At 33.0% G+C, this 72,089-nt stretch overlaps 1 protein-coding gene and 1 pseudogene across 2 annotated transcripts; both read left to right on the forward strand.

Annotated features, from left to right (window-relative positions):
• Positions 1–4,256: 4,256 nt before the first annotated feature.
• LOC147391359 (expansin-like B1) lies at positions 4,257–7,379 on the forward strand (annotated as a pseudogene). The gene is made up of 5 exons (XR_015170229.1): positions 4,257–4,724; positions 5,503–5,609; positions 5,979–6,158; positions 6,347–6,479; positions 7,050–7,379. The product of XR_015170229.1 is annotated as an expansin-like B1 (transcript).
• A 5,950-nt stretch (positions 7,380–13,329) lies between these two features.
• LOC147391360 (expansin-like B1) lies at positions 13,330–14,957 on the forward strand. The gene is made up of 4 exons (XM_086459056.1): positions 13,330–13,358; positions 13,727–13,795; positions 13,918–14,050; positions 14,621–14,957. The coding sequence occupies exons 1-4, from the start codon at positions 13,330–13,332 to the stop codon at positions 14,816–14,818; spliced, it is 429 nt and encodes a 142-aa protein (XP_086315182.1). The 3' UTR covers positions 14,819–14,957.
• Positions 14,958–72,089: the final 57,132 nt, after the last annotated feature.

Here is a 72,089-nt window from a genome sequence, read left to right on the forward strand (position 1 = left end):
ATTAGGACAACTCTCCTTTGAATGATCGAAGGTCATACATCCGGCACAACACTATGGTTTTCATTCAAACTGGATCGTTTGCATCACCTCTGCACCCGATTCCCTAAACAGACCAATAGATTCTGGAAAGCAACAATCCGGCTCGATCTCAACACAAATCCTAGCATAGGATAAATGAGATATGTTTGTTGTAGGCTCATCCATATGCAATGGCATGCCGAAGGTACTACCAATAGAACCCAAACAATCAGGCCCCCATAACTAAAGTGGTAGTTTTGGCAGCCAAATCCAAACTGGAATCGAGTTATGCATCTCTTTGGTCATAGACAACCCAGGTTGCCATCTTCGAGGAATCAGAGGACGTCCTCCAATTGTCCAAATCACTAAGTTTAAGATGGCTGCGCTATCCTCCAATTGTCCAAATCACTGAGTTTAAGATGGCTGCGCAATCTTCCGCGAGACTAAAGTTGAACAAAAAGAACCCATCATCCAACGAGATGATTTCAACCCCTCCCTTAATCTTCCAAAGTTGGTTAATACCAGCCTTTAAAACCCAGAAAGTAAGGTCTCTTACCCAACACATAACTGACAAGCGTGTTCTCCCATTGATCGATTTCTTCTTGGGCTTCCTCCTCTGGGATAGAGATAATCTTCTTACCTTTCAAATCTGGTTTAGCTTCGAGGGATCTATCAGAAGAGTTATCTCCTCCTTTAAACAGATTTCTCCATGACAAGCCACTAGATGATTCACCCATCCTAAATGGGTTAAAAGTTTCGGAATGAATTGATTTTTTGTGAGGACGATCTCTACAATGAGGAGATCCTCCTCACCAAAAATCATCCCATCCTGAACTTCTAACCACATCCAACAAGTTCAACAACCGTAAATCGTCAATTAATTTTTTGGAAACCAATTCTGATGCGGTTAGAAGTTTCGGAATGGGCTGACTTTTGGTGAGGATGATCTCCTGACCATATAGATCATCCTCGCCAAAAATTGGCTCATTACAAAATTTTAACCCATATAAGACAATGGCTATGTATGGATTGCCCTTATTAATTCGTAGGGTGCTTTTATAATTACACATCCTTCATTTCTATCGAAAATTATTCATCCGAAAAATAAGTTCTTTCAATGTTGATTGCAAATTTGGTGACTTGTACGAAATTATTGTATTTAATTTGAAATTTGTAGGGTTTTAGAAATAAAAATTATTATTTAGAAATTGAAAATTCAAGTATTACTTATTATTTTAAAATGAATTGTATTTTAATTTTATAAGAAATTATATATTTTATTGTATTTGATAAGAAATAGGCATTTGAAATATGCAAACAATGTATAATATGATTGTAAGGATAAAAAGGACAATTTACCAGTGTCAGCAACATGTTACAAACATGATTTGCAAATTTAGTACTTAAATTTAAAGAATTCAGCCCTATTTTGGCATCTAAACAAACAACTTTTTCAGCACTTCAATTCAAAACTTATAAGTTTCAGTACTTTAAATCATTCAACACTTATTTTTTCAATTTAGCAAATAGATGCTAATATAATGACCTTAAAGACATGGATCACATTAATAACTTTACTCATTATGAGTGTACATAGGAGCTGGACTTGGACCCATAGCCTAATTTGTTGGCCAATTGCAATGCAACTTGGGATCATGGCCTCTTGGCCTTCAAATCCTTGCTACACGTGATCCATGTCATTTTTTAGCTTCGACATGTGACAACGCGTTCCTGACCTCGACTTCCAGTTGTCTTCACTGCACATGATCAAACCATCTCGATCAACTCTCTTATGTTTATCATATTTAATACGTGAACAAGAAAAAAATATTCTTAAAACATATACAAAGTAGTAAGGGGCGAGGAGCTTCAATAATGGATTGTACTTTCCATGGCCACATCTCCATAACCACTATTCCTCTCTCAATCAGGGTCTAAAAGCAATGTTATACATATATATAGGGCGGTTCATGGGACAATACTTGTGACAAAATCTATTAAATTGGTTTTTCATAAATCACTTTGATGGGGTTAGAAGTTTTGGACTGGGCTGATTTTTTGGTGAGGAAAATCTCTATGGTGAGGAGATATCCCCCCAATAATCAGCCCATTCGAAAATTTCTAACCCCAATTTACAAGTTTAAGAATCGTTGACCGTCAATTTTTTTGTAAACCACTTTTGATAGGCTTAGAAGTTTTGGAATGAGCTGATTTTTAGTGAGGATGTTCTCTCTGGTGTGGAGATCATCCTCACTAAAAATCAGTCGAGTCCGAAACTTCTAACTCATATAAGACAAAAAGCATTATCAAAGATTTTGTCTCAATTATTGTCCCCTGAACCGCCCCATATATATATAAATATGGAAGTTAGTCTATACAATGGACCACAAGAATATAATGTTGGATAGTCTCATCATCCTCAACAAGCCAGTTGTTAACCATATGAAGTTTATATGAATCAACTCTAACAAAATTCTTGTCATATATTGGATAATCTCGTCATCATCATCCTGCACCATTTGTGGTTGTCCGGTGAAAATTTAGGTCAGCTTGAAACTTTTCACCCTATCAATTGTTGGTTCAAAGATAATATTGAAATGAAGATTTTAACTTCTAATCCACTTTGATATGGTTAGAAGTTCCTCGCTGAGATCTTCCTTAAAAAGTAAAAAAAAAAAAAAAAGAAACGAAAAACTTGACTAAGAGAAAGAGTCATCTCAATGTGGATGTGGATTTCGCATACCTAGTACAAATAAATCATGTTAAAGAAATCATATAATAACCCACTCTAAAAAAATTATGTATATATTATAGTTGTTCCATAACTTGGGCGACCTATGGAAAAGAGAGGAAGTAGTTGATTTGAGTATTTGGGTATTTTCTGTACACCTTGCACTCGTTTTTTTTTTGGCTTGTTCTGTTAGTGTTGCAATCAATCATGCATTGTTGGTGCTGGTGTGATGATGGTCTCACTTTCACCCCTATCACTACCTCTTATGTCCCCCTAAACTCACAAATGTAGGAGTGAGAAGTGATGAAATAACATGTTTAAATATATACCACACACTTATTTGGATCCAACATTTAAGTTATGTACCATTTACCCAAAGTGGATGATAGGACCCATCAGCATGACAACTTTGCCATATAAAAATATTTTCCCAAGAAAATAAAACTTGGCTTGCAAATATAAAAACCAATCACACAGTAATCCAAGAGTTGATCAATCACACAACTATGATTTAAGATTTCCAATGTATTATGCGATTTCCTATACATGTACATGGCCTGTGATTGTGATTAAAGATGGTTTAACTCTTATCTTCCCTTCTATGCCATGTAGCGCAAATTTTCAAGACCAGTAATCCATGAATGTTTGTCTCACACATGGTGGGCCTTTGTGCTATAAGTCACCCATGGGCCCACTAAGACAAATACGGTGGACCTATGGAGTACGCATTTGTTGTACAAATTTCTATATTAAGCTGATGAACTAATGGCATGACGACTATGTGTATTGCAAAAGCAAGTGTGATTGCTTGGTGGAGAGAAAATTTCTAAACGGTTAAAGTTTCCATTTTAGGTAATTTTTCAATGCACGTGGCCTCATGCCATTGATTCATCAGCTTAGCACAGATATTCGTTAACATCAAATATGACCTATGTGCCAAAATTCACCCATTGGCCTATTCATGAAGCCCCATTGTGGAAAACCCTCATATCCGAAGGCTAGAAATCACCAATCACCAATCCGGATGATATTTGACTTGTAGTTTGATCAAGGAGTACTCATGTATCTATGGTCAAAAAAGAAAAGGTGTGCCACGTGGCAATACACGTCGGCACGTTTTGCCCTAATTCTACTTATCCACATCATTGACTGTTATGGATGGTGGTAGTGGTGGTGATGATGATGAAGGATAAGAACATGCAACCTTCATAAACCCACTTGGTTTAAGCTTATTGAATTACACATAAACCTTGTTTTTTTTTTTGGAAGGTAATGTCGGGTATTTAGCGGACCCCAGCCAACAAAAGAAACTTACAATCTCAAATAGGACTTGCCCACGGCATCCTCATTTACAATGGAACACAGCTAAGTTGGAAACTCAAAAGGAAATGAAAGTTGAACTTTGAAAGATTCTAAACCCCGACCCCAAAAAATCTGCAGCCTTGCTTGTTTCTCTATAGATGGACTAAACCCTTTGATTGATTAGTCAAATTATCATTAACCCATAGCTTTGAGGCTTGGCGCACACACTATCACAAGTTGAATAAATAAAATATCAGAAAGGAATGCGAAAGAAAGGAATGTTTCTAAATTCCTCTTAATTTCTTTTACTTCCTTTTATTTTAATTGTTTAGAAGGGGTCAATAACGGTGTCTCTTTGTACACCTCTCTTACTCTTGTAAAACTACGGGTGGCCACCTCACACTTCCTACTCTCAGCTATAAATATGTGTTTCTCGGTTATAACCCCATCAGACACTCACAAACAACCTTCCTTCCTCTCTGGTTGATTGTTAAAGATTTTCTACAGGTCTTTGTAGCGTTTTAGTGTCCAATGAAGATGGGATTGGCACTTAAGATTTCTTCATGTTGCTTCTGTCTTATGGTGCTTCTGCCTGCACTGTGTAGCTCCCAAGATGCTTACACGCATTCCCGAGCAACATTTTATGGTAGCCCTGATGGCTTAGGGACTGCAAGTATGATCTCTCTCTTTATCTTAAGTACTACTCTCTTATATATATCTACCCATTATTTAAAAATCTCGTCTAGAGCCATTGTCTTGATTTGGAGAAAAATTGAGACTGTCTCAAGTCTCAACAAAAATTATCAGAACATTGAATTTTTCATGATCAAAGTTTTGGTCCAAGTCCATATTTGAGATGCCTAGGTTGAGATATTCTGAGACAAATGAAACTTCATACTTTCTCGGGTGAATTACCATTTCGTGAGCTGAAAATGAGTTATTTATGATTCCAGTTAACTGTTCATTTTAATTACCAAAATGTGAATGATCATGTTTTTACTATAAAAAAAAAAAAAAATTTAGAACACTAACCAATTTGGTGATTTTAAAGTACCAATTTTGCAGTTTTAAAGCGACTATTTCTAATAGTCACTCTAAACCTGCAAAATAGACACTCTAAAAACCTTTGAATTTATTATCAATCACGTTTTGGTAATTAAAATGAACAGTGAGCTAGAATCATAAATTTATAAAAAGGTGATATTCCTACTTTGTCTATACTGGATATTTCGCAATTCATATTTGGTTGAGTATACAAGACTAATTTTACGGGGTTAATTAAAATTTTGGTCCGAACTCAGCCAATATGGAGAAAGACAACAAAGATAGTTTCAGATGGTATGAAGCTTTAAAACATGCAAAATAAATTGATAAACAAATTTTTAAAGAAAATATATATTTGCATGTCTTGGTTATTATTGTGATTAAAGCTAATAATATAAATTAATCAGGTGGAGCATGTGGATATGGTGAATTTGGAAGAAATATCAACGGTGGAGATGTCGGTGCAGTCTCTAAGTTGTACAGAAATGGCACTGGCTGTGGTGCATGCTATCAGGTGCTTTTAAGTTTTACCTACCTTGACTCCATAATATATAACTACTTTGAAAGTAACCACAACAATAACCTTCACACATTTTTCAAATTCAATTAAATTTTTAGTTCTTCAACTTACCTCCCTCATTAGTTAAACAAATTTGATTTGCTTTCCTAAATTGTAAAATTGAGAAGAAAATGAGAACAACTACCCTGAGGGTCAATATTCAAGGGAGCAGCCGAGCAGTTATAATTGTAGGTGTTTTGAATTTTCTTAATTAAAGAGGGAGGTAACTCAAAAACCTCTAAATTTATTTGGATCCAATAAAATATTTAGTGGTATTTATTTGTCCTCTAAATGATGCTTAATTATTTGTTATGGATAAATCAGGTTAGGTGCACCATACCACAACTCTGCTCTAACAATGGAGTGAAACTTGTTGTTACCTGACTATGGCCAAGGTGACTCTACTGACTTCATCCTTAGTCAACATGGCTTCACAAAATTGGCTCGTCCAAACTCGGCTGCAAAATTGATGGCATATGGCGTAGTCGACATAAAATACAGAAGGTAACCAATCGATAACTTTATATTCATATTTTAGATTTATTTTTAACGAAACGTGAATGCATCCATTTTTGCACTTTTGGATAAATATTTTAAAATTGGAGCTGAAATAGTAATTTTGAAATCATATGTACCTTTTTTTCGTACTTTTTAATTTTGACTCTTAGTGTATATGTATCACTCCTATGCAGGATTTCATGCCAATATCCAGGGCACAACCTCATGTTCAAGGTCCATGAATATAGTAGGTTTCCAGAATACTTGGCTATAATCATCATATACCAAGCCGGCCAGAAGGATGTTACCGCGGTCGAATTATGGCAGGTATGGATCCGTAATCCATATTAAGAAGTCTAGGGTTGTCAACGGATCGGATTGGAAATCCGATCCAATAACTTAAGATTCGGATCAACGATTCGGGATTCGATAAAGATCTAATGTGACGAAGAGCCTTACTGATACCTTATTGGAAAGGTTCTGTATCAACCATATATTCCTATCACATAGGAGATAGGACCCTCTATCTGATAATATGTAAAAATTACATGGGTAATTTTAAGGTACCCCTTTTGGGTTTTGGTGAAAATTAGAGATATCCCAGGTTTCAAACTGATGACATACCCCTTGACCATGGTCTTCCGCGAGAGATTAAAAAAATGACCAAAATGCCTATCTATCAGTTATTATTTCCCAAAGTATAAAAATTGTTGCATATCAAATCAGATTTGAACCCCATTCAATAAGTTATTGGATCCAAATCGACCTTGATTAGGTATGAATTGGATCCATCACTAACCTTAAGAAGTCTAATAAAATCAAATCATTGAGAGTTAGAAGCTTTTTTTAAATGGAATGCGACATGAGTCATGTATTAACTATTAATTATGGGTGCAGGAGGACATCAAGCAATGGCGGGGCATGCGTAAGGCCTTTGGTGGAGTCTGGGACATGCCCAACCCTCCAAAGGGTGCCCTTAAATTGAGGTTCCGAGTGAGTGGAAGCAATGGACAACAGTGGGTACAAGTGAACAAAGCAATCCCTAAATACTGGAAGGCAGGGGCTGCTTATGACTCGAAGATGCAGCTTTCTTAGTTCTCATGATTCTATACTTACAAGTCCTACTTATTACTTATTTATTAAAATAATTAGTGAGAGTCGTTATGTGTTTGTATGTTGTGATGCTTTGCTCTATGATATAATGGATTATATATGTACTTTGTTTAGTGAGGGATGGATGATGAATAAAGTTTCACTTTTACATTTGAGGCCTTCTTTTTATAAATAAATAGAAAAAAATGTTAATTAACATCTTAATAATCAAGGACCACATGGGATCAAATCCGTGATCTTCACTTGGGTGTATGTACACCAACATTCAGAGCTAGGGCTATCAATGGACATCACCAGGATCAAAATCGATTCATTAATTGGACATGGTTGGTCCAAGACCAATCCAATAAGATATTGAATCGGATCCACATTAGATCTGAAGTACTTGATCAAGTCCCTATATTATTAGATCATTAATTATATTTTATTTTTTATGATCGGTAAGATCCTTATTAGTGAACTAGTAGACCATGTTTTCTGTTAATGCCATTGAAAAGTTTTCTTATTGTCTTTTAACTATCCAATCAAATACTTCTTATGCTGAATTTTCTGATGAATTTGCTGTTCGGCATTAGGACAACTCTCCTTTGAATGATCGCGGGTCATACATCCGGCACAACACTATGGTTTTCATTCAAACTGGATCGTTTGCATCACCTCTGCACCTGATTCCCTAAACAGACCAATAGATTCTGGAAAGCAACAATCCGGCTCGATCTCAACACAAATCCTAGCATAGGATAAATGAGATATGTTTGTTGTAGGCTCATCCATATGCAATGGCATGCCGAAGGTACTACCAATAGAACCCAAACAATCAGGCCCCAGTAACTAAAGTGGTAGTTTTGGCAGCCCAATGCAAACTGGAATCGAGTTATGCATCTCTTTGGTCATAGACAACCCAGGTTGCCATCTTCGAGGAATCAGAGGACGTCCTCCAATTGTCCAAATCACTAAGTTTAAGATGGCTGCGCTATCCTCCAATTGTCCAAATCACTGAGTTTAAGATGGCTGCGCAATCTTCCGCGAGACTAAAGTTGAACAAAAAGAACCCATCATCCAACGAGATGATTTCAACCCCTCCCTTAATCTTCCAAAGTTGGTTAATACCAGCCTTTAAACCCAGAAAGTAAGGTCTCTTACCCAACACATAACTGACAAGCGTGTTCTCCCATTGATCGATTTCTTCTTGGGCTTCCTCCTCTGGGATAGAGATAATCTTCTTACCTTTCAAATCTGGTTTAGCTTCGAGGGATCTATCAGAAGAGTTATCTCCTCCTTTAAACAGATTTCTCCATGACAAGCCACTAGATGATTCACCCATCCTAAATGGGTTAAAAGTTTCGGAATGAATTGATTTTTTGTGAGGACGATCTCTACAATGAGGAGATCCTCCTCACCAAAAATCATCCCATCCTGAAACTTCTAACCACATCCAAACAAGTTCAACAATCGTAAATCGTCAATTAATTTTTTTGGAAACCAATTCTGATGCGGTTAGAAGTTTCGGAATGGGCTGACTTTTGGTGAGGATGATCTCCTGACCATATAGATCATCCTCGCCAAAAATTGGCTCATTACAAAAATTTTAACCCATATAAGACAATGGCTATGCTATGGATTGCCCTTATTAATTCGTAGGGTGCTTTTATAATTACACATCCTTCATTTCTATCGAAAATTATTCATCCGAAAATAAGTTCTTTCAATGTTGATTGCAAAATTTGGTGACTTGTACGAAATTATTGTATTTAATTTGAAATTTGTAGGGTTTTAGAAATAAAAATTATTATTTAGAAATTGAAAATTCAAGTATTACTTATTATTTTAAAATGAATTGTATTTTAATTTTATAAGAAATTATATATTTTATTGTATTTGATAAGAAATAGGCATTTGAAATATGCAAACAATGTATAATATGATTGTAAGGATAAAAAGGACAATTTACCAGTGTCAGCAACATGTTACAAACATGATTTTGCAAATTTAGTACTTAAATTTAAAGAATTCAGCACTATTTTGGCATCTAAACAAACAACTTTTTCAGCACTTCAATTCAAAACTTATAAGTTTCAGTACTTTAAATCATTCAACACTTATTTTTTTCAATTTAGCAAATAGATGCTAATATAATGACCTTAAAGACATGGATCACATTAATAACTTTACTCATTATGAGTGTACATAGGAGCTGGACTTGGACCCATAGCCTAATTTGTTGGCCAATTGCAATGCAACTTGGGATCATGGCCTCTTGGCCTTCAAATCCTTGCTACACGTGATCCATGTCATTTTTTAGCTTCGACATGTGACAACGCGTTCCTGACCTCGACTTCCAGTTGTCTTCACTGCACATGATCAAACCATCTCGATCAACTCTCTTATGTTTATCATATTTAATACGTGAACAAGAAAAAAATATTCTTAAAACATATACAAAGTAGTAAGGGGCGAGGAGCTTCAATAATGGATTGTACTTTCCATGGCCACATCTCCATAACCACTATTCCTCTCTCAATCAGGGTCTAAAAGCAATGTTATACATATGTATAGGGCGGTTCATGGGACAATACTTGTGACAAAATCTATTAAATTGGTTTTTCATAAATCACTTTGATGGGGTTAGAAGTTCTGGACTGGGCTGATTTTTTGGTGAGGAAAATCTCTATGGTGAGGAGATATCCCCCCAATAATCAGCCCATTCGAAAATTTCTAACCCCAATTTACAAGTTTAAGAATCGTTGACCGTCAATTTTTTTGTAAACCACTTTTGATAGGCTTAGAAGTTTTGGAATGAGCTGATTTTTAGTGAGGATGTTCTCTCTGGTGTGGAGATCATCCTCACTAAAAATCAGTCGAGTCCGAAACTTCTAACTCATATAAGACAAAAAGCATTATCAAAGATTTTGTCTCAATTATTGTCCCCTGAACCGCCCCATATATATATAAATATGGAAGTTAGTCTATACAATGGACCACAAGAATATAATGTTGGATAGTCTCATCATCCTCAACAAGCCAGTTGTTAACCATATGAAGTTTATATGAATTAACTCTAACAAAATTCTTGTCATATATTGGATAATCTCGTCATCATCATCCTGCACCATTTGTGGTTGTCCGGTGAAAATTTAGGTCAGCTTGAAACTTTTCACCCTATCAATTGTTGGTTCAAAGATAATATTGAAATGAAGATTTTAACTTCTAATCCACTTTGATATGGTTAGAAGTTCCTCGCTGAGATCTTCCTTAAAAAGTAAAAAAAAAAAAAAAGAAACGAAAAACTTGACTAAGAGAAAGAGTCATCTCAATGTGGATGTGGATTTCGCATACCTAGTACAAATAAATCATGTTAAAGAAATCATATAATAACCCACTCTAAAAAAATTATGTATATATTATAGTTGTTCCATAACTTGGGCGACCTATGGAAAAGAGAGGAAGTAGTTGATTTGAGTATTTGGGTATTTTCTGTACACCTTGCACTCGTTTTTTTTTTGGCTTGTTCTGTTAGTGTTGCAATCAATCATGCATTGTTGGTGCTGGTGTGATGATGGTCTCACTTTCACCCCTATCACTACCTCTTATGTCCCCCTAAACTCACAAATGTAGGAGTGAGAAGTGATGAAATAACATGTTTAAATATATACCACACACTTATTTGGATCCAACATTTAAGTTATGTACCATTTACCCAAAGTGGATGATAGGACCCATCAGCATGACAACTTTGCCATATAAAAATATTTTCCCAAGAAAATAAAACTTGGCTTGCAAATATAAAAACCAATCACACAGTAATCCAAGAGTTGATCAATCACACAACTATGATTTAAGATTTCCAATGTATTATGCGATTTCCTATACATGTACATGGCCTGTGATTGTGATTAAAGATGGTTTAACTCTTATCTTCCCTTCTATGCCATGTAGCGCAAATTTTCAAGACCAGTAATCCATGAATGTTTGTCTCACACATGGTGGGCCTTTGTGCTATAAGTCACCCATGGGCCCACTAAGACAAATACGGTGGACCTATGGAGTACGCATTTGTTGTACAAATTTCTATATTAAGCTGATGAACTAATGGCATGACGACTATGTGCATTGCAAAAGCAAGTGTGATTGCTTGGTGGAGAGAAAATTTCTAAACGGTTAAAGTTTCCATTTTAGGTAATTTTTCAATGCACGTGGCCGCATGCCATTGATTCATCAGCTTAGCACAGAAATTCGTTAACATCAAATATGACCTATGTGCCAAAATTCACCCATTGGCCTATTCATGAAGCCCCATTGTGGAAAACCCTCATATCCGAAGGCTAGAAATCACCAATCACCAATCCGGATGATATTTGACTTGTAGTTTGATCAAGGAGTACTCATGTATCTATGGTCAAAAAAGAAAAGGTGTGCCACGTGGCAATACACGTCGGCACGTTTTGCCCTAATTCTACTTATCCACATCATTGACTGTTATGGATGGTGGTAGTGGTGGTGATGATGATGAAGGATAAGAACATGCAACCTTCATAAACCCACTTGGTTTAAGCTTATTGAATTACACAAAACCTTGTTTTTTTTTTGGAAGGTAATGTCGGGTATTTAGCGGACCCCAGCCAACAAAAGAAACTTACAATCTCAAATAGGACTTGCCCACGGCATCCTCATTTACAATGGAACACAGCTAAGTTGGAAACTCAAAAGGAAATGAAAGTTGAACTTTGAAAGATTCTAAACCCCGACCCCAAAAAATCTGCAGCCTTGCTTGTTTCTCTATAGATGGACTAAACCCTTTGATTGATTAGTCAAATTATCATTAACCCATAGCTTTGAGGCTTGGCGCACACACTATCACAAGTTGAATAAATAAAATATCAGAAAGGAATGCGAAAGAAAGGAATGTTTCTAAATTCCTCTTAATTTCTTTTACTTCCTTTTATTTTAATTGTTTAGAAGGAGTCAATAACGGTGTCTCTTTGTACACCTCTCTTACTCTTGTAAAACACGGGTGGCCACCTCACACTTCCTACTCTCAGCTATAAATATGTGTTTCTCGGTTATAACCCCATCAGACACTCACAAACAACCTTCCTTCCTCTCTGGTTGATTGTTAAATATATTCTACAGGTCTTTGTAGCGTTTTAGTGTCCAATGAAGATGGGATTGGCACTTAAGATTTCTTCATGTTGCTTCTTTCTTATGGTGCTTCTGCCTGCACTGTGTAGCTCCCAAGATGCTTATACGCATTCCCGAGCAACATTTTATGGTAGCCCTGATGGCTTAGGGACTGCAAGTATGATCTCTCTCTTTATCTTAAGTACTACTCTCTTATATATATCTACCCATTATTTAAAAATCTCGTCTAGAGCCATTGTCTTGATTTGGAGAAAAATTGAGACTGTCTCAAGTCTCAACAAAAATTATCAGAACATTGAATTTTTCATGATCAAAGTTTTGGTCCAAGTCCATATTTGAGATGCCTAGGTTGAGATATTCTGAGACAAATGAAACTTCATACTTTCTCGGGTGAATTACCATTTCGTGAGCTGAAAATGAGTTATTTATGATTCCAGTTAACTGTTCATTTTAATTACCAAAATGTGAATGATCATGTTTTTACTATAAAAAAAAATAATAATTTTAGAACACTATCCAATTTGGTGATTTTAAAGTACCAATTTTGCAGTTTTAAAGCGACTATTTCTAATAGTCACTCTAAACCTGCAAAATAGACACTCTAAAAACCTTTGAATTTATTATCAATCACGTTTTGGTAATTAAAATGAACAGTGAGCCAGAATCATAAATTTATAAAAAGGTGATATTCCTACTTTGTCTATACTGGATATTTCACAATTCATATTTGGTTGAGTATACAAGACTAATGTTACGGGGTTAATTAAAATTTTGGTCCGAACTCAGCCAATATGGAGAAAGACAACAAAGATAGTTTCAGATGGTATGAAGCTTTAAAACGTGCAAAATAAATTGATAAACAACGGTGAATTTGGAAGAAATATCAACGGTGGAGATGTCGGTGCAGTCTCTAAGTTGTACAGAAATGGCACTGGCTGTGGTGCATGCTATCAGGTGCTTTTAAGTTTTACCTTCCTTGACTCCATAATATATAACTACTTTGATAGTAACCAGAACAATAACCTTCACACATTTTTCAAATTCAATTAAATTTTTAGTTCTCAACTTAACTCCCTCATTAGTTAAACAAATTTGATTTGCTTTCCTAAATTGTAAAATTGAGAAGAAAATGAGAACAACTACCCTGAGGGTCAATAGTCAAGGGAGCAGCCGAGCAGTTATAATTGTAGGTGCTTTGAATTTTCTTAATTAAAGAGGGAGGTAACTCAGAAACCTCTAAATTTATTTGGATCCAATAAAATATTTAATGGTATTTATTTGTCCTCTAAATGATGCTTAATTATTTGTTATGGATAACTCAGGTTAGGTGCACCATACCACAACTCTGCTCTAACGATGGCATATGGTGCAGTCGACATAAAATACAGAAGGTAACCAATCGATAACTTTATATTCATATTTTAAATTTATTTTTAACGAAACCTGAATGCATCCATTTTGCACTTTTGGATAAATATTTTAAAATTAGTGTATATGTATCACTCCTATGCAGGATTTCATGCCAATATCCAGGGCACAACCTCATGTTCAAGGTCCATGAGTACAGTAGGTTTCCAGAATACTTGGTTATAATCATCATATACCAAGCCGGCCAGAAGGATGTCACCGCGGTCGAATTGTGGCAGGTATGGATCCGTAATCCATATTAAGAAGTCTAGGGTTGTCAACGGATCGGATTGGAAATCAGATCCAAGAACTTAAGATTCGGATCAACGATTCGGGATTCGATAAAGATCTAATGTGACGAAGAGCCTTACTGATACATTATTGGAAAGGTTCTGTATCAACCATATATTCCTATCACATAGGAGATAGGACCCTCTATCTGATAATATGTAAAAATTACATGGGTAATTTTAAGGTACCCCTTTTGGGTTTTGGTGAAAATTAGAGATATCCCAGGTTTCAAACTGATGACATACCCCTTGACCATGGTCTTCCGCGAGAGATTAAAAAAATGACCAAAATGCCTATCTATCAGTTATTATTTCCCAAAGTATAAAAATTGTTGCATATCAAATCAGATTTGAACCCCATTCAATAAGTTATTGGATCCAAATTGACCTTGATTAGGTATGAATTGGATCCATCACTAACCTTAAGAAGTCTAATAAAATCAAATCATTGAGAGTTAGAAGCTTTTTTTAAATGGAATGCGACATGAGTCATGTATTAACTATTAATTTTGGGTGCAGGAGGACATCAAGCAATGGCGGGGCATGCGTAAGGCCTTTGGTGGAGTCTGGGACATGCCCAACCCTCCAAAGGGTGCCCTTAAATTGAGGTTCCGAGTGAGTGGAAGCAATGGACAACAGTGGGTACAAGTGAACAAAGCTATCCCTAAATACTGGAAGGCAGGGGCTGCTTATGACTCGAAGATGCAGCTTTCTTAGTTCTCATGATTCTATACTTACAAGTCCTACTTATTACTTATTTATTAAAATAATTAGTGAGAGTCGTTATGTGTTTGTATGTTGTGATGCTTTGCTCTATAATATAATGGATTATATATGTACTTTGTTTAGTGAGGGATGGATGATGAATAAAGTTTCACTTTTACATTTGAGTCCTTCTTTTTATAAGTAAATAGAAAAACATGTTAATTAACATCTTAATAATCAAGGACCACATGGGATCAAATCCGTGATCTTCACTTGGGTGTATGTACACCAACATTCAGAGCTAGGGCTATCAATGGACATCACTAGGATCAAAATGGATTCATTTATTGGACATGGTTGGTCCAAGACCAATCCAATAAGATATTGAATCGGATCCACATTAGATCTGAAGTACTTGATCAAGTCCCTAAATTATTAGATCCTTAATTTATTTTTTATTTATTTATTTATTATTATTATTATTATTATTATTTTACGAGTTGTAAGATCCTTCTTAGTTAACCAGTAGACCATGTTTTTCTGTTAATACCATTGAAAAGTTTTCTTATAGTCTTTTAATGGAAAAAAAAATGTATTTTATTGACATTTTTGTAAATTTTGAAGTTTTGTGAGATTTAAATAAATAAAAAAGAACAACTATTTCACACTAACAATGGAAGAGCATTGGGCGTAATGGCATCCCTTCAAATATGGAGAGATCTTGAGTTCGAGCCCCATGATAATTGTGGTTTCTGGGATATTGCATGTAGCTGGGGGATTTATGCAAGATATAGTGCTCAAATAGGCTTGGTTTGCTCCTGCTAGTTGGACCTATGAGTTTGGAATCCCCATCATCAAAAAATTTAATAATAATAAAAATAATGACAATGGAATTCTTACTTTTTTACTTAAAAGTTAAAATTAAAATATATTTTAGATGTATTTATTAGAAATATATGGTTCTGAGGTTGCTGATGTCTTTCAAGTTGTTTTCGAAAATACTTTTATCGTCTTTTAGCAACTTTTATTGACTATGTATAATAGTAATTTCGTATAGTAAAAAAAATTGAAACTTATTGATATGTGCGAAATGTCATTAGATAGTGACAGTGACATGTTTACTGATATATTTACGAAAACCCTATGTTTCCAAAGTTGCTAATGTCCCATTGAAGTCTTGGCAATAATGATTCACAACAATGTCTACGTAGGAGTGTACATGGGCCAAGCCCTCGAGGCCTCTAATACGTTTTTAATAAGCTTTAGGTGCTCGGGTATTATATAATTAGAACTTAGGCCCATGGGCTAAGTCAATGCTAATTAGAAATAGTTTTCCTTTTATTCAAATGATGAATAGGAAAGTGACAATTTTTCTAACTTTAGTGACTGGGTTGATCCTTGTAACTTACATGTCTCTACTACGATGGATTCAACTCCCTTATCTAATAAACCACCTCATTCTGAAATCTCCTCAACTTTTTTTCATTAAATAGTTTAAATGGGTTCAATGGGTAAATTAAGGACTTTTTGAAAATTTGGCGTCGCCACTTAATTTAAGTTTAGGAATAAAAAATAACTCCAAATGGATATGGATTGGTCCACGAATAAGATAAATGGATAAGGGGTCAGATTACGGATTTCGAAAGGTATTAGGCATTGAACCCGTCTGATCAAGATGACCGGTCTCTACTACGATCCAAAACTGTCTAATAGTGAACATACAAAGACTAAAGTCAAATTATGGTCTAATCATCGTCAATTTATATCGGATTTGTTAAACGAATCTTACGGCTAAAATTCTCCAATTACTTATATCACATGATTCTTCGAATTTGGCACAAAAAAAAACTTATGAAAAAACCTGAATCTCATCCCACATTCTAGAATTCACATGGCAATATTTTCCAACTCATCCGAAATAAAAACTTATGAGAGTCCTCCAAATGGAAAAATTATAAATACAAAACTGTTAAAATAACAACTTATGAAGTTTCTAAATTAGAAATTCAAAATTTCCTAAATTAGAAGTTTATAAAATGAATTCTCCAAAATATATAGTTTAAAAAATATATATAAATTTATGAATTAGAAAATCCCAAATTTCCATGAACATGAAATTTCTAAATAAGAAAAAGTAAAATCTTTTAAATTGGGAAATTACTAAAATGTGAAATTTCTAAATTAGAAATTTATTAATATATGTTTTCCAAAAATAGAAAAATTATGAGATTTTAAAATATTGATTTTCCAAAACAAATTTTTAATTAAAAACTGTTCGAAATATAAAATTTGAATAAGAAATTTCAGCAATTTATAACTTTTCAAAATAAGAATTTTATGAATATGAAATCCCAAATTAGAAAATCATGAATTTATAACAAATCACCAAGTTGAAAATTTACAAAATAACAATAAAAAAATTTGCGTTATCATGCTTACCAAATTGGAGATTGACAAATATCAATACTACGTCATATTGTTTTTTCAGCGACGCCACAATTGCACTAAAAACGACTGCTATAGACTGTTGTTAATTACTACGATTTTTAACTGTCATTTACTCATCGTTTAAACTAAAAGTTGGGGTGCCGATAACCATTTTAACTCAAACATTCTTTTATAGAAAGCTCGATCTTTGCTACAGTCGAACTTTTTGTCTCTTCTTTCATTCGACTCTGTTTCTCCTTACTCCACTCCTACTCTCACTTGATTGTTGTTCTTTCTCGATTTTGTTTGTCTTCTCGCTTTCTCTCGAATCAATTGCTCTTCTCTCTCTCTCTCAAATCTGTCTCTCTCTCTCTCTTTCATCCGTCACTCTTCTTGGTCACTCTCTCGATCGTAATTTTTTTGGAAAGAAATCGATTAGAGTTTGATCGGAAGATCTTCGCTCAATTTCTCACTCACAGAATCTGTGATTTTAAAGACGCAATCAGATTTCGATTTGCAAGTTTTAAGGCAGAATTAATCGGCATTTGATCGAAAGTTTTTGGGCTTTGTTCGAACTTCCTCCCTTTGCTTGGTTTGTGATCGAATCTCAAATTTTCCTTAATTAATTTTGGATTTCAAATATTTTCTTCATTGTTAAAGCAACTTTTAAGATTTTGATTGATCCCTTCTTTCCTAATCATTTTAAATTACTTTCTACCGCAGAAGAAATCCATATAAGATGGCATTTCAGCAACTAAGTTTCAATTTTTCTTGGATTTGACGTGAGTTTTTGCTAGATTTTTTTATCTAATCTTAAGGTATGTTAAGGCATGTTAAGACTTTTGATCGAAACTTAGATTGTTCTCAATTATTTTAGGGTTTCAGATTCTAATTTTAATGTTATTTGTCAAAATGCTAAATATTCTCAGATGTTAATTGTTGAATTGATATAATTATAAAATCTTCATCTAATTTAATTCAACTGAAATTCTTCATCAATTTGTATACTATTGAACAAAATGTGGAGTATGTTTAAATCACAAATTTTTTTATAAAAGAATCTCATTGTTGTTTCAACATCCCAACTGTTTTCTATAAATGTCAAATTAATTGACATTGTCCATTCTTCTATTAATTTTGTTGTATCTTGATGTTGATGCTGGTGTAAACTCCTTTTGTTTTGGAATGCATTCTGTTTATGTTTCCGTAATGAATTTTTTTTTATGGTATTTTTTATAATTCACATACTAACTTGTTCCTAACAAATTGTGATTAGTCTCCTTTTACATTTTTATAAGGTATTGAAATATATCCTAGTGATTTTTTGGTTTCCCTATTTGGTAATTTGTGTAATTTTAAATTTTATGAAAAATACAAATATGATAAAGTTTGCATTGTTGTGAAGTAATGAAAAAAGACAATTCAAAACATAACTTAAATTGCCTAAGTCACAAAATTAATAAAACAGTCGTGTTAGAGTGACCTCAAGTTGGAACCTCATATCGCACTTCTTGACGTGAAAATGGAAAGCATCTATGGTTCCTATCCACTTTCATGTCAAAAAGTGCGATATGGTTCGTTGTGATAAATTTGTTGAATCCATTCTTACTTTTCCAACACAAAAATATTGATGATATAGACAAAATAAGACAATATGGCTCATAGAAGCAACGATTGTCCGATTGATGTTTTGACTTCAATTGAGAGAATCAGTCCCTTTAAATAGATTGTAGCGCCCTGCCAAATGCTAATACAAAATCCCATGTCAGATCTCGAGGCACAAGGTGACGCCTCAAAATTTCGGGATGGTCTCCTCTATTATGTTAGCATTCCAAGATGTTCAACCTGCACGAGATAGACGACATATATTATCCTGTATATATATATAAAATATAATAACTAGCGAAAGCCTATATACATCTAATAACATACGATAGATCAAAGTGAAAAAGAAAGAATTAATATAAAAGATTATACAAAACTCCTCACTCTAACAAAAGTCCTAACGCTCAGGACAAAATCTATAAGACTACCCCGATGAACTAACACCACTAGGAGGTATAGCCCCAATTCTCACCAGGTAACGGACTCTAATCGTCTATCTGACTTACTAGATAGTTCTCACTTATATTCTACACTTGCTTCGCTAAGCTTTGGATCTGAAATTAAAAATGGATAAAGAAAGGGTGAGTAACAATGGTTAGCTAGTAGAAAAGTAAACAATTTCTACCAATAACCTCTCTTAACATGAATGAATAAACATATTAAATCATTTTAACATATGCAAAGTTTTACGAAAGAAACTACGATTACTCGGTACATATAGCCAATGATGAACAACTAAATATTTTAAAACTCACATTACATCATCAGTAGTATTTATTATAACATTTTCTTTTTATATAAATCTAATTAACCAAATGAAAATATCAAACATGCATTTTATTTTATATATCAAAATAAGACAACAGATACATAATACACAATAGAAGAGTAGTTGAGTTAGAGAGTTGGGATTTACGATTAGATAGCTCCCAATCGGGACACGATGTTTTATAATAAATTATTAATTCTTGATTTTGTGTCTAGTTGTTGTACCACACTTGCGAGATCATTTATCTAACTCAGGCTGGCCATTTGATGTGATAGTAAGCAATAGGTCTTTTTTCTATGTGTTAAAACGTTCGACTACTATACATTGTTAGTGATCACTAACTAATCATCTTCATTTATGCCTATCAAGCGTACATTTGAATCCCAAATATACAAATCATTCATATATGACCACATTTACATTACAAATTTACTAGTAAAGATAGAGAGGAATAAACTCAGATTCCAATTATAACTCCATTCTCATACGCGTCTCATACAACGTATGAGCTTGGTGGTCGCTACTGTATATATATATATATATATTATTTTCATTTAAAAATAAAAGAGAAATTAACTATACTAGGTTGAGAATAGATACCTAGTTTCCTACCATGCAACTGTGTAGCCACCCGGCCTAAAATAAATAACAAAACTTGGAGCCTCTGTGCCAACAAAATTTAAATAAACATGCAACCAATCAATATCTCTGGATATCCCTTCACCAACTTACATAATACATTATAATGTAAAATGCCAACATCATCCTTCGGGTGTGATTCTTACATTTTACCGTTTCATCCCATTTTCCTTTTTTTTTTTTTTTTAATTTTTTCAATTTTCAATTTTCAATTTCTCGAATAAAATATCCACTTTTTAATATTCATCAACTCAATATGATTTCATTGAATATTAAATCATTTTTTTCAATTATAAAATTTATTTTTATCAATAACATTGAAAAAAATACAAAATTTAGATCAAAACGTGGTCTGAACGATGCACAGGACCCAACTAACGTAAATAACCTAATTAAATATCCTACCCACATATATTTTGTTATAAAATATAGTTAAACATATCAAACATGCAAATTTTGATGTGAATTAGAAATAATAAAAAGAATTCTATATTTTTGGAAACGAATTACAATTTTTTGTTAAAACCCTAAATGCAAGAGTTCTTATCTTCTGTGTGTGATAAAATCGAAGTGCATGCACGAAAATAGAGACGATCGGAACGAAAATTGAAATGGAATGAACTTCAAGGAGGATGATTTTTGAATTTAAATCGATGATTTCGAAGATCTTGACATCGTTGTCCTTTCTCCTTTTTGTGATGGAGGACGGTTTGACCCTAAATCAGGCGAAATCCAAGGTCAAAGTTACGAAACCCCCGTATATATATACAACTAATTTTTTAGGTTAAGAGGTGAAAGAGAAAATGAAATGAAGAGATATTGGGGTAGGTTTTGTAGATGTCGAGGCTGTAGACATTTTTCCCTTCTGCATCTATTATCGAATACGGAGCGTTCGCGGCGAATTTAAGGTTTAAGTATTGAAGAAAAATAAAATTTTTGTTTAAATTTCGTTGATTGGTTTTTGACTAGTTAAAATGATGATGAATAGTTAAAAAAATTAAAAAAAATTATTTATATAAATTTTTGGGACGAAATCGATATTTTACCTATTATTTTGTTCAACGATAACTTGACCGTTCGGACTCCAAAAGTAAAGAATGAATACTTTGTTTAATTTTTACTCTAGATCTAATGGGGTGATCAAATTTTATAAATCATGTCTCTAACAAAAATTTACTTTTTTGGCTTGATGTGACCATAAACTTGACATCATTTTCATTTTTGACGATAATTCGACTTTTTGTACTCCAAAAATAAGAAATAAATAAGTCATGTTCTATAATTTTTCATTATGAATCCAATAAATTTTTCATGTTCTATAATTTTATAAGTGTTCTTATAACCTAAAATATGTTTTTCGATCATTTTAAATCCAATGGTAAGGTTAGATTTCATTAAAAATGATCATAACAAAATATTATAATTTTACCGTAAGTCCCACTTTCAGGATTTTCTCAAAATTTTACTATTTATTTTTCATCGATATACGAATTGAAAACTCGGGGTTTTACATTCTCCCTCCCTTAATAAAATTTTTTTCCTCGAAATTGAAATCATACCTTATCAAACTTCGTCGTCACCTCACAACATGTATAATAAACGATACCCATCCTTAATTATCATCTATTCCGAGTTCTAGCCAATCTCATTTTCAATTCATAAACCTTATGTTACTTATTTTTCATCAACCCAATACATCCATCAATTAATCACTCCAAATCGCTTTCATATTCCAACTAATCCATCATTTCTATAACTCTAAGATAACAATCAACTCACATTATATCACTTTCCCACCAATATCTATCAACAACAATCCTATCACTTCCCCGCCAATATCTTATCACCGATCACATCTTCTCTATTCTTTATCTTTACTTCTCTCACTAATTACATCGTTTATTATGTTTTACTTAGAATTACCATGAATATTACTCCTCAATGCATAGATTTACACAACACCACTACTATTAGTACACCATTTAATACTTCTTAATAAAATAATACACAACATCCATAATTAATATACCCGTACTATATAATACAAATATTTACTGACACTAAATTCGCTAACTACATTAAAATCTTCATTATTAATACACCACTATCTTTATATTCAATACAATATTCAATTTTCTACTCTACCTTATCATGCCTATTTCATCAACATTCTTGCCCCATACTACCTCAATAACTTTTTATCAATCATAGTCTTCTTGTGGTATAGATAATTTCATTACTCGACTCGTGTTAGTAGTTTCTAACTCTAATAATTATGTAAAATCTCAATAGAATTATATGATCTAGAGGAACCAATATTGAATAAAACTACACTTTCTAATATTATAATTAAAACTCATACCTTCCAAAATTTTGTTAGAGATAGGTACTTTTTCTTGAGTCACAACCCTTACTTGTGACTGTGATAGAGGGCACTCTTTCCTGATATGTCTCACCTGACCACATACATAATATGTCAACGATCTTGTCTTCACAAATATTTATGGAGAGGACAGTTAGTAGATTGAGGTCTATAGGTTTTGACCCTGCCTTGTTGATTCCTTCGGTTTTGTTGGCATCATTGGAGCTCCAACTACTTGATAACTTAGTAATGAGGAACTCCACAACTCGGTAGTAGAAAAGTTATATATTTTGGATACACTGATCCGAGGGAGATTGGCCTCAAATACATCGACCTCTTGTCTGAATCTAATCTGGGAAGAAGATAAATCTAAGGTCAACTAATTTGCTCTCTGGAGGTCTGTAACTCCATCTCTCCTCGTTCTACCCTTTAAGCTTGATTCATCGTATTTCTATAATTGTTAGTCTCAATCAGTGACCTCTTGGCCCTTAAATAGGGTTATAGGTCCTCTAATAATCTATGACCTTCTACAGATCTGTTAGGTTAAACTCGGGTGCATATCGTAACAACCTAGTGAACATCATATCATAGTTTGTAATCGATAGATTACCTTGCACTAATCTTAGAAACTCCTAGTGCTTGATTTTTTGAGCAGTCTCGTATATAAATATATCAACAAACATCTTTTCAAAGTTTACCCACTCAAATGATCCATCTACAAACATATTTTCGAAGTTTACCCACTCAAATGATCCATCTTCCAATACATTCCTCTCAAAGTATGACTAATGACTGGCATCCTCGTTCAACTGGAATGTAGTCACCGTCACATACTGATCTCTCGAGCACTATATGGTACTCAAAATCTCTCAAGTCTTCAAAACCTACTCACTGACCTCAATCAGATCGAAAAAACTCTCAAATCTCGGTGGACGTAATTGTTGGAAATATTACAACCACATTCATGGATTTACCTGTCCTTTGTGTTGGAGAATTCTCTCATTCTTTAAAGGCATGACCTATAGAAGTAGTCCTTAAGGTGGAATAGTATTTGCCTCTTGCGAAAAAGTCTAGTGCTCCCTCGTTTCTTGGATTTAATGGTGCGTCTTGTAATTTACGTCTTGTACCATTTCTACTTTCGATCACTATTCTTGTCTGTTGGGGGTGGCACGAGTACGTTATCAATTTTATTGTAATCTGATGGTCTTATTGTTCTCTAAATTTGTTTGTCTAGCATCTTTTTAAGCCACACATCCTTAATCGGTTGACATCGACCCGAACTGTGCTCTCCTTTCTATCCTAATTTGCCACATTCGTAATATATCACAACTCTTTCTTTTGATTGATTTAGTAGTATATGTTGTTGTTTCTTATAAAAATTTTCTATCCATTGAGTTGGTATATCTATAATATCACTCCTCACGTATGGTTATTTTTCTTCTGAATTTGCTAGTTTCGCAATCGTTTGTCTCTTATTAGATACTAATTATTTTCCTTCTATTTTGCTTCGAGGTGGTGGTGGTTGTATTATTCATATTTCCTCTCTAAACTTGACATGAGATTCAATCATCTATCCTATGAATGACATTAGCTGTGCTATCAGGTCAATGGTCTGATCCAAAATATGTTTTCTTCCTGTTACGTTTCAACTTCTGCCTTCTCCACTCTTCTCACTTGTGTTTATCCATAACAAGGTACTTATAAGAATAAGACCAAAATCGTTCTTACGTAACTATGAATTGCTGTCATAACCTGGAACTTAGTAATGGACTTCATTTTTATTACTATCAGAACAAACCTAGAATCTTATCCTAGGCTTATTAGGTTCTATAAACTTCTAAACACAAAAGAAATCGTAATTCCAATACGGAACTACTAAAGATCTCAGAAATCGAATTTCTAGTGACACTCTATGACTATCGCTCTAATATATATAGTATCAGCCAATTCTTCAAAACATAGTAGATCTATATTCCATATGGATCAAATTTTATGCTCTGATGCCATTTGTGGCACCTCGCCAAACGCTAACACAAAGCCCCATGTCAGATTTCTAGGCATAAGGTAACACCTTGAAATTTCAGCACGGTCTCTTATGTTTATGTTAGCATTCCAAAGCGTTCAACCTACACCTGATAGATGACATATATTATCCTTTATATATATATATATATATACAAAATATAATAACTAGCAGAAGTCTATATATATCTAATAACATATGATAAATTAGAGTGCGAAAGAATGAATTAATATACAAAATTATACAAAACTCCTCACTCTAACAAAAGTCTGAATGCTTAGGAAAAAATTCATAAAACTACCTGGATGAACTAACACCACTAGGGAGTATAGCCCCAATACTCATAAGTTAAAGGATTCTGGTTGTCTATCTGACATACCAGATAGTCCTCATTCATGTTCTATACCTACTTCGCTAAGCTTCGGATCTGAAATTAAAAAAGATGGAGAAGGAAATGGTGAGTAACAATGGTTACCCAGTAGGGAAGCAAACAATTTCTGTCAACAACCTTTCCTAACATGAACGAATAAATATATTAAATCATTTTAACATATGCAAAGTTTTACCAAAGAAACTATGATTAATTGGTACATATAGCTAAGGATGAGCATCTAAACATTTTAATTTTCACATTACATCATCAGCAATTTTCACTATAACATTTGTTTTTTATACAAATTTAATTAACCAAATGGAAACATTAAACATTCATTTCATTTTATATATCAAAATAAGACAACAGCAACATAATACACAATAGTGGAGTAGTAGAATTAGAGAGTTAGGATTCACAACTGGATCACTCCCAGTCGGGACATGATGTTTCAAAATAAAGTATTAGTTCTTGATTTTGTGGTTGGTTGTTGTTTACCACACTTGTGGGATCATTTATCCAGCTTAGGATGGTTATTTGATGTAATCGTAAGCAATGGATCTCTTTTAGATATATCAGAATGTTCGACTACTATAGATTGTTAGTAATCACTGACTAATCATCTTCGTCTATGCTTATCAAGTGTATTGTGATTCTCAAATATACAAACCATTCGTATACGACCATCTTTACATTACAAGCTCATTGGTAAAGATAGAAAGGAATAAATCCAGATTTAAATTATGACTCCACTCTTATATGCGTCTCATACCACGAATGTGCTTAGTGGTCCCTATCGTATATCCCAAGATAGTACATCACTCCGGATGATATGACGAACTATACTTTCAGGCATTCACAGACTCTTTAACAGCTCACAAAATAGCTACATATAAATATATTATTTTCATTTGAAAATAAAAGAGAAATTAAACATACAAGTTTGAGAATAGATATCTAGTTTCCCACCATGCAACTGTGGCCACCCGGCTTAAAATAAATAACAGAACTTGAAGCCTCTACGTCAATAGAATTTAAATAAACATGCAACCAATCATTATTCCTAGTTATCCCTTCACAAACCTACATACAACATTATAATGTAAAACGCAAATATCACCCCTCGAGTATGATTCTTACATTTTACTATTTCATCCCCTTTTTTCGTAATTTTCAATCTTTCGAAAAAAATCCACTTTCTAATATTCATCAACTCAATATAAGTTCATTGAATATTAAATCATTTTTTTTATATTATGAAATCCATTTTTATCAATAACATTGAAAAAATACAAAATTTAGGTCAAAACGGGGTCCGAGTAGTGCACATGACCCAAATGACAAAAATAATCCGGTTAAATATCCTATCCACATATATTTTATTATAAAATGTAATTAGACATATCTAACATGCAAGTTTTGGCATGAATTAGAAATAAAAAAAAGAGGTCTATATTTTTGAAAACACTTTACAAGTTTTCGTTAAAACCCTAAATGCAATTTTGATAATCTATGGTTATCGATAGAAATTAAGAATCCTTACCTTCTCTGTGCGATAGGATCGAAGCTCGTGCACGAAAATCAAGATAATTAAAATAAAAATCTAGATGAAATAAACTTTGAGGTGGTTGATTTTTGAATTTGAATCGATGATTTCAAAGATCTCGACGTCGTCATTCTTTCTCCCTTCTACGATGGAGGACGATTTGACCCCGAAACAGGCGAAATCTAAGGTCGAAGTTATGAAATCTCCGTATATATAAATGGCTTATTTTTGAAGAAACGAGTCAAAAGAGAAGATGAAACGAAGAGATATTAGGTGGGTTTTGTAGATGTCGAGGCTGCAGACCTTTTTCCATTTTACGTCAGTCGTCGAAGATATACCGTTCGCTGCGAATTTTAGGTTGAAGCTTTGAAGAAAAATAAAATTTCGTTGGTTGGTTTTTGATGAGTTAAAATGACGATGAATAGTAAAAAGTATTAAAAAAATTTATTTATAGAAATTTTGGGGACAAACTTGATATTATTTCGTTCAACAATAACTTGACCATTCAGATTCCAAAAGTGATTAATAAATACTCTATTTTATCTAATTTTTTACTCTGGATCTAATGGTGTGATCAAATTCTATAAATTATGTCTCTAACAAAAATTTACTTTTTCAGTCTGATATGACATTATACTTAACGTCGTTTTCGTTTTTAACGATAATTCGACTTTCTATGCTCCAAAAATAACAAATAAATAGGTCATGTTCTATAATTTTTCATTACGAATCCAATGGTGTGATCAAATTTTAAAAATTCTTACTCTAGTAAAAAATCATTATTTTAATCTAGTCCAACTCGGTAATCGAGAATTTTGTAATTTTTTTATTCGGACTCACATTTGAGCATGCTTATAAGCTAAAGTATATTTTTCGACCATTTTAAATCTATTAGTGAGGTCAGAGTTCATTAAAAACGACTTGAAAAAATCCTACAATTTTACCCTAAGTCCCACTTTCAGGATTTTCTCAAATTTTCACTACTTATTTTTCATCAAGATACGAATTGAAAACTTGAAATTTTACATAGATAGTGAAAGGGGGCTTAATAAACCATTTAAGACAAAAGTCCAAGTTTAATGGCTACAAAAATAACCTTTAGTCAAAAGTCCAAGGGGCAAAGGGTACAATTAAAAAAACTGTTAAAAAGTTGGTTATCAATATTTTAAACTTTCTATTTCGAAGCAATGGTTGGGCTATAACTAGTTCCAACAATTGGCTTTTATTTGAAAACCTTTGATAATTCTTTAACAGATAATTCATGTACTATTGATCTTTACATCTTATAATCCTATAAAGTCTCACTCTAATTATCAAATAAGATTGTACTGCTAATAACTAGATCCATATTATGAAAAGGGTTTTTATGATTAAAGGGAAAGATTTAGACTTGTGGTTGGATCAACTAACTTAGATCACGGGATATATTCTACCAATGTTTATCACAGTCATCTAAAATCAAGTTGAAGAAAGTCACATTAGTTTGTCGTACAACAAACATTATTGTGACCCTTATTCCATCTTTGACAAAGCTTGAGAGTTGCATGGAAAATTCAATTAAAAAATATAGACTGAAAAAACTTGACGTGATATTGGAAGCGTTTCTTGGTTTCAGAATGATTTTTACTTAAGACATTTTTCTGTTTTTGGGCTTTTGAAAATGAATGCTTTTAAAATCATGACCAAATTGTGAGATATCATAGGTTCAATTTTCACAGTCCATGAATTTTCTCTTTCTATACATAGGCGATCTACAAAAATATCTCTTGTAATTCGCCAAACCTAGGAAGCTTGCATAATGACACATCTATTGCCCTGTTCTCAGGTTTTATTACATTTATTTGGGGTAGTTTAACTATTGTGAATTTGGGTACTCCCTTTTCTAAATATTGTTATTTGTTCAAAATCTTACCATACTTGTTACTATAGAATCCATTTCTGTGAATGAAATTGAAGCTATTGCAATTTCACTTTGTAGGAACAAGATATGCATGCATAAATGTTGCAACCTTGGCACTTGCAGATGCTGGAATTCCAATGCGTGATCTTGTTACTACCTGTAGTAGTGGATATCTTAACAGCACTCCTTTACTGGGTACATCAATAATTTGTCTTACACTTCTTAAATAGTTTACTATTTAGAAGGATCTCAAGACTCGGATATGAGCTCATTGTAGTTGAAAATTTTAAATTGATAGATTTGAACTATGTAGAAGATAGTGCTGGAGGCCTTGATGTCACTATAGGAATCCTAGCCAAGTTGGATAAAGTGACTTTACTTAAGGTTCCACTCTGAAAAATTAATTATTGAAATCGTCTCAACCATTTTTCACTAAATAGTGATGAGGAGTCCGACTTATAAATGGGGGAGTTTTGAGAAATGGGAGTCGCCACCTAGTTTAGGTCTAGGAACCATAAATAACTCCAAATGGATATGGATCAATCCACGGATTAAAGATACGGGTAAGGGGTCAGATTACAGGTTTTTGAAGGTGTTAGGCATCAAACTCGTCCGATCAAGATGATCGGTCTCTACTACAATCCAAAAATCATCCTATGGTCAACATACAAAGATTACGATCAAGGTCACAATCCAATCATCATCATTAATTTATGTTGGATTTTCCAAACAAATCCTATGGCTAAAATTATCCCAATTATATGATTATTTTTTGAATTCGACAAAAATCGAAGGATTTGAAAAAGTCATAATTAGTCTCATGATCTTGAATCAATTAAGAAATTTCACATGCAAGTATTCCCCAAACTATCCAAAGTAGAAATTGCCAAATTGGGAATCTCCCCAATTATAATTCAAAAATATATGCGGAATTCCAAAATTATAAAAAAAATTTAAAATGGAACATTCCCAAAGTAGAAATTTTCCAAAGATCACAATTTTGAGTTAGAAACTTCTAAATCCATGAACTTTCTAAATATGAAATTGCAAAATCATCTAAATTAGAAATTGATAAAATGTGAAATTCCTAAAATAGAAATTTATAAATATATTCCTTCCTTAAATAGAAAATTATGCAATTTCCATATCAGAAAATTTCAAATACTGATTTTCAAAACGAAATTATGAATGAGAATTGTTGAATATGTGGATTTTCCAAGGATCACCAATTTAGAAACTTATGAAATAACAAGAAAAAGTTCACAATACCATGCTTACCAAATTGTAGATCAATAAATACCAATGCATACAAAATTTTCAAACTTAAATGGTTCTCAAATCGACTCAAACGGGCAAGCATCTAGGACCATCAATTTTTTCAAAGCAACTATCATTTAATGACATATCTCAATTTTTCACCAACATTTATCATTCAACGACATGCATACTCATTATGCTAAAAAATATATCATCACAAACTCATTGTAGAAGTATAGGACCATCATGCTTAAATACAAGGATCATGTCATCACAAGTTCATAAAAAATGCCTAAAAAAGTAAAAATAAAATAAAGGCAAAAGCAAAACAACTTCTTTCCTAATCCTATCAAAATGCCAAAAAAAACACAAAAAATATATATAAAAAAAATATCCTCCTAACCCCTATTGAGATGCAAAAACAAATAAAGACCTAGAAAAATACCCAAGAAATTATTCTAATCCTATTGGCATATAAAAAGAATAAAAAATGAACAAAACACAAAAAATAATTCCTCAAAAAATTAGCCTAACCGTATCGATAAAAAAAATATAAAAATTATATAAAATAAGAAATACCCTCCTAATCCTACCACAATAAAAACAAATAAATAAAAAACTCTAATCCCACTTATATGAAAAGATGAAAAATAAAAATAAAAATTACCTAGACGATATTTTCCTAATTCTATTAATACATAAAAAAAAGTGTGCCGTGAAGAACAAGGAGAAAACGAGAACAAAATATATATATATAATAACATAAACCAATAATAAATTTACCTAAAGAATGAGATGAGAGGAGTTAATCCCTTCAGGTATGATCCCGATAGTTTGCAAGTACCCGCCGAGGAAGACGAAGGTAGCAAAGGGGAGAACCTTCTTCTTCATTGGAGAAGGAGATGTGGAGAGGGAGAAAAGCCTGAGAAAGATGTTGGGCAGCGAGAGGGCTGCTAGAGGAGAAGATTTCTGGAAGGAGCTGAAAGACGTCTTTCTAGAGAGAACAAGTGAAGGTGGGCAGAGAAAAATGTGATAAGGTTGGCTGGGTGTGCTGTATTGTGGGTTTTATGGAGAAGAAGAAGTGGAGAGAGGATCTTGCAACTGATGTCCAATGCTAGAGAGAGACTCTCAAACGTAGGTGGTCTCTCTAGAGACATGGTTGCTATCCAGAACAGGCAGAAATATGGGGAGAGGGCTGTTGCTGCTTGGAAAAACGTGAGAGAATGGTGAGAGAGATGATAGGGAGGTGAAAGTTGCAGGTTCTGCAATGGAGACTATGAAGAGGGTAGCAATGAGGGCGTTTTGGAGTGGGGTTTTGCAAGTTTAATGGGGGGAGCAAAAGGGGCATCAAGGAGTCGTTCTAAACTAGAGAACGTGAGGGAAAGGGAAAGAGTAGCAAGAGGACGTGGGAAGGGGTGAAGGAGAGATGAGTTGCAGGCTTTAATAGGGGAAAAGACAATGGACAGCAGTAAGACGCCTCAGGGGAAAACTTGACTGAAAAAAAGAGAGAGAAGTGGGTTGTTGAATTGATGAGTCGAAGTTGTAGAGGAGCAGCTGAACGTCCAAGAGAGAGAAAGAGCAGAGAATGCAGAGAGAAGAAAAGACGTTCCAGCCGAAGAGAGAAAACGTTCTCTCTTTTATAAAAAAGAGTTTTTATTTTATTATTTTATTTTTCTTTTATTTATTTTTTAATCTACACGTCTTTACTTTCTTTTTTCTTTTTTTCAAATTGGAGAATGATGGTGGGGATTCCCCGTTACTCGTAGTATGATAGTCCCCTATAGTCAATTAGTTTTAGCTTTGACTTTTTATTTCTTGTCGATTGGATTCGTTTTCCATGATCGATTGGATTTTTATTCGTTTTGATTGGTCAATTATTTAAGATTTTTGGTTTTGAATTTTGAGTTTTTTAATTTGATTTTTCATTTTAGTGGGTTATGTAATTTTTAATTTAAGTTGATTTGATTTTGGTTTTGTTGGTTGATCGATTAAATTTGGTTACTTAAATTTTAATTATTTGATTTAATTTTAATTGCTTAATTTTAAATTTGAATTTAATTTTTTATTTCATTAGATTTTAAATTTTAATTGTTTAATTTTTTTACTTTGATTTTTATTAGGTTAAATTTTAATTGTTTAATTTTGAATTTGATTTTTATTAGACTTTAAATTTTAATTGTTTAATTTTGAATTTGATTTTTATTAGACTTTAAATTTTAATGGTTCAATTTTTTTTGAATTTAGAGTTTAATTTTTTGGATTAGATTTTAATTGTCATGTTTTTCTAAGAGTTAGGGGCTCTAGGTCAAAGTTCGGATCTTAAGGAGCGTATTGTTCATTTTTGTGATTTTTCGTGAGGTTATCTGTTTTCATTGATTTGGGTCCCATTATATTCGAAATCATGCTCTGAGTGCAATGGAGGTATTTTCGAAGTCTTTTGGAGCTCCAAAATTTATGAGGGGTATTTTCGTCATTTTATCGATTTTTACGAATTTTTGCATGAGATTTCTTTCAGTTCCAAGTGATTATTTCTAAGTTTTAAAGTCATATCTTCCTAGCGTAGCGAGGTCTCTAGGTTATCGATTGTGTATCAAACCTAAAGCGTACATGCTTGCTAAATCGAGTATAAGGTATAGCGATCCTAAGCGTGCGTAAGTTTCTATGTTGAGTTGTAACGAGTAGGGAAGATGAAAAGAGTGGAAACGGAAGGAATCAGGGACAGTACTCACAAGTCTTCGAGTTCTTTGCAATCATCATTAGGAATTCACAGTAACCAGGTGACGAATTGTCGAATTAAGCGTATGTAAAAATGGGATGTCTACAATTATGACCACAATGTACAACTTAAACAGACTGATTTAGTGTGTTTGATCTTGTTGATAGTATAGTTGATGTCGATTTTTCATTAGTGCATTTTTCGATACTTGATACTTGACACTTGACTAGTATAGATATTTATACTTGATTAGTGTTGCTGTTAATGCTTGATTAGTCTGTCATTTGGTACTCTTACCACCTTCACAGTACATTTGGTACTATTAGTATCAAAATTGGTATCGGTATTTGTGTTGGTGTTGATGCTTGGTATCATTGAGTCATTTGGTATTTTTGCACCTTCACAATATTGTTGGTGTTGCTATTGATGCTTCGTTAGTGAGCCATTTGGTGCGCTTGCACCTTCGATATGTATTGTTGATGCTTGCTTAATGACCTATTTGGTTTAAATTCCTCTTGTTAAATTTTGGAATCTGATAGTATTTATCTATAATTCAAGTATTGGCTCTATGCTGCTGTCAAACTTAAGTGCTTGCTTGTGACAAATGATGAAATGCAAGATCACATTTTTGAACTCTTAGGCAGCAAATTCTTTTCAAGTGGAAAGAGCGACGTCAAGTATGTACTATTTAAAACCTTACTTTGGTATGTTTATGGTTTAGTAGGAGTTGCACATCCATTCATTTGAATTGTTGCAACTTTTCAGTTCTCTCTTAATGCCAGTATGTTATAATGATTTAGCCTATGGTTACTATGGTTAATAGGCATGTTGAGTTATGTCTTTCTTGCATATCGTGATGAAATCTTTTGGAACTATTTTAAAGAGAGAGTGAAGGCATTTTTTTTTAGTTTCTTTCTATTTCTTGTTCTTGGTAGGTCTGCTCAACTTCTTTTCTCTTCTTTCATTTTGATAAAAATTTTACCCTTATAATAAAAACATGACTAGAATAAAAATGCACTAAGTTTTGGACCTAATTTCCTCTCAAGGCAAATCGAAGTTTGGTCTACCATAACTATCAGCTTGAAAATTATTATTTTTTTAGTTTCAGTTCTTTGCACACAAACTACTTTTATTTCATTTAGTTCATGTGATTAAGTTTTCATACAATTTAGGATTTTACGGATCAGTATTTATCGAAATTAATTATCACTTTTTTGTTATCTTGTGATGATATGAACATATTCATTGTGGATTGCCTTCAAATATCGCTTCAAAAGATTTCTATTTGTTTCTGACATTGGTTCTGATTTCTTATCTATGTTGCATAGCTTTTCATTTCTCAATGAACTTTTGTTGCCATCTGTTTTATAGGTTTGATTTACTTTCCATGAACTTGCACCTTCAGATTGGCATCCTTGGGCAGCCTCCAATAGTCTATAGCAATAGCAGGAGCTGTATATGAATGTATTGCCTCCTTTTCCAAATACCCAACAACTCTATGAGCCAGCTTAGGAGAAAGCATATAGAGCACAAAAAAGGCATTGAAGAAGACTCCCTGCACTGTTACATTTTTTTCACCATGCTTTTTGTATACATAATCAGTGGAATTTGTTTCCAACTTCGATGTCCCATTTGTGAAATTTACTTTTGATATTCTATTTTTAGAAATTATCAAATGCCATGAGTGAGTTGGAGGTGTTGAAGCCAGCAGTTCAAAAGCAGATCGAGGAATTGAACATGAAAAATACTAGTCAAGTAGCTAGGTGGGGTTACCTCCATCAAAATGATTCTCTTGAGGCTTCTCTGGAGTGTCCTCCTTTTGCTAAACTGATTCCAATAAATTATGAAATCACAAAGGTAAATTTAGATGAGCATACTATTCAAAATTTATTTATTTGTAACTTCCTTGTTGTATTTTAGGAATTTTGAACCTTGAGAGCTGAAATCTTGAGTTTGAATGGCAATTCATAATTTTATATCTTGTATCTCAAGTAGTGATCATTCTCACCTGTTTTGTTCTTCTGCTCTCGTAAGCTTTTACTGTGTTCTTCTTTGAGGAAATTTCAATTTTTAAAGAGGAAATGTTTTCTTTCAGGCACGCATATGGGATATGCGTAAATTAGAAGCTAAATCTTCCCTTACTTCATGAACGTGTTGTGAACTTTCTCCCCAGTTTGGAAGCAAAATTCTTACTGCGTGAATTTAAGCTAAATCTCAAGTTCTTTACTTTGATACATATAGGCCTATGAAATTGGTTTCCGGATTATTCTGAACATTGAAGTTCATCACATGTGGCTTTCTTTTGTAGTGCCCTCTTTTGAATATAAGTTATTGTCCTCCATTAGAAGTTGATTTGTCTCTGGAGAAAATCTTGGTAAGGTTAAAAATTGGTTTCTTTTTCATTGAATAGAAGACTACAAACTTCTATTATGAATTCTATCTTTTTATGTCTCTTCTTCTGTAGGTTATTATTGTCTACAATCCTCTTGGGTGGAAGAGGGAGAATGTAGTTCGAATTCCTGTAAGTGGTTCAATTTTTCTCTGTGCCACCATCTTTTCTGTAGTTAGAAGTTAAGTTTGGAAAGTTACTCCATCATGTTTTAGCGTCTATTCCTTTTAATGTTTCAAGTGTGCACACTAGGTCCCGCTTGATCTTTTAATGGGATGGCTGCACTGTCAACTGAATTTTTACTGTTCATTTGATTTACATTGAATTCGACCTTATGTAAGAATTTAGATACTTTTCTGTGGGTTAGAAATTGACACCAAGCAAAAGAATTGTTTGTGTGATATGTTTGACCACTAACAGCTATGTATTATGGAATTGTTTGTTTTTTCATTATGCTTGGCTCTGATACAAATTTAACTACCTCCACTCTCCCCCCCAAGTATCTCAGAAGTCTGTGTGAAGTGTTGTGCTCTCTCTCTCTATGATGTTATTTACCATTTCAAGTACTTTATATGGGCACACCAACAACCTTGTTCTGGGAAAAGGTTTTCTGGATGGTTGGTCACTCAACTATGTTAAGATGGACAGGTTTCCACATCTTTTATGCTTTTATTTGTATTTTGTACAGGAGCTTTGAATGATGCCCTGATCCTCACTGTCTAGTCCACCTCTTCTGCTAATGATTATTATGTCTATGCCTAGTGTGTCCTTGATCTACTTGGTTTTTGTAATCGAGGAAACTTTAAAATCTTTTATTGGTACTAGTGTCTGGCACTCTCCTACTTGATCTTGAAATGCTTGACTTTGTCACACAGATTCTGATAGTAAAGATGAACATATTGATTGACACTCGAACAAGATTACACGTACACAGGCTAAAGTGCGTTCATATTATTGTTACTTGACGAGAATGTAATTCAAGTTGTTTTTGACAAAAAGATTGTATGTGATTCTTGTTGTAGGTCAAATTAATCCAAGGTTCTCAACTAGAGGTCCACACACTTATATCTTTGATGTAAGTTTGATTTGTTTGAAAGTACTTGTGATAAAAACAAGTAGCAAATAAAGGATAGAGCTTTTGTATATTAATTTTTTTTGGTGGGACTGTATCCTAGCCTGAGAAACAAACTGCATGACAGTGAGACCATAACAAATTGAAGTCTCAGGTTTTGCATTTCCCCCACAACATCCCCATTTATTTTATTTTATTTAGGCTTATAGTCATTCTTACTCATGTTAATGAAGTCACTCTTTTTTGGAGGATTAGCAATGGATTGGGTCAATTCAAAGATCTAATCCGAACTTGATTTGCATTTACGACTCAGATGGTCCTAAATTGCTACCTTGAATATGATAAGGACCTGATCTGGTAATGAAATAAACAGGAGAAAAGCCCAATTCAATGACATGGAATGCATTAATTGCAGGTTTTTCTCAAGTGGGTCATGGCATAATGGCTTTAGATCTTTTTCAAACTATAAGGGAGAATGGTATCGAGCTTGATGTCATATCTTAGACCTCAATTATATTTGGGTTCTTACAAAATTTCCCCAACAATGTGGCTTTTTATACCTTTAAATAGATGGTTCGTGCAGGAATTCGGCCTAGTTCATTTACAGTTAGTGGCATCTTGCCTGCTTGTGCAATTGTGGCAGATTCAAAACGTGGAAAAAATATCCATGACTATGCATTGGTGGCTAGAGTCGAAGAAGACATATTCGGGAATAGCTCTCTTGTTGACATGTATGCTAACTATGGTTTCATACATGAAGTTGGGATGTTGTTCAACAAGATGAGCAAGAAAAACATGGTTACTTGGAACTCTATGATTTTTGGATATGAAAATCACGAATATTGTAATGAAGCAATTGCGCTCTTCAATCAGATGGTGAAGGAGGAAGTACAGCTGGATCACCTGACTTTCATAGCAGCCCTCACAACTTGTAGTCATGCTGGAATGGTTGAAGTTGGAAATAAAATTTTTCATTTAATGTGAGGAGAACATGGGATTGAACCAAGGTTAGAGTATTATGCATGCATGGTGGATCTTGTAGGTCGAGTAGGTGATCTCAATGAAACTTATGATTTGACTAAGAAAATGCCCATCAAACCTGATTCATTTGTGTGGGGAGCATTGTTAGGGGCATGTAGGAATCATGGAAACATTGAATTTGCAGAAATAGTGGCTAAGAATGTGAATGAGCTCGAGCCTGAAAGTACAAGGAGATGTTTCTTGTTGTCGAACTTATATACGGATAATAGCGATTGGGGCGATGCTGAAAGGTTGAAGAAAAAGATGAAGAGGAAGAGGTTGAAAATAAATGATGGGTGCAGTAGGATAAAGATTAGATAATGAGTGCAGAGAGCATTATCTCCCCAATTTCTTCCATAGGAATCTGAACTCAAGCTATCATGGAACCATTTTCATTAATTGATACCCAAACTGACAAATGCATATTCTATTTGTTTCATGGGGCAGACCTTCATATGCAGCTAGAGATGGATATTTGAAAATTGGGAGAAATGAGTCATGCCCATCATAGACAAGTCACTTTGAAAGTTTCTAGCATTGGTAAGTTGTAGACATGAGAATGTTCACTTTTGTACCTCAATGCTACGTGGTTTGGAGTCGTCACCATTCTTTTTTGTAAATGGGTGTGAATGGGCACCCAAATTGATTATTTTAAAAATCATTTTTTATGGCATTGTAGTGACTCTCAATCATGGAAAATGTATGGTCTACCTAAGACCTAAGTAAGGGGATTCGGTTAGAAAATGGGGAAGGTGTTAAGTACCCCATTCTCTCCACCTATGGTGGTTACCTTTAGATTTGGCCATTTTTTAAAAAGAATAATATTACAAGTAAAGTGCATGGGATGCATGAAGGGGGTGGGTCCACATAGTGTGTATATACCTCTTTAGAAGAGGATTTGATGTTGGTATTGACATAAGAAATATCTTATGGAAGAAGACATTTTATGGAGTCAACACACTTTTGCATGAGTTGAGATGTTGGTTTAGGATTTTAGAGAAATTCCATGTATGGAGTACCCTTAGATCGATAACCTTAATGCATGCATGTTTAACTAGAAACTTAGTGTTTTAACCCCATCAAGAGAGTTACACATTTCTTCATCATAGCCAAACATATGTGAGGTGTGTGCATAATGTACATTATGATACATGATATGAGAATGGGTTAAAAAAGGCTTCAACCTCCATCTTTTCGACCAAACCGCCTCAAGTATTCCATGCCCAAGGTTGAGGTTCAATCTACTCGGGATGAAGGAGAGTTCTCCATTACATCCTAAAGGCTTCTAAAAATAAAAAGAGAGGGATAGAAGAAGAAGATGCAAGTTAAAAAATAAATCAATAACTATTGTCCCACCTTGTCCCTTTTGGAAGTCTTGAAATAACTTGAGCTTGAGTAATGAACTTGAAAGTTGAAGGATGTAGTTAAGGGTTGAGAAAGTTGAGGGTTGAGAGATGAGAGATGAGTAGAGAATTTGGTAGAGTTTTAGATTGAGAGATGGGGACTTGAAAGTATGAGATGTTCTTAGAAAATGAGGGTATTTATAGAGTTTTTGAAAAACTTTTGGGGATAAAGTGGTCCAACCTTAAAAATAATGAAAATGGAAATGAGGTTTAGGTTGTTTCTTTTTGGATTTTCCATTTGTATGAGGGTAAAGATGACATTTGTGAAGAAACCTTAAAAATATTCTTTGATTCTTGGTTTTTTGGTAAATAGAGGTAAGAGAACAAAGTACTTTTGGGAGGGTGAATAACGGAGTGACATGTGTAATGGTGGAGTGGTAGGTAAAAAGTAGACCTTGGTTCATTTGTAAATAACTCATAAAGCAAGGGTGGAAGTGTATTTTTGAAATGGACCAATGGGAAAATAAAAGTACTTTTGGGAGGATGAATGAGAGAATGACATGTGTAAAGGTGAAGTGGTAGGTGAAAAGTAGATCTTGGTTCATTTGTAAATAACAAATAAAGTAAGGGTAGAAGTATATTTTTTAAATGGACCAATGGGAAAACAAAAGTACTTTTGGGAGGATGATGGGAGAATGACATGTGTAAAGGTGAAGTGGTAGGTGAAAAGTAGATCTTGGTTCATTTGTAAATAACAAATAAAGTAAGGGTAGAAGTATATTTTTTAAATGGACCAATGGGAGAATTCTATGTATGTACGTGAAGATTCCCCCCTTTTGAGGGCATAATGGGAAGTTCTCTCAACTTTATAGATTATTACTAAAGACCAAATAATCTTTTTAGTTTGACTACACTTTTTGAGAAGGGCATTCTTGAGTTTTCACAAAAGGAAAGTTGACCCTCCAATTAGATGATGCATTGGGTATTGGGGGCTTATGAGGTATCAACATGTGTCATCTTGTGAAGGGGTGAGAGAATAGACTTGGAGTGGGCTTGGTATTGGACTTGGGTTTGGGTTAGGATATGGACTTGGGTTTGGGCTTAGAATGGACTTGGCTTTGGATTTAGGATATGGACTTGGGTTTTGGACTTGGGTTAGGTTGGAGGAGGAAATGGACCTTGGTTATAGTATGGGTGATGGAGCGGTGCATGGAGATTGGCTACTGATTAGGGACAAGGTTGAGCATGCAAACTATATGACATGATGTATGTATGCATGTATGCATGAAAATGATGCCACGTGTCAATGCGGGTCCATTCAGATGCTTGAGTCTAACTCGGAATCAATTTGAGGAGATTTGGATTTTTCTAACGGATTCGTGCAAATTGGGGTGTCTACAGGTTTTATGAGCGGTTTTCTTAAGTATGGTAACAGGCACCAAGTTGGGTGGAATTAATTTCCTTCTCTCTTTTTTTCACACCTGGGATGCAAGTGGTTGAAAAATGGGTTTTGAACTTGGATCATTGATGTTGGTGAGCAAAGGAGAATGATTCAAGTTTAGCAGCAAATGAGATTTGGAATCAAGAATCAAGATTCAGTGTGTCCAATGGATAAGAATTTTAGGAAGATGTTGGCATGGGAAGCGAATTTACATATTACAGGACCTTATAAATAGTGGTCTCTACCTTGGGAAAGTTGGTAGAAGAAGTGGGCGTTTACGTGGTTTGAGCTCAAACCCACAAATACAATCGAGGGGAAGTCATTGTCGTATCCCATTAATTTGTTGTGACATTGTAGGGTCTTCTATTGGATCATACACATTTTTTTTTAATAAAAAAATTATTACATTGAAATGGATAATAGAAATTATGGTATAGCCTCAATTTGCACTTTTTGGCTATTGATTTTTTTTTTAATTTATAAATAAATAAAAATACAGTCAATAATTGTCGTATGTGTGCACTTGTAAATAAGTGACTGTCAAAGACCGTCGTTTTTCCTGACTATCAAAAATCGTCATTTTGACTGTCTTTTTTTTCCGACTGTCAAAGACAGTCTTTTGACTGTCATTTTTTCCCAACTATCAAGGACAATCATTTTTTAAAAACCACTCATTTTAAAATTACTTTTTTTACAACTGTAGGGGCAGTCGTTTTTAACGCATTATGACGTAGTGCAATGCATAAAAAAATTTCAAATTTGAAGAAAAAATCCACATTCATCCAATTCTTAAATTAACAAAATTGGAGTGCAAACATAATTTTCAATTTTTTCTAAATAATTATCATTCAATGACATGCGTATTTGTCAAGGCAAAAAATGAATTAATCGCATGGAATAATTTTCAACTCATCACAAATTCCTTGTAAAAATCATATGGGATAATTATTCCTAATCATAAAAGTTAAGTCATCACAAAGTCATACATAAATCAAGTTAAGCACAAAATGATGAAGTCATCTCAAAAAAAAATATTTTCCAACCCTAAAATAATGCAAAAAGCTTAAACCTCTATCATGACAAGTCATACAAATCTGATTTTAGTATAAAGATTGTAGAGTTTTTCAAAAAAAAAAAATTATTATCCTAATCCTATCAACATGTAAAAAGAAAAACTTAAAAAAAGATGTATTTCCCCTATTGTAAATCATTCGAAAAACGATAAAACATTACATATCATTGCAAGCATAAAAAAAAAATCTCTTTCATAATAAATTCTTTGATGATCATGATGCCAAAAATTAATGTGTGAGATCAATCTAGGGACGAATTTAACTATAAGAGCCCATGAAAATAAAGAGAGAAAAAAATGAATTTTCCATGAAAAATAAGGAAAGAAGGAAGAGGACAAAAAAATAATAAAAATAAACCAAAATAAACTCACCTATAGGATTGAAAGCAACGAATTGATTCCTTCATGAACGACCCAAAAAGCTTGTGAGTATTGGCTGTGATTGCTGCTACTACAAGAAGAGACGATGAAGACGCTAATGCTAGTTGTTGTGGCTATGGCTACGGGTGTTTATGTTGAAGTCATTGGTATAGAGAGAGATGAAGCAAGACTTGTTACGATGGAGATGTGAGAGACGAGGGTAGAGAATGGATGTTGTAGTAGCCACATTTTTTAAGAGAATATTGAGAGGTGATGTTGCTGCAGCCACATTTTTTAAGAGAAGGGTGAGAGATGATGTTATAACAACTACATTTTTTAAGAGAGGGCTAAGAGATGAGGTTGCAACTAGGGTTGCAATGGAGTAAGGGCACTAAAAAGAATTGAATAGAGACGTGAGAGTGAAAGAGAGATCTAGCAAAAATGTGATTGCAACAATGGAGAAGAAGAAGAGAGCTCAGAAGAAGGAGTTTTCTTATGGTATAGGTGCAACCAAAAGAGAAGAGGACGTGGGTCTAATGGAGAAGAAGAAGAACGTTCAGCAATCTTCTTTTTAGAGAGAGATGTCTCTCTACTTTAATAGGAAAAAAACTTTCTAAATTTTCTGAATTCTTCCTTTTAGTGGAAGTAAACTAGATCGGCAATCTGAATGCCAAAGCTAATGACAAGTCATTTTATAGCCTGATTCAGTAGTTTGTCAAGGCGTCTAAATCCTTGAGGGTAAGCTCTCATTAGACTAAAAAAATTTAAATCGTTGAATTTTTGAAAATTCTCCTTTACTGATGCAAATGTAGTGTGAGTGCACGTGTGTACAATAGTATAATTATGATTTTGAAAAGGTGCACCTCCGTTCTATGCATTCATGTTGAGAGGATAACAAACTTAATAATGAAACTGAGTAAAAATAATAAAACCTAAAAAAATTATGAATTAAAAATTGAGTAAAGCTAAGTAAAATATGAACATATATTGAGTAAAATCTGAGCATAACTAAGTAAAATCTGAAAAAAAAAAAAAAAAAAAATCTCAGTTGGTTTAGAGCATAATCCGAGAAAAATCTCAGCTGGCTCTAAGTAAAAGTTGAGAAAAATCACAGTAGGGTCTAAGCATAATCTGAGAAAAATCTCAACGGGTCTAAGCAAAATTTGAGAAAAATCTCAATGGGTCTAAGCAAAATTTGAGAAAAATCTCAACGGGTCTAAGAAAAATTTGAGAAAAATCTCAGTAAGTATGGGCAAAATATAAGGCAAATCTTAGCGGGGTCTAAGCAAAATCTGAGAAAAATCTCAATGGGTTTGAACAAAATCCGAGAAAAATCTAGACGGGTCTGAGCAAAATCTGAGAAAAAATTGAACTAAAATCCCACTCCATAAGAACCTCATTTAAAAAAATAAAAATAAAGAGTTGAATTTTATAAAGCTTAAGTCAATATTTTAATTTTTTTTTAATCTCAAGGGTTTTCAAATTTGCTATCAAGAGGGTAATCTTTAATTCAAGGTTAACCTTATCCTTTAGGGATGAAATTGATTAGGCTTCAAAATAAAATGCCCCTATTTTGACAGAGAGTATTGCACTTGGGATAATTGAACATAATTTGAAAACAAATGCCCCTAGTGTAAGGAGAAAAAAACTACACTCTTTAGAAAAGGGAAGTACCCATATTATAAAAGTTTGAAATCTTTAATTATCGCAAGCGCAATAAAGGTTTAACATTTAATTTTTACTTTTTATATTGAAGATTTTGAATCAAGTTCAAAAAAATTAGAACACAATATTTCTTTTTGAATTTTATCACAGAAACTGTTGTTTTTTCCCCGTTGGTTCACTTAGGGATGTGAAGCTCATCAAATCAATTATAGACAGTATATTTGTATCTACTGAGTATATATTTGGTTTAAACTAGATAATAGATGACTAATTAATTTTTCCAACATCGATGAAGTTTGACTATGCGAACTTTCAATGTTTTGACACGAATCGTCTTTTAGATTCTTATCTTGACTGAGATTTCCTTTTGATTACTCTAATTTTTGCCTAGACCACCCCTTCAAGTTTTCAATCTAGTGAACATACTCTAACTTTTTCATAGATTGATTTTTCAAATTTTTGATCTAGTGAACTTATCATTTTTTCTTTTTTATTTACTCTGACTGTTGTTAAGGTCATCCTTTCAGATTTTCAATGTTGTGAGCTTGCCTTAATTTTTACCTAAGTCGTCCTTTCGATTTTTTAACCTAGAAGGCTTTTCCTTTTTATCTTTTTTGGCTCTTTTGAACTTTTGGAGCTACTGCCTGGTCATGCTTGATATTTTCTTTGACTTTTTCGTATGGTACTTAGGAGGACTTCCATAGGCGAGCATAGAAGTAGGCTAAGGAAGAAAGGGAACTTGAGGCTTAAAACTAAAATGCCTCGTGTGTAGCATTTCTTTCAAAAAATACTTGTCATTTTCTTTTAACTTTAGTCCCCATTTTGTTTGTTGTTTTTTTCTTATTTCTTTTACTTCCCTTTTTGTGTGGGAAATATATATATTTTATATTTTGATATGGTCGGGCCTGAAGTAACTTCCCAAATTGCCTACATATCCCAATTGTTTTTGGGATCAGACCAAAACGTAGTCCAAGCACATTCCTACCCCTAAGTTGGATGATTGGGTTGAGAAAGAAAAAGGTAATTTTTTTATTTTTCCTAAAAGGTTGCAAAGGGCTAAGGAAGGAGATATTGAGCTGGGTAAAAAGAAAATTGGATAGGCCAATGATGGTTTCCTTAGATATAGTATCACTCCATCTAGTCAAGATTGACTGATTTTAGCATTTTGACGTCATTATGATCTTTGAAGTATGACAGATTTTCCAATTAATCTTATCTTGGTCATGAAAGGACCTCTCTTGTTGGATTTGCAATTTTCTTTATTTGATTGAAGATAATTACTCCATTCTTCTGGGCATAACTTAATTCCAATCTAAATTTTTTGAGAATTAGTTTTTGTTCTGTGGTCAATGGCCTTCGCTTCCTTGAAGTTGAGCCTGACCTTTGTCTTCTTGTTCGAGTAATGTGAATAACTCAGGAGGGGGCTCTTTTTAGAGGATCCTCTCCTAAAGTAAAATTATTAATTAATTCGTTAATGCACTCAAAGTATTCAGAAATTCTTTTTATCCAATTAAATTCAAATGGGACGACAGACACCATTATAAGCTTGATAAGCTGACTCGACTCAATAGAAACAAAAGAGAAAAAACTTGATTTAATGAAAACAAGACATTGCAGAATTGATAAAAAAAACTAAATTAAATACTAAGTCACGTGACTTGTGAAAAATTAAAGACAAGTAACCACAACGGGTTTGATTATAGATTGAAGACGTAGGACATCACTTTCAACCTATAAAATTGAGGCAATATGATCTTCAGGGAACAACTGGGCAATGTTGAGAGATTTTGAACTAATTTCTGATTGTTGGTTTGGTATTGACATACATTCCAATTGACTGGACTTACGATTCCAGTAGGTGGTGGATTTTTCAGCTTAAGAGCAATGAAATCCTGAAACTTCATCAAAGGTGGATTATTCGTTACGGACCTAAGAGTAAGTTTTTAGCTATCAGAACTAAAGGTCCTTCTTGATAGTATTTATTAAATTAACCTCTAGATTCAAAATCTCTAACCGATAAAATATTTCAAGAAAGAAATTGCATGAAAATGATTTGTTAATTGATCAGGAATCTTAAAAAATTTTGAATCGTAATTAAGGGTTGTACGACCTTTAAAGAGGAAGATCTAGGTTGTGCTAGTCGATACACCCCTTAATATGTTTTCTGCTAATCTTAATTTTTTCGATTGTAAAATATTCAGTCCATTGAATTAAATTGGCCTATATAAAGTGATTGGGACTATATACCTCTTTGAGTTTAGGCCGGTTCAACCTAATAAGTCTGAATATTCTATTTGAAATATTTCGTCCACATATTTTTAAGCTAATTAGTCTAATTGGTCCATGTTGATTTATAAAATCCATTTACCAATAAGGCTAATTGGTTTAACCTAACATTGATCAGTATGTTTTATCAGTTATGTATATGGGTTGGATTGGTATTACGGATTCAATTTAAGTGGTATAAATCGGTCCACCCACTCACCTTTTGAGATAAATTGAATATAGCAACCAGGTAGCACCCATGAAAAGTTCGGGTAGTAACTTATAGGAAGGTTCGTAGACTCTATGTTCACTACGTGCAATGTAATTTATCTAGCCACCCTTACCCAAATGCACCTAAATACCTCATGTGCGTACTCAATCAGATGGTATGTGGTGACTTGGTTTGATGTATCGTATAAGTACTAGTCTAGTGTTGTAGCTTTCGTAAATAGTTTAGCATCCCACAAGAGGACCAACCACATACTAGTACTACATTGGCAATAGGGACATGTGACTTTGCGGCTTACAATAAGACAAAGGCTCTGGTCATTTCAGCGTAGATCTATCAATATACCTTTTAGGGTCACCTAATCAAACAGTACTGATGCCCAAGTTTTATATACCATAGAAGTACGTGGCTAGAGTTTGTGATTTCATGAATGACGTCATATCTTACAAAGGGATCGGGCCACGCACTAATGCTACGCTGGTTATAAGGGATATGCAAGCATGTAATACAACATAATTTAAACGTGCTAGTAGTGTGTGCAAATAAGGTGGGACACGTTTGAGGCATTTTTTCGAAGGTAATCAACCATACAAATCAAATACATCTAATCATCAAACCAATCAACACATCCAATCACATACCAATGGAAGAAAGGACAAAATATAACTTAATCTAAGAGTCTCTTTGAGTCTATTAGGTCAACCTATGGATAGTTTAGGATCAGGTCAAGTTTTATCCTAAAATCCCTAACAAAGAAGTCACTAAAATTGCATTGACCTTTTTTCAGTAAATGGTTTAAAGAGATCCATTTGGTAAATTGAGAATTTTTTGAGAATTAGGAGTCGCCACCTAGTTTAAGTTTAAGAAAAAAATAACTCTAAATGGATATGGATCAGTCCACAAATAAGAGAAATGGGTAAGGGTTAGACTACGGGTTTCGAAAGGTGTTAGGCACCGAACTCGTCTGATCAAGATGATCGATCTCTACTCTGATCCAAAACTATCATAGTCAACATATAAAGACTAAAGTCAAATTAGGGTCCAATCATTGTCAATTTATATTGGATTTGCTAAACGAATCTTACAGCTAAAATTCTCTAATTATTTAAATCATAAGATTCTTCGAATTTCACAAAAAAAAAAAATGAAATGCCTAAATCTCATCCTGCATTCTAGAATTCACATGACAATATTTTCCAACTCATCCGAAATAGAAACTCATGAAAATCCTCCAAATGGGAAAATTATAAATTCAAAATTGATATATTGCAACTTATGAAACTTCTAAATTAGAAATACAAAATTTTCTATATTAGAATTTAAAGAATATATAATGAATTCCCAAATTAGAAGTTTATAAAAATGAATTCTCAAAAATAAAAAGTTTTAAAAAAATATAAATTAGAAAATTAGAAAATCCGAAATTTTCATGAACATGAAATTTCTAAATAGGAAAATGTAAAATCTTCTAAATTGTGAAATTACTAAAATGTGAAATTTTAAAGTATTACTTTATTAATATATGTTTTTTCAAAATTAAAAATTATGCAATTTTCATTTTAGAAAATTTCAAATGTCGATTTTTCAAAACAAACTTTTCCTCACAAAGTTTTCGAAATATAAAATTTGAGTAAGAAATTCCAATAATTTATAACTTTTTAAAAGAAGAATTTTATGAATATAAAGTCCCAAATTAGAAATCATGAATTTACAATGAATCACCAAGTTGGAAATTTACAAAATAACAATAAAAAAATCAGCGTTATCACGATTACCAAATTGGAGATTAACAAATATAAATGCATACATACTTTTCAAATTTGAAGAAAAATCCACAATTCATCCAATTCTTAAATAAACCAAATGGGCATGCATACATAATTTTCAAATTTTCCAAAGTAAATATCATTCAACGACATGCGTATTTCTCAAGGTAAGAAATGCATTAATCACATGGAATAATTTTCAACTCCTATCAAATTTCTTGTAAACATCATATGAGACTATCATTCATAATCACAAAAGTCAAGTCAGCACAAACTCATATATTTATCAAGTTAAGAATGAGATGATGAAGTCATAATCACAAAAAAAATAAAATGAATTTTCCATGAAGAATAAGAAGAGAAAGAAGAGGACAAAAAAAAAATAAACCAAAATAAACTCACCTATAGGACGGAAAACAATGAGTTGATTCCTTTAGGAATGATCCAAAAAGCTTGCCAGTATTAGCTGTGATTGTTACTGCTTCAAGAAAAGATGATGAAGACGCCAGTGCTAGTTACTATGATTGTGACTGGGGGTGTTTATGTTGGAGTCGTTGGTACAAAGAGAGATGAAGCGAGATTTGGGTTCTTGCTACAATGGAGATGTAAGAGACAAGGGTAGAGAAAGGATGTTGTAATAGCCATGTTTTTTAAGATAGGGTTGAGAGGTGATGTTGCTGCAGCCATGTGTATGAAGTGAGGGTTGAGAGATGATGTTATAGCAGCCACGTTTTTTAAGAGAGGGCTAAGAAATAAGGTTGCGGCAAGAGATGCAATGGAGTGAGGGCATTGCAAGGAGTGGTAAGGACAGAGAGGTGTAGCAAAAATGTGGTTGTAGCACTGGAGGAGAAAATATTAACTCAGAAGAAGGAGTTTTCTTGGGGTGTTGGTGCAACCAAAAGAGAAGAGGACGTGGGTCTAATGGACAAGAAAAATAACTTTCAGCAATCCTCCTTCTACAGAGGGGCATCTCTCCACTTTAATAGAAAAAAACTTTCTAAATCTTCTAGTTCTTTTTTTAAATGTCTCTCTCTCTCTTTTCTTTGATTTCTTTTTAGAAGAATGAGGGTGGGGATCCCACGCTACTCACATCTTAACACTCCTTCAACTCCATCAATTGGTCAATTTTTATACTCCCCCTGTTTTCCAATTTTAAATGATCGCTTCGATTTCAATTTTCAATTTTGTTAATTAATTTATTTTTTTAATTTGAAATTTTATTGGTCAACTAAAATTTCATTCGTATTTTACTTCGAATTTGATTATATTGATCGATTTAATTTAATCTTTGATTGATTAATTTTTGCTTGATTAGTCGATTGAATTTTTAATTTTTATTTTATTGGTTGATAAATTTTGATTTAAAATTTTAATTTTATTTTAATTGGTCAATTAATTTTTAATTTGGATTTTTAATTTAATTTTGATGAAATTTTAATCAGTCGATTCATTTTTAATCTTGAATTTTAATTAGGTTTTGATTTTTAATTTGAGTTTGATTTTTAATTTAAATTTGTTTTTCATTAGATAAGAATTTAAATTGGATTTCGATTTGATCTTAATTTGATTTTGATTTTTTATTATGTTTTCCTAAAAATCAGGGTCTCTAGGTTAGAATTTGACATTAAGGGGTATTTCGGTCATTTTTGTGATTTCTCATAAGTTTTTCTATTTTTTTCAATTTGGATCTCATTAGACTCGAAATCATATTCTAAATGAAATGTAGGTACTTTTGAGATTTTTTTAAGGTCTGAAATTTAAGAAGAGTTTTCATTATTTTGATGATTTTTGTAGATTTTTACGAAATTTTAATGTAAGGATTCTTTCACTCCCAACGTGATTATTTCTAAGTTTAAAGGTTTTATTTTCCTAGCATCGTAATGTCTCTAAGTTATCGAACTGTGCAGTGAACCTAAGCGTCTGTACTTGCTAAATCAAGTGTAAGGTATAGCGATCCTAAGGATGCATAAATTTCTATGTCAAGTCAAAGCGAGTGGGAGACTAGAATTGGGAGAAATCAGAAATAATACTCATAAGTCTTCGAGTTCTTTGTGCTCATCATTATGAATTCATGCCAACATGGTGACGGATTGTCTAATTAGGTAGATGCAAAAATAGAGTGTCTACACACTCTATTAGTTCAATTCCCTAAGCTTCTGCACCTATTCTCTCCCAAGCCGACCGACATCTTTTTAATGTTGAAGCAATGCAAACCCCATATGTAATCCTACCTATGAACCAAACTCATCTCATTATAACATTCCCCAATACATCTTGCCAACCAATAGCTATATTCCCGATCAGTTCACAATATATTCTATTTCCTATGATGCACCCACCCCTTCTTCTACCACTATCCTTCTCAATCTAAGTTCTCCTGCATCATCTTACTCTATGGTCACTAGAAGCAAGTGAGTACTTTTAAACCAAATCAGAAGTATGCAGTTGTCACGTTTCTCATTCCCATTAAACCAAAGACAATCAAGTTGGCCATAAAACAAGATGGAAGAAATATAAGCTCTTATTGATAATCACACATGAGAACCTTTTCCTAGATCCCCGTTGATGAATATTGTAGGATGTCGTTAGATATTCAAGACTTAATTACAAATTGATGGTGGTTTGGTGCATCTTAAGACTTGATTAGTTTCTAAATAATAAACAAAAAGGCATGAATTTCTTAGGACTTTTCAGTCCTATCATTAAAGTAGGAAGTGTTCTTATTGTTATTATTGTTCTATTGTAAAAGGCTTCTCCATTCCTCAATTAGACCTTAAAAATGTGTTCCTTCATAGGAACCTACAATTACCTATCTGCATAAAACAACCTATGGGTTTTATTGATTTGTCTTACCCTCATGCAATATGTAATCTTAAATGTTGATCTTTCACTATGTGAAAACTATGAAAATTGAGGAAACAATTGTTGGGCTTGGCCTAACAAATTTTAGAAACAAAACTTTTATTGCCACGGCCCACGAAATTTAGAGAAAATTGACTTGACTTTTTTTCGCTCTCTCTCTTTCTCACACTCTCTTTAGCTCATGATTGTGAGAAATTTCTTTGTGATTTTTTTCCATCTCTCTCACTCTTTCTTTGGTTCATGAGAAGTTCTCCTGATTGTGAAAACTTCTCTCTCTATTTATCTCCCTCAATCACATATCTTTTTATATCTGATCTCTCAATCTCTCAACACTGAAAATGATGGAGTAAAGGTGAGATCTAGGGTTAACTGGAGCCTTAAAGTGATCTCTTGAAGCCAGATCTGTTGAACAAGTCCATGGTCCCTCAGAATCCCACTTCTCTCCAGCTATTTCATCTATCTTGATCAAGGTTCATTTTTTTTTCATTTTTATGATGGTGATTTGTAGATTTAATCTTAATACTAGGTTTTTAAAGATTGATTTGGTTTTCTAATTGTAGCATTGTTATTTTTTTATTGAGTGTTTGTGTTTTGGATTCCATCTTGAATGTGTAGTAGTAGTTTGGAGGAGAAAATTCTAGTTATATTTGGTACAAATTGTTAGATTCTGATATTAGATTGTTAGAATTAGATTATGTAAATAGATATCCAGAATTCAAGATCTTGATTTCTTCTTGTACTATTTTTTAGAAACTGATTTATGATTCTAGAATTAGAATCTCAGTTTCTCAACTTGATTCTACAGTTGTGACATATAAAAGTAAAATAAATGCATTTTCACAAATGCAAAAAACATATGTTACATTGTTTTCTAATTTTAGTCAAATGTATTTCTAATTATGAAAAACCTTTGAATTGATCTTAATTTTGTTAAGCCTCAAGCAAATGAGTCATTTCGGTTGTGCCTCATGCAGCCATGAACTTTCTGTTTTCATTTACTCCAAAATTTGATTACTCTTGAAATTTTTGACATGCTTCAGATCTGGAAACAAATTACCTCAATACCTTGAAAAACTCCATTTAAGTTCTTCGGTTCTTTATTGTTGTAGTGCTGAATCATTACACCCATTTGCACAAGTTGTTTCTCCAAATGCTAAAATAATTACTTATGAAATTTACACCATAACTTGCTAGCTTACTTTGAACTCAAAAATAGGGATAGCAGCTCATTGGCAATCTAACTTGAATTTTACAGTGACAAGGGAAGTACCTGTAAACAAATTTGAAAATAGATTCTTTCAAGTTTATGGTTGTGTGGTAACTTTTCAAGATATGGTTGAACATAAGGATCCTTTAAATAAATTCGAAAAAGTTTGTTGCTTATTTTATTTTTTTCCGCTTCCTTATAAGCTTTGGAAACCAATTTAATAGAATTGAAAGAGGGTTCACTTCCATTTAACAAATGTGGTAACATAATGCGATCTAAACAGTCATTATCGTGCTTTAATTAAGTTAGAAGGACAAATTTTCACAACTTATTGGTTTGGTAACTATTTCTAGGTGACTTTCAACTCATAACAATATATGATATAATGTTCAAAGAGAGCAAATGCGACTAAAATATTTCATTCTAACACACATAGGGCCAATGAGAAAAAAAAAAGAATATAGAGATGTCGTGCGGGAATGACCTCAAGCTATAACCTCATATCGCACTTCTTGATGTGAAAGTGGATGGGAACCATAAATGCTTTTCCACTAGTATCTCGATGCAAAGAATTTATGGTTCCCATACACTTCCTTCCATGTCAAGAAGTACGATCTGAGGTTCGAGCCGGAGATCACTTCAGCATTATTCTATAGAGATTATATGACAAGAAACTAGTCAAATAGAGAAACTTTCTATTGTTTCTACTCATAAGAAACACACAACGTAAGCTTTAAAACCCATTTATTCTAAATTTGTACATTAAAAATCACCTTATTGCCAAGTCAAGTGGATTAAAGAACTCCCTCACAACAGATTACATCTTGAACAAGGCCTAGGCTTTCTAGGGGTTGCTAGGCAAGGCAATCTCTCTAGTATCCTTGCTTCTTGGGCTATTGGTATAGCAGAACACCCTCTCTTTTCATCACAAACAGCTTTTCTATACATCAATTTTGTTATTTTTCGCTTCAATTTATAACAGTATTGGTATCATTGCCAATTTTCGAGATTTTGTAAATATTTTTTTATTATTTTTTTTGCTAAATTAGATCTCTTAAAGATGTTAAGGAAATACAAATTAGATAGTCTGCCACTCTTAAGAGATTATGTCAAGATACATTTTGTTTTCAATTTGTTGAAAGTTCCATTAAATTATGTCGTCATACTCATTCAATTTGTAGATGTCTTCAATGCTGATGATTCTAAGTAAAAAGTAAATAATAAAACCTAGGTTATCAAATAAATACCTGAAAGCACCCCTCGATTTGTGAGTGCAGATCCATTTTTTGGTGTTTAGGAGTCGTCACCTAGTTTTACAATCTAGGAACTGAAACATGACTCAAAATAAATAAAGAAGTATTGATCTACAAAAAGATCAAGTTCGGAGATCACGTTACGAGATTAAATGGTGTTAAGCACCAATCCAGCCTGACGAACGTCGGTTTCTACTTTTCCCAAAAATTTTACATTGCAAAAATAATGACTTAAAAATTAAAAAAAAAAAAAAAAAATACCTGGGTGATTGCGACGATTGATTCCCTTAGAATTGGTAAAGATTGTTCTTCGTGTGAGTCTTCTTGCTTTCGTTTTCTTCACTAGATCCAGTTTCAATCTCCTAGATGAGGTATTCTCCTTATAGATCTGAATATTTTCAGGATTTTCGGGGTGTTTTGGGAGTTTTTAAATGTTTCTTGAGGATTTATGAGTGTTTTTTGAGTAAAAAATGGGGTTTAAGTGTTAGGTAAGGACTTAAGACTTTAGATTTAAGGTTTTGGAGAGGTTTGGGAGAATTTTTGGCATCTCTTTCATAGGATTTTTATTAACCTATGAGTTTAGGTTGTGGATGCTCTTTTTTATAGAGCTTTTTGGAAGAGTTAGTGTTTGATTACGTTTCTTTAAGATAAAGTTAAGTTGTTTAATTAGAGTTTAAATTCTTATGAACAATGAATATTTTTCAAGTTTTTTAAAGATCCCCTAATTATATTTTTAATTATTTGACCCAGATAAGAGTCTTTTATAAGTATTATGTGGGCTCCACTTGAATAAGTGGGTCACCACTTAAAATTTGACCTGTGGGCTTGATTGATTGATTTTTTTTGTTCAAAATTTTAATTTAATTTATTAAAATTTCATTTTACGTTAATTAATATTTTAATTATTAGTTTTAAATTTTGATTTTTAGGGTTTGAAAATTTTTCATTTGGCCCTCAAAGAGGGCTTTTGAGTTGAAAGGTTGATTTTCAAAGTTTGGAGGTGTTTTGAAATCAATTTTTCATAAGAAATTCAATGAAAGTATTGGTTTGTGTGAGAGTATCGATTTGTGCTACTTATGGGTTTGGCATGAAATGGTTGGGCCATATTTTCCTAACGTATTATGATTTTTAAAGTTTTACTTGCTTGAAATATCTCATCCAAATTTTTGAAATATATCTAGCAATAACAAAAATATTGGAATATTTACCAATCATTAGGAATCGTCACAATCGGGTTGACGAGTTGATTAATCGGGTGAATATGAAAATGGGGTGTCTACAATACCTCAAAAATATATATTCTTTCCTCGCACATTTGAAACAAAATAGTTTGAGTTTGAGGATTCATATTCTTTTGCTGCAAATATGGGTGCAAATACCTTAACATCAACCCTTCAAGAAGATATTATAGAAGATGATGAAAATATCGGTAACATCTCTCATATATTTCACAACTTTATGTATAGATATCATGTTTCACATTGATGTAAGTTACTAATATTTATATTTCATATTTATTTATAATAGTTAATATTTTTTATGATATAATAAATTATTTGTATGTTACAATTTGAATGCAGACAATATGTCACAGAATGGGTCTCGTGATCTAAAATTCGATGCCTACGAGCTACATGATTCATTGCATGACCGTTTAGCTTATTGACCTGAATTATCAAGACATAGACCTACATCTTCCCAATCTATAGATGCACCATCTTCTTCGACACTAATTACAGATTACGCTTCTTCTTCATCTTCTTGTCTACAACATCGTCTGAGCTTCAATGGCTGTGGATAATGTATCAATTAGAATTTAGTTGCCTTAGCTACACTTATAGGTTGTTTTGCTATAACGAATGTATCACCTCTATACCCTTCTTGGAATAAAGTACTCACCCATATACATGATCTCGTTTGGCATTTGATCTAGGTAATTGTTGTTTGTTTATAATATTTAATATTTTTTATGCTCTAATAAATTATTTATATGTTATTGTAGATACCCCACTTTCATACTCGTTTGATTAATCAACTTGTCAGCCCTATTATGATGGTTCCCAATGATGGATAAATATTCCAATATTTTTATTTGTTTGTAGATATGTTTCAGAAATTCGAATGAAGTATCTCAAACAAGCAAAACTTTAAAAACCCCAATACGCTAGAAAAATATGACCCAAAAACGTAGAAATCATCATTGTGAGACAAAAAGAAATTTTACGACAAAAATCGATAAAAAATGATCAAATTACTAAAATACCCCTAACGTCAAAACATCCCTAGAGCCTATATTACGCCTAGGAAAACCCTTTCGAATAAATAAAATAACAAATTAAAATCAAATAAACTGTTTCACCAATTCTCACCAAATTTGATAAAATTACGAAAATGCCCCTTATAGGGTTCATGACCATTTCATGTCAAAAACTCATAAGTGACACAAACCGATACTCCTATTGAATTCCTTCCAAAAAATTGATTTCAAAACATCCTAAAACGATCTCTCAACACTAAAGTCCTCTTCAAAGACAAAATGGTAATTTTCAATCCAAAAAAATTTAAAATTTTGAAATTAATAATTAATACATTAATTAACATTAAGTAAAATTTTAATAAATTAAATTAAAACTTTTAGACAATTAAAACCAATTAATTAAGCCCATAAGTCAAATTTTTAGTGGAGACCCACTTATTCAAGTAGGGCTTACTTAACATTTATTAAAAGACCCCTCCATCTGAGGTCCTACAGAATTAAAGATATAATCAAGGAGATTCTAAAAAAAACTTAAAAAATATTATTTTATTATACGTAATAATTAAAACCCTAATTGAATCCTAATTCACCTTATCTTAAAGAAACCTAGTCAAACTAAAAACTTCCAAAAAAATCTATAAAAAAGAGCCTCCATAACTTAATTTCACATATTAAGAAAAATTCTAGGAAAGAGAGATCAAAAACTCTCTCCAACCTTCTCAAAATCCTAAATTTGAAGTCCCAAGTCCTTACCTAATATCCAAATCCTATTTTTTACTCAAAAAACATTCAGAAATCCTTAAACACACCTAAAAACACTCAAAACACCCAGATATAAGAGGAGAATACCTCATCTCGGAGATCGAAAGTGGATCAAGTGACAGAAACAAAAATAGAAAAACTCATATAAGGAACGCACTCCGTCAGTACTGAGGGACTCAACCGTCACATTCACACAAGGTAACAAAGGTAATATTTTATTTTAATTTTTAAGTCATATTTTTAACAATATAAATTTTGGATAAAGTAGATACCAGCGTTTGCTTCGCGAGTTTGCTACCTAACACCTTCCAATCCCGTAACGTGATCCCCAGATTTTTCTTTCTTAAATTAGTACCTTTTTTGATTTAGAGTCATGATCCAATTCCTACACAGTAAAACTAGGTAGCAATTCTCAAACCCAAGAAGCGGATCCACAACTCATGGATAGAGGGCACTTTCAATGGTGACTCCACTGGTGACTTTGAGGATCAAACTTAAAAAAATCCTAAATTTTGGTACATTGCCAAATTGACCTAGTTTTTTTTATTTCATTTATTTTTATTTGTTTATTTATTTTTATTCTTTTGACATGATTGTGGATCATTTGGTTGGATTTTGAGTATTGTATTTTTTTCTATGATTCCATCAAAGCTCACTTGGGATGACTCTAAATAATTCAAGCGGTTAGTTTCATTGAAGATGGAATGATGGTTGTTGAACCATGAAGATTTAAAAAAAATTAAATAAATAAATAATTTTTTTTATTTATTTTTGAGGTACCTGTGTCTGATTTTTCTTTGTTCTTATGCCAAGGTGATGTGTGGTTAATAACAGCTAAAAAAAAATAGAGAATTTTTTTTAATTGTGCGTGATAAAATTATTTAAAAAGAAAATCACAAAAAAAAATTTCAAAAAACCCCAGCTAGTGTGCATGGTGTGCCGCTAGTAAAGATAGTTTTTGTTTTTTTTTTCATCTCCTTCTCATATGGGAAAAAAGGGACAACAAGGAAACACAAAGAGAGGCGTCTCTCTCTCTCTCAGCGTGGCCAGTCTCAACTCCTTTTATGGATTAAACTCCACTAAAGCTTCCTTTGTTTAATTCCTAAAATTTATTTCTCTTTCTCTCTCTGTTTCTATGGATTTTAGAAGAATCGCTCTTCTCCTCAAAACCAGATGTACGACTCTCTTCGCATCCTTCACCCTTCCCTTATCTTGCACCACATTCACTGCTCAACAACAATCACAACCACAACCACCAAATGATCATGATCGAACCATTTTAAATAAGGTAATCTCAATCTTTTTTAACACATCTCTTGATCATTCAAAATGCAGAGAATATTAGTTTTCGATTCGTGTGGTAGATCTATCAAAAACCAATGAAACCCCTCTTTTTTCAGATTTATTTAGTGGCCCACAGTGTCTTTGACGACACATTTCTTGAAGTCAAGAAACATGACCCACGAATGGATTACGTTGTGGCAACCAATTGACATGTGGACGAGTGCTTGATGAAAGCCTCGTTGAAATTAGATTATATTTAGATCCGTTTGGTCCCCAAACTACACTCACTCAATCTCCTTCAGACTGCACCATCTAATGTGAGTAGATCTGAGTTTGGAAGTACCAAATCGAGATTGAAAGATTCGCAGCATAAGAGTGTGAGAAATCAATGGCTGGAGGTATGTATTTTATACAAATTTTTATTGGGTATTTTTCATATTTGAATTCTCAGATTATTTCTGCATTTATTTTGAGAATCCATTTTCAGATTAATTTCTGATTAACATTTGGTATTAGAGCCTCCATAATCTCTGCCTTGTTATTTTTATTTTATTGCATTAGAAAATATGCGATTCTCTGTTTTTGGCTGAAATTTTAGTTTAATACTTATTAAGGTTATAAATCATTAGGACTTTGGATTTCTAAGTTGTTTGCATTTTTAAAATATATTTATATATTTTTTTGGTGTTAAAATGGTGATTTTTCAGACTAGTTTTATCTGATGAGTTGTATCGGATCGAAATCGGATAGAAATCGGATAGACTGAAAGTTGAAGAAGACCAATTTTTATAAATAAAATAAATAAATAAAATAAATTCTAAAATTATTTAGGTATTTATTTAGCAACATGCCTACCTTTTATTTATTTATTTATTTATTTTGTATATGATCTTCAATTTGTTTAATTGCATGCAATTTATTCATATTTATGCTTCAAATTATATAATTGATTATGCATAATAATGACACATTAGTTTCAATTAATTTTTTATGCAAAACAATTTTTTAAGCATAAATAAATAATGTCGAAGTAATCCATATAATTTTAATTAATTAGAGAATAGCCACAGCATCTTTAAATTTTATCCCACAAAATTTTTTATAATATTTATATAATTAATTAGGATAAAATATCAAATTATTCATAACTTACCCGCAGAAATTATGAATTAATAATTTGGTAGTTTTATCATAAAGTTTAATCGAAGATAGAATATATATCAAATTTATAATAATTATATATCCTTTATAATTATGAATTAAGTAAATAATTTGATAAATTCTATCATAAAGATTGATTGAATCTTTTGAAATTAAAAAAATTTAGCCCACGTGAAATTTTTGATCATTAGATTCAATTTTTAAGCATGATTTACATTGGTAAAACATGAAATTATTTAGGTCTCAATTTTAACATAAACATGTAATTTTTAATTTATGCAGCTTCACAAACTACAAATTTTTTTGATATCCAATGTGATATTCCCGAATTAAAAGGTGATAACTATAAAGTATGGAAAGAAAGAATTCTCCTTCACTTAGGGTGGATGGACATTGATTATGCTATTAAGAAAGGCGAACCACCTGCAATTTTTGATACCAGTTCTACAGCAGACATTACGCTTTATGAAAAATGGGAGCGATCTAATCGCCTCAGCGTAATGTTCAGTAAAATAAAAATCTTTGCTGGTATTCGTAGTTCTGTAAATCAGCATGATAATGTTCGGGATTTGCTGAAGGCCATTGATAATCAATTCGTCACTTCAGAGAAAGTACTAGCAAGTGCCTAATCATGAAGTTCTCATCCCTAAGGCTTACCAATGTCAAAGGTGTATGCGAGATATCATGCATATGAGGGATATTGCGGCTAAATTAAAGAATCTCGAGGTTAAAATGTCGGAGTCCTTTATGGTGCACTACATTTTGAATACCCTTCCGTATTAAAATAGACCCTTCAAAATCTCTTACAACACACATAAAGACAAATGGTCAATTAATGAACTCATGACCATGTGTGTTCAAAAGGAAGGAAGGCTAATGATGGAACTGGGTGAGAATGCAATGCTGACTACACCAGAAAATAGCAAATTTCAGGCTAATCAGAAAGGGAAAGATAAAATACCTTCCCAAGTTGATATTAAGAAAAATTTCAAGTGTTTTTTCTATAAAAAGACGGGACATGTGAAAAAGGAATGCGCCAAATTTAATAAATGGCTTGAGGACGAAGGTAATTCAATCTCATTTGTTTGTTATGAATCTAATATGATTAATGTAAATATTAACACATGGTGGATTGATTCTAGTTCAACAATCCACATTTCAAATTCCTTGCAGGGTTTGCAAAATCTAAGGAAGCTAGTGGGGAGTGAGCAAAACATTTTATTCAGAAATAAGATGGACTCATATGTTGAGGCTGTAGAGACATGCTGTTTAACTTTAAGTAGTGGTTTTGTTTTAGAGTTAGAAAAAACCTTTTATATTCCAAGTTTTTATAGAAACTTGATTTCAGTTTCAAGACTTGTACCTTTTGGATATTCCTTTTATTTTTCAGAAACATCCTTTAGTTTATTTTACAAATCTGATTGTGTTGAGAATGGTATTTTGTCTGATGGTCTTTACTGCATTAATTTACAAAACAATGCCACTCATAATGCCATACCTGTTAAAACTGTTAATAAAAGATATTATTAATGAGAATTCCTCTACATTATGGCATCAGAGATTAGGTCATATCTCCATAGAAATGATTAAAGATTAGTAAATGATGAGGTACTTAGTACTCTGGATTTTACTGATTTTAAGACTTGTATGAACTACAAAAAGGGAAAGCAAACCAACAAGTCAAAGAAATGTACTAATAGGAATTCTGCAATATTGGAGCCAAAAATGATCTCGAGTCCTTTTCACAAGCCATGAGTTGCAAAGAATCATAATTATGGTACAATGCCATGGAGGAAGAGATGAATTCTATGAAGAGTAACGGCGTCTGGAACCTTGTTGAGTTGCCTAATAGTACAAAAGCCATTGGTTATAAATGGGTCTTTAAGATAAAGAAATGCTCATTAGGCAAGGTTGAAAGATACAAGGTAAGACTCATTGCTAAGGGATTCACTCAGAAGGGAGGAATTGATTACATGGAGACCTTTTCTCCTGTATCTAAGAAAGATTCATTGCGTGCTATTTTGGCATTAGTAGACCATTTTGACTTTTACAACAAATGGATGTGAAAATAACATTTCTTAATAGAGATCTAGAGGAGGAGGTTTATATGAAACAACATGAAGGATTCCCCTCTAGTGATGGTGAACAATTGGTTTGGAAGCTTAAGAAATCCATATACGGTTTAAAACAAGCATCCCGCCAATGATATTTAAAATTCTATAATGTAATTTCCTCATTTGATTTTGTAGAAAATATTATGAATCAATGTATATACTAGAAGGTCAGTGGGAATAAAATTTCTTTTCTTGTTTTATATGTGGATAATATTTTGCTAGCAACCAATGATAAGGGTTTGCTGCATGAGGTAAAACAATTCCTCTCTAAAAACTTTGATATGAAGGATATGGGTGAGGCATCTTATGTCATTGGCATTAATATCCATAAAGACGGATTTCGAGGTATCTTAGGTCTGTCGCAGGAAACCTACATCAATAAGATTTTAGAGAGATTTTGGATGAATGATTGTTTACCAAGTGTTACTCCTATTGTGAAAGGTGATAGGTTCAATTTGAACCAATGGCCGAAGAACGACCTTGAGAGGAAATAAATGAAAAACATTCCATATGCTTTTGCTGTCAGAAGCCTAATGTATGCTCAAGTCTACATAAAACTTGACATTGCATTTGTTGTGAGAATGTTAGGACGATATCAGAGTAATCTATGTTTAGACCACTAAAGAACTGCAAAGAAAGTGATGAGGTACTTTTAAGGAACTAAAAATTACATGCTTATGTATAGACGAACAGACAATCTAAAAGTGATTGGTTATCCAAATTCGGACTTTGCTGACTATGTTGATTCACTCAAATCAACATCAGGTTACATTTTTATGATGGCCAGTGAAGCTGTATCATGGAGAAGTGCCAAGCAGACCTTAACTGCCATTTCTACTATGGAAGTCGAATTCGTTTCTTGTTTTGAGGATACTTCGCATAGTGTATGGCTTAAGAATTTCATATCTGGGCTTAGAATAATAAATTTTATCTCTAGGCCATTGAGAATGTTTTGCGACAATTCAATTGATGTTTTCATGGCTAAGAACAACAAAAGTGGAAGTCGAAGTAAACACATTGACATTAAGTATTTAGCCATAAGGGAATGTGTTAAAGAAAAGAAAGTGGTCATTGAGCACGCTAGCACTGAATTGATGATCGCTGATCCTTTGACTAAAGGCATGCCACCGTTGAAATTCAAAGATCATGTAGTGAATATGGGACTTGGTTCCATTATGTAGTTTTTCATTCTATGTACAATGTTATTTAATGAAATTCTTCCAATTGTAATGTTTCTCATATTTATGTGTACTTTAATTTATTTTGAGAAACTTCATTTGTGTTGGACCAGAATAAATATAGAGTTTATTCATTAAGAAATATTACCACATAAAGTATAATATTAAGAAATAAATACATTGTAATACATGGAAGGTAATACTCGTCATTAGAGGACTTATTGCCATGATTCATGTATTTATTACTTAATACTGATTATTGATGGGTTTAAGATAAGACATTTGTACTGTGGACCAAGTGGGAGAATGTAGTTTCCGATTTATTTAGTGGCCCATAATATCTTTGACGACACATTTCTTGAAGTTAAGAAATGTGACCCACAAATGGATCACGTTGTGGCAACCAATCGAGATGTGGACGAGTGTTTGATGGAAGCCTCGCTGAAATCCGGTTATATTTAGATCCGTTTGGTCTCCAAATTACACTCATTCAATCTCCTTCAGATTACACCATCTAACGTGAGTGGATCTGAGTTTGGAAATACCAAATCGAGATCGAAAGATCTGCAACATAAGAGTGTGAGAAATCAATGTATTTTATAAAAAAAAAATTTGGGTATTTTTCAGATTTGGATTCTTAGATTATTTCTGCATTTATTTTGAGAATCCATTTTCAGATTAATTTCTAATTAACAAAGAAACCCTAATTGATTTATCTCCTCATCACTTCCATCGTCTATTCTTCAATATTCGATCTTCTATGAATCCGAAAATCACATTTAATTTCTTTTCATCTGCATCATAATCGCTTGGTTTCTGCTTCACTGTTGGATCGTACTCTTCTCATTCGATTGCTTATTAAATCCAATCTCGCCATTCGATTGCTTCTAGTACGTTTGATCGATGGAAACTTCTTGATTTGTTTGAGAAATGAAAGGATAGGCACCTTGAAATTTCGTTTGCCATCGCAGATTTGAGTGTGGATGAATCTGAATTAACAACAGCATCATTTGATTTGCTAGTTAATGTTTATTGCACTATGTTAAAGAATTTAAGGTTTCAGGTTTATTGATCTTGCTGTATAGGTTGGAGGAGTTGTTTGTAACTTAAGTTTCGTTCTAATCGTTTGATAGGTGGCCAAGTATTTGATAATTCTTGTATCAACAAAAGGCCATTTCTTGAAAAATAAAAAAGAGAGGTTTTGAGTGTTGTTGGCAGCAACATAAAGAAAAAAATAAGTTAAGAAAGTTGTGTATTGGCTGTGTGCTGGCAACAACATTTCAAAGAAAAACGTTGTGTGTTGGCAGCATCGTACTTATAAAAATCCTAAAAATAAAAAGAGAGCTTTTGTTGTGTGTTGGTAGGGAAAAAAAATGGGTTAGTCTTTCTAGTTTAGTAAGGTCTCTTCCATACTAAGGGTCATTGACCTCACCACGTGGCACCCAAAAAGGTGATCCAAAGTCACGTTCTTATGGCAGATGAAATTTTACGAACTTAAAAAAAAAAAAAAAAATTTCAAAAAAAATTTTAAAATTAATTTTGATTTCAAATTTTGATTTCAAATTTGATTTCATAGCCGCTTATTTTCAAAAGATTGGATCAAAGTAAATAAGAAAAAAATGTGAATTTCATTTTTGGATTCAAACTTTTCTATCAAATCTAAAAGACTGTTATTAGATTACCGATGAGATGACCACGTTGGCTTAATTAACCTTAGTAAAATTTGAAACCTTATGAGTTATTCAAGTTAGCCTATGTTTTCAAAAGATTTGTTATGTGTGTCTTTCAATAACAAAAAAAAAAGAGTTCATTATTCCTTATCCTTACCATCATTTTATCATCAATTCAATATTTGTTGGAATCTTGATTTATCGTGGGTCATCCAAACTGATCTTTGCTTGGACCATATCAAAAAAGTGATTTACAAATTATTAGCAAAAATTGACAAAAAAATCAACAGTCCACATTCTAAATCACTTTTAATGGGGTTAAAAGTTTCAGATTAGACTAATTTTTTTTTTCGGATGATCTTCCCATCATAGAGATCATCCTCATAAAAAACCAGCTCAATCCGAAACTTCTAACCCATATTTTTAAAATTTATTAATGTTACATTGTTTTTACATATGTTTTTTCATGTCCCTTGATCCGTTCCCTATATCCATATATATATGTATGTATATCTTTGATGTGCATGCTTGATTTTGATCTTAATGTTATGGATATTTTTGCTTTTTCAAATCAATATTTATTTGATATCCATACTTGTGTGATGTGATTTGGCCCATGAACCCATTTATCTGAAAAATGCCCTGGGCACATCCCACCCTGTTTAGCACACACCACTAGCACATTTATATTACATTGCATCGTACGCTTGCATGTCTCTTATAGCCAATGTGGCACTAATGCATGGCCCGCTCTCCTCGTGAGACACGACGTCATTCATAAATACCACAATTCTTATCACATACCTTTATGGTATATAAAACTAGGATATCTATACCGTTTGATCAAGTGACCCTGAAAAGTATATTGATGCTCCCATGCTGGAGTGACCTAAGCCTTTGTCTATTGTAAGCCATAAAGTCATATATCCCGATTGCCAACTTAGTACTAGTATGTAGTTGGTCCCCTTGTGGGATGCTAAACCAGTTATAAAAATTACACTGTAAACTCATACATATACAGTATATCAAAGTTAATCTAACTTGCATCAATTACACTTCTTGGTCAAAATCAGTGTCTAAGCGAAATCTTGTCCTAATGTACCTTGTGTACTAGGGGGATATATGACATCTATTCTAGACGAAAGGTGCCTTAAAAGTGTCCTTGCTCAGCATCGTGCGCCACCTCTCAAATGGGGATTAAATTGGCTACTTTCAACTTTAGATATGTAAGTTGGAGTCTTAGATTATCACCTGTACGATATATCAAATCAAGTCACCACATACCGTCCAATTGAATACACTTGAGAGGTATTGCATGTAGTAAACCTAGAGTCTAGAAACTTTCTTATAGGTCACGACCCGAACTGACTATGGGTGTTTTCGAGTTGCTCTATTCAATCCAATCAATAGGTAAATGGGCAGACTGGTCCAGATCGTTCAAGTTAAACTCGTAATATCGGTACGACCCAATGTGTGAAATGTAAATCATTGGCCCAATCGACAAATGGATCAAACTGATCAACACCAAACCAGTTGGACCAATTGGTTTTACTTTCATAGATTCAGACTATTTTATACAAAAAAGATTCGATCCTACGGTCAAATTATTTTTTTTGATTAAAGGTTCAATTCAAATCAGGAGTAGTCCCGTGACTAATCATTTTCACTTTCTTGGTCACTATAGACTTATAATGTATTTGGATTCGATATTTTCCATTAGACTTAAGCTAATTTATATCTAAATTTTAATCATGTAGTTAAGAGTCAAACCTTTAGATTTAAAGGTTAACCTTAGTTTACTTCCAATCAGGTAATAATTACTCCTAAATGTTCTAAACCACCATTTGTACCACTTTGGGTCTATCAAAAGAGTCGTAAAATCAAAGATCCAATGTCAAGTCCATGTAATCTAACCATGCACCATAGTATTATGCCCATCTACATAGAAGGACCTCCCCACTTTGTAAATAAGGGTCCATGAGTTTTCTTTTAGGGTATGTTTGATTGCACATGGAAAATAGGGTGGAAAATCAATTTCCATGGAAAATGACATTTTTCAAGTGTTTGATTGCACATGGAAATGGAAATTCATTTTCCACCCCATTCAAAAAGTCCACTAAATCATGGATTTCACTTTCCCACCCATATGGGTGGGAAAATGAAATCCACCCATATTTTCCATCCTCAATTCTTCCCTACCACCACCACTACCACCACCATTACATTAACCTTACCGTCGTCGTCATCACCGTCGTCACCATCGCCGTCGCCATCGCCGTTGGCTCCGTCTCCGACCACTTTCTCTCTCTCTTCTTCTTCTTTTTCTTCTTCTCCTTCTTCTTCATCCCTCACCTCCTCCGCCACCACTACCACCACCACGTTCTCCCCCCATCTTCCTCACTTACCTCCGTCGTCGAGCCATCGTCGCTGTCGTCACCATAGTCGCCGTAGTCGCCACCGTAGTCGTCACATCCTCCCCTCTCCCTCTTCCTCGTCATCTTCTTCTTCCTCTCCCCCTCCTCTCATCTTTTTCCTCCTTCTCCTCTTTTTCTTTTTTCTCATATTTTTCCATGATTTTATCCAAGTGAAATCAAACAATGGAATTTGATTTTCCAACCCTACCTATTTTCCACAACTAATTTTCCATGGATTTCAAATTCCATGGAAAGTGACTTTCCATGCAATCAAACATACCCTTAGTTTCAATTCAATTTTTGTAAGTTTTTAAATTCAGTTAATTATTCAGCTATATTAGTTTTTCTTTAAAATGAGAAAGCTTTTGATTATCGTGCATGCAATAATGATGTGAACATAAAATTTGACGTAAGGAATGACTCAGAGCTCACTAATGAAGTTTGATAAATATTGGAATTAAAGAGTACACTAAAACAATGCAAATGAGTACTACATTATCCCAGGGGAACATGAAATAATAATAAACTTACTTGAGAAATTCAACAACATTCCTGTATGGCCTCATGAGAATATATTGATAGATTGCACCACAATAAATCAAGGCATAAATTCAAGAGTGAACTTAAAAATCAAATATTATAAGTTAAGAATGATGTAGTTGAAATCATCGACAAGGGTGCTAAGATATACAAGAAGAAATCCATCAAGTTTTTCACTCGAGAGAAAGAGACTTCTCATTCGCAAAAGAATAATAAATTTTTTGAAGTTCTAAAAGTATTGAACGAGTCAATGTCAAATACAAAGAACTCAATCACACCCAATTTCGTAGAAGAAGACTGAAGATTACTCATTCTCAAAAGATCTTATTCGATAGAGTAATCAAGACATCACATTCCTAGAACCTTGACCAAATCAAGTAGAATTTCACCAAAGGAGGCCTTCTTTGGTCGAACCATTTTCCTGTCTTACCAAAACAAAGATAACCTTTTTTAGCCTTTCGCAGTCTTTTAAAAAAATAATCAATAGCCTCTTCTTTCTAAATCACACCAACCCACCTTGAGAGGGAAGTCTTGTATGAACTATGTTTTGACCTAATCCCAAAAGAGAAAAGAAAGATTTTGGGTATGTAAGCAACTTGAGAAGTTACTTCAGGCTCGATCACCCAAAAAAAGTGTTTTCTCGTCAAAAAAATATCATCCAAAAGGAAAATCCCCTATTGAAAGGTTCAAAAGAATGCCAAACTAGGGGTATTAAAAAAAGAGAATAAAAAAATTGGCAAAAAGAAAAGAATGCCAAACTAAGGACATAAAAAAAAGAGAATGAAAAGAATTTACAAAAAGAAAAATAATGCCAAACAAAGGGTACTAGAAAAAGAAAAGAATATCAAATTAAAGGCATTTTGGGAAATCGAGCCTTATACCTTTTATTTTCTAAATCATTTCCTAAGCCTACCTATTAAGTCCTCTTGAATGCTAATTGACTCGATTAAAATGCAAGGAATCAAGAAATTTTCAAGTTGAGTATTCAAGATCATCAATAAAAAAGAGAAGTCTACTAAATTGAAAATCTGAAAATGAGACTTAGGTAAAAGTTAAGGTATAACCATAAAAAAAAAACCTGCTAAGTTGAAAACTTGAAAAGTTGACTTAGGTAAAAATCAAGGCATCTTTAGAAAAAGAAAAGCAAAATCCACTAAATTGAAAATATAAAAAGGTAACCTAGGCAAAAATTAGGGTACACAAAAAAGAAAGTAAAATTTCCATTGAGAAGGAAAATTCAAAAGGAAGTTGTCGAATTGGTTATTCAAGATCATAACCATAAAAAAAATAGAAGCCCGCTAAATTGAAAACCTAAAAGGGTGACTTAGACAAAAGTTAGGGCATAACCATAAAAATGAAAGCCTGTTAGGTTGAAAAACTAAAAAAGACGACCTAGGCAAAAATCAAGGCATTTTTAGAAAAAGAAAAGTAAAATCCATTGGGTTAAAAACCTAAAATTAGGACACCAAAAAAGGGAACGAAAAAATCCCATTGAGAAGAAAAATCCAGAAGGAAGCTTACTAGAAAATATAGAAAATTATGCAAGTCACAACATTCGAGAGCTCACATCTGACGAAGACAATGCTGAATTCGATAAAACTCGAAAGTCATCTTGAGCATATCAGTTCTTTAAGAGTGTTTACTTGTCCAAGTATTCGCTAAAGGAAAGTGTAGAACCTTTGAGTACTTTGAAGAGAAAGATCTTCTATTTCAATAATTATCAAGATTTTAAGCCCAACTCAAGCATTTTTTAAAGAAAATTCAAAAGAAAATAATCAAATTCCTATTTGCACATATGATAATCTTAAGAGTCTTGAATTTAGAGGAATGTCAAATTTTTTATCTATTATTTATCAGAGTTTGTGGTTTCCCATCTAGTCCATCAATTTCATAGTCAAGTTTTACTTAGAAGCAAACATTGGAAATAAGGGCATTTTTTAATAACAACTATGATTCAGAAGTTTTCATTCTTAATCCTATGATCAAAAAGATAAATCTTACCTAAAAGTCAAAAAGTTCGGTAAAGTCCAATGATAATTATGGATCTAGATGGATAATAAACCAATAACGGCCCAATCTCCCAATCTTTGAGCTCAATAATACCGAGTCTTTAACTAACTTTAACCAAAGAAGCGTGGCTCCAGTAAGTTCAAATTCGAGAAACGAGACTCCAACTTTGATAAGATTTTTTAAGTTCCTACAAACCTTAACCCTAGAAAAGTAGCTACATTAACTTCGAGTTTGAGAAACGAGATTCCAACTTTGGTAGAATTTTTTAAGTTCCTGTTCGAGGATTTTTTAAGTTCCTGAAGAGAAGCGTGGCTCTAGTAAGTTCAATTCCGAAAAATGAGATTTCAACTTTAGTAGGATTTTTTAAATTCCTACAAACCTTAGCCCGAGAAATGTGGTTCTAGTAAGTTCGAGTCCGAGAAACAAGACTCTAACTTTAATAGGATTTTTTAAGTTCCTGCCCGAGGATTTTTTAAGTTCCTACAAACCTTAGCTCGAGAAGCAAGACTCTAAATTTTGAATAAGGATTTTAATAAGCTCCTACCAACGTCAACCCGGGAGAGTGATTCCAGTAAGCACGAGTCCTAGAAACGAGACTTAAACTTTTCAAACTCTAAAAAAGAATTTCAATAGGATTTAATGAAATTCCTATATCACATGATTCTGATAATGTTATGACTTCATTTACCTCGTTGTTCAACCTTGTCATAATTGCATGATTATTTTTATTGTATAAGTGCATTTCAATTTGGATCATTATTATCAGTGAGAGAAGATCTCTAGGATCTGACATTCTTTTTTAATCGAAGAGAATTTATTTTTAATGATCCGATTGAATACTTAGCAAACATCACACAATTGCACACATATGCACTTTTGCATTAGTCAATGAGAATTTTCTAAACTCAAGGATCTGGCATCGTCAGTGAGAGTTCAAACTCGAGGACCTAATAAGCTTTTAGTTCAGGGAGAGTTTTACCTTCAAAAATCCAAATGTCTCAACAAATTAGTAAATCAAACTGTAAAATGATCTGTTATTAGCTTTGGCATTCAGATATCGCACTATCTACCAAAGTAAATTTGTAATTTAGTTTGCTTCAACCCTCAACCAAAGAGTGGCATCTATAGATACCCCATTTTCGCACTCGTCTAATTAATCAACTCGTCAACCTGATTGTGACTATTTCCAATGATGATGAATATTCTAATATTTTTTATTTGTTAATAGACATATTTCAAAAATTCGGATAAGGTATTTCAAACAAACAAAACTTTAGAAATCATGCTATACTAAGAAATATGACCTAAAAATGTAGAAATCATCATTATGAGACAAAAAGAAGTTTTACGAGAAAAATTGTCAAAAAATGATCAAATTACTAAAATACCCCTAACGTCAAAACATCCTTAGAGCCTACATTACGCTTAGGAAGTTTTTCAATGTTCAACAAATTTGAGAAAATTACAAAAACACCCCTCATAGGATCTACTACCATTTCATGCCAAAAACTAATAAGTCACACAAAATTTAAAATTTCAACCCTAAAAATTTTAAATTTCAAAATTAATAATTAATACATTAATTAACGTAAAGTAAAATTTTAATAAATTAAATTAAAATTTTTAAACAATTAAAACCAATTAATTAAGCTCACGGGCCAAATTTTAAGTGGTGGCCCACTTTTTCAAATAGGGCCCACCTGACATTTATTAAAAGACCCCTCTATCTGGGGTCCTAAAGAATTAAAGATATAATCAGGGGGATTCTAAAAAAACTTAAAAAATATTCTTTCGTTCTACGTAAGAATTAAAACCTTAATTCTAAATCCTAATTCACCTTATCTTAAACAACCTAGTTAAACTAAAAAGTTTCCAAAAAAAATCTATAAAAATGAGTCTCCACAACTTAATCTCACAGGTCAAGAAAAATCCTAGGAAAGATAGGTCAAAAACTCTGTCCAACTTTCTCAAAACCCTAAATCTAAAGTCCCAAGTCCTTACGTAATACCCAAACCTTATTTTTTACTCAAAAACACCCAAAAATCCTTAAAAAATAGCTAGAAACATTCAAAACACCTAGATTTAGGAGGAAAATACCTCATCTTAGAGATCGAAGTGAATTTAGTGACGGAGACAAAAATAGGAGGACTCATATAAGGAACGTACTTCGCCAGTATTGAGGGAATCAACTGTCACAATCACATAAGGTAACAAAGGTAATACTTTATTTTGATTTTTAGGTCGTATTTTTAATAGTATAAATATTTTAGAAAGTAGAGACTAGCGTTTGCCAGACGAGATTGGTGCCTAACACCTTCCAATCCCGTAACGTGATCCCCGGACCCTTTTCTTTTCTTATATTAGTACCTTTTTCGGTTTAGAATCATGATCTAGTTCCTAGACTATAAAATTAGGTGGCGACTCCCAAACCGAAAAAAGTGGATTCGCAACCCGTGGATCGAAGGCGCTTTCAGTTAGAATTTGAATGCGGGCAATATGTCACAGAATGGGTCTCATGATCCAAACTCTCATACTTCCAAACCACATGGTTCATTGCATGAGCGTTTAGCTTCTCGACCTGAACTATAAAGTCATAGACCTACATCTTTCCAATTGACAGATGCACCATCTTCTTTGATACTAACCACAAATTGTGCTTCTTCTTGTCCACGATATTGCTGAAGCTTCAATGGGCATGGAAAATGTATCATTGAGAATTCAATTTTTTGCATAGCTAGACTTATAAGTCATTTTGTTATGATGAATGTATCACCTATATACTTTTCTTGGAATAGAGTACTCACTCTTATACTTGATGTCATTTGGCATTTGATTCAGGTAATTATTATTTATTTATAATATTTTTATTAATGTTAACTTTTATTTACTATATCTTTGTTGTTTAATTTGATCAATTTGTTCATTTTTCCAAAATATGATCACTTTGAGATCACCAATGATCATCGGGATTTCTATCTACAAAAAGTTAGTAATGCTTGAAGGAATTGGAAGTACCAGCTAGGAAACAAATATCGTACATCTAGTACTACAAATACTCAATGCAAGATGAATAAACTTAAAAGATAGGTGAAGCGAGATTACTAGGAGATGTTTGTCGACTTAAAGTTGACACCCGAGGATAAGGAAAAGAGTTTGAAGTAAGTGAATCTACGTAGCAAAATGAAAGTCCCACACAATACTAGTAGAAAGGGTATAGCAAATAGGGTTGAGAAGTTGGTAAGTTTTACATTATAATTAAACATGAGTAAATACTTGATTACCTTTTATAAATATATCATATATGATTTCTATGTTATAGATAAAAACAAGATCAGATGGTAGCCAACCAAGTAGAACAGAGTTGTACATATCTAATCACACTGGGCCTAGTAGTGCTGCTTTGACACTAAATTGAGTAATACCATTGTGAGTGGTCATAAATTTATTTTAATTTTTTATTAAACAAAAGATCATATTTGAATAAGTTTTTTATTAACGAATTGATTAGTTTAGATCTCATATTTGGAACAAATGATTTAGATAATAATGCATTTGTAAAGGTATATTCATGGTATTTCATTCATTTTTTATTTTATTTTACATACATGATCTTATTCTAATAAGATTAATATTTATTTCATAGGTATGTGGGAAAGATACGAAAGGTGAGTGAGAGGCTTGGGTGGGGCGATATCAAAAATAACTATGAGGTAAATTGCTCCAAAACAAATTGAGATTCAAAAGTTGGATGGTCGTGTATTCAATATGAGTCAGCAACTTCAGAATTTGACAGAAAAGTTGAACTCAAAGTCACAGTCATCTACCAAGTCCTCTTCACAATATGACGTTGGAAGTTCTTTTGAGATACTGATCTACACTTTGTTAAAATTAGATTTTTCTAATTATCTTGTATAGAATATTAATACTCTTAATTGTTTGTAAGGGATAACATCGTCACATTATCCCACCCCACGTGGTCAGAGGTATAATTTGTACAAGCTCTATTTGACTAAAATCTATGTCCGTGGGATACTTGTTCATACAGAGGTATTGTCCCCAAATTACTATCATATCCTTATTGATGAGATTTTTAACACGTTTGCACAACTACAAGATAAGGATGTGGCTTAGGGAATGACATTCGCGAACATTGACATAGGCTTCATTATTAGGTGGCCTTGCATGATGGCAAACATCATATCATGATCTCTTTATGTCTTTTAGACTTCTATTATCTTTAGATTTTTACTACATATGCACTTTGATATTGTCTTTGATTGATCATTACATATTCTGGCGGTGACTTACTTGATACTATAGCTCTTATTGATT

This window comes from Akebia trifoliata, chromosome 11, assembly GCF_017979445.1.
Source record: "Akebia trifoliata isolate Shusen 1 chromosome 11, ASM1797944v1, whole genome shotgun sequence".
Taxonomy (NCBI): domain Eukaryota; kingdom Viridiplantae; phylum Streptophyta; class Magnoliopsida; order Ranunculales; family Lardizabalaceae; genus Akebia; species Akebia trifoliata.

Excerpts from the sequence above, each read along its gene's own strand:
- LOC147391360 (XM_086459056.1), top strand. The coding sequence starts at position 13,330 with ATGGCACTGGCTGTGGTGCATGCTATCAG. Across the intron at positions 13,796-13,917 it reads GTCGACATAAAATACAGAAG|GATTTCATGCCAATATCCAG; the intron begins GTAACCAATCGA and ends ACTCCTATGCAG. Across the intron at positions 14,051-14,620 it reads CCGCGGTCGAATTGTGGCAG|GAGGACATCAAGCAATGGCG; the intron begins GTATGGATCCGT and ends TTTTGGGTGCAG.